At 34.7% G+C, this 58484-nt stretch overlaps 3 protein-coding genes across 7 annotated transcripts in view; 2 read left to right on the top strand and 1 right to left on the bottom strand.

The window, feature by feature from the left end:
• Window positions 1-11701: 11701 nt before the first annotated feature.
• apolpp (retinoid- and fatty-acid binding glycoprotein apolipophorin) lies at window positions 11702-39155 on the top strand. 2 transcript variants are annotated; one of them, XM_018518430.1, is made up of 26 exons: window positions 11702-11858; window positions 19567-19593; window positions 19678-19862; window positions 20487-20669; window positions 20750-25330; window positions 25429-25938; window positions 26255-26441; window positions 26605-26821; window positions 27943-28235; window positions 30529-30723; window positions 30858-31084; window positions 31556-32043; window positions 32240-32426; window positions 32520-32740; window positions 33026-33599; window positions 33741-33988; window positions 34246-34486; window positions 34983-35222; window positions 36023-36162; window positions 36546-36700; window positions 36972-37155; window positions 37351-37489; window positions 37606-37794; window positions 38066-38311; window positions 38463-38666; window positions 38808-39155. In XM_018518430.1, exons 1-26 carry the CDS (start codon window positions 11789-11791, stop codon window positions 38835-38837), a joined length of 10161 nt encoding a protein of 3386 aa, XP_018373932.1. In that variant the 5' UTR covers window positions 11702-11788; the 3' UTR covers window positions 38838-39155. The 2 variants fall into 2 exon arrangements, with proteins under 2 accessions (XP_018373932.1, XP_018373931.1); XM_018518429.1 differs by having other exon boundaries at window positions 31556-32048; window positions 32242-32426.
• A 5514-nt stretch (window positions 39156-44669) lies between these two features.
• LOC108768148 (BTB/POZ domain-containing protein 7) overlaps window positions 44670-58484 on the bottom strand; it is a 19962-nt gene continuing 6147 nt past the window's right edge. For both annotated transcript variants that reach the window (XM_018518468.1, XM_018518469.1), the window contains exons 10-11: window positions 46040-46255; window positions 44670-45345 (exon numbers count right to left, since the gene is read on the bottom strand). In XM_018518468.1, the coding sequence (XP_018373970.1) occupies window positions 45049-45345; window positions 46040-46255 (513 nt within the window). In that variant the 3' untranslated portion in view covers window positions 44670-45048. The remainder of the gene's footprint in view (window positions 45346-46039; window positions 46256-58484) is intronic.
• Window positions 50960-58063, top strand: LOC108768149 (uncharacterized). 3 transcript variants are annotated; one of them, XM_018518470.1, is made up of 3 exons: window positions 50960-51211; window positions 55969-56071; window positions 56534-58063. In XM_018518470.1, coding segments are annotated over exons 2-3 (1230 nt in total). In that variant the 5' UTR covers window positions 50960-51211; window positions 55969-56069; the 3' UTR covers window positions 57762-58063. The 3 variants fall into 3 exon arrangements, with proteins under 3 accessions (XP_018373972.1, XP_018373973.1, XP_018373974.1); XM_018518471.1 differs by lacking the exon at window positions 50960-51211 and adding an exon at window positions 54126-54573; XM_018518472.1 differs by lacking the exon at window positions 50960-51211 and adding an exon at window positions 54785-55034.

Genomic DNA, 58484 nt, shown 5'->3' with positions numbered 1-58484 from the left:
CTCTATTATTTTTCTCTCTATTGATAGATAAAATTTTTAAAAAAAGAGAAAAAAATTGTTTTGGACGTACTGAATTAAAACGAAAAATGTCTTGTTTATCTGATACGATTAATGAAAATAATAGAACTATTTACGTTTAAATAATCGGATATAATAAAATAATATAATACAATATAAAATAATCGGATGCATTTCTCATACATAGAGATAAACATAAGTGCTAAGTAATAACACAGAATAGCTTTTGACAATCGACTCTTCGTCGTAAACAAAGATACTGTTGTAGAAAATGCGGCAAAATATTAAATTTTTCTATTGTTTAATAACATTGTTAAAATTGTTTTTTTATTTTGAACAGTAATAATATATTATTGCTGTTAATATATATTTAAATCAAATGTTTTTCGATCTTTTGTGGAGATGTGGAAGTCTATTCTCGAGCAAATTAAAGGGATTATTAAAGACATGTGAAAATTATTGAATAAAAATAAAGACATACTCGCATTAATATTTAGTTATTAAATAAAATAGTCTTATATTTATAATGATTTTCGACAGTAGTCATGAATACGTCACACTAAAGGAAGAAAATAAAAAGATCCTCCTTTTGGACAAAATATATACAAGACTTGACAAAGTAACAAACAATTGCACAAAATACTAAGATCCTAAATAGAAAAAAGTAATATTCCCAATAAAATTAAATCAATACATAAATAAACCTACAAATCCTCTTTTATTCAGCTATACGAACTACCAAAAATATATAAACTATGTGTGTGTGTGTGTGTGTGTGTGTGTGAACATCCCAATTGTTACCACCATAAATTCCCCAATATATGACTTTTCGTTTTTCTTGCTCAAAATCTACATAACTTGTGATAGGAAAAACCGAATTATATATAAACTCGACGGATTTTATACAGAAAATACAGAAAATTATAAATTACTTTCTGGAGACATGCTAAAGAGCTTTGATGTAGAATCCCTCTTTACATAAGTTCCAATCAAAGACATACTAGATATAATCATATGAAAAATTATCCTCTTAGTTTTTGAAAATTAATCAGCCGAAAGTAATCGCCTTCATCACAGTTTCAGCAACTTTTTCTTCCATCATATTATCTGTCCTCTTTCCTGCCTCCTTTCCCCTTCTCCCTTTATAACATACATAAAGAGAATATTCCAGAGAGGCAGCTCAGTATCAGATTGCTTCTCGCCTTGATGAAGTAAACTGCAGTGTTTACAAAATGTTAGCATTTAACCATGTATCAAGATACGGAAATAACTTGTAAACCGTGCAGCTTTTTTTAAGAAAATATCCGGAAACTTTGAAAGTATAATTAATAATGATCTTTAATACCTCGTAATAATATCCTATATTTATAATTATTCTAACATTTTTTCTCCATTACTAATATACTTTTCTCATCAACAGCATTTAAAAAATAAAATATTAGTCGATATTTAACAGAAAAATATGTGAGAGAAATTTGTATTTTTAACAAATAAATTCTGAATTATATTCAGTAATTTTCTTCGATGTATTTTAACTGATATATTAACTATGTAACATATTTACAATAATTTTAAGGCTTGAACAATCACACGCTAGTAAGTGTATTCAAGGAAATGTATTGCCGACTAAAATCTATGACCGAAATGAAACTGCTGTATCAAAGTTTTACGTAAACTCAGACTTTTCGTTGTTGCTGATTGCGTATTTGTGATGCACTCAAGCATACTCGGGGCATACATGGCTGCACACCAATAGGAGTCGTAAACTTTGCTTGAAAACGATGATAGAAACGTAGATTGTGTGTTCGTTGGCCCGATAGCCTCAGTATTGATATTTTTAAATTCACATAACCAAATGCCCGTATTCTGTCAGAATACGCTTCTCTGATTTTCAATAATACCATGTTATTGTACATTGGTATATCAGTGTTACGTCCAAGCCCTTGGAAATACGTTTAAACGGGAGAGACAAGGATGGAGTTGTAGAGGGTATGGAAGGACGTTTAGACTTTATCTCGCAGGTATACGCGCAGTGGCGAACGTCTGAGAGTTACGCACTTCTTATCGCTCCGGAATATGGGTCAACGTCCTGAAGGGACGCTATAACACCTGTTTCCTTGAGCAGTGTGTACGTCGGTCCAATTTTGAGTCAAAGAAATAAATCTTTATAATTCGGGAGTGGACCAGGTGGGATCCTTGGGAAACGGCGAGAGTACGAGGTCTTTTGAATTTAAAAATTAACTGAAGGAAATCATTTTAAATAGAATTTCATTTTATTACTAAAGTAAATTACAAAAAAAATGTGCTTGTTATTGAGTTTATATAAACCTTTATAATTAAAGTTAAACATAATCATAAATTTTATAATCGAATTAAAGTACACATAATTGTCGAGTTACATAAATTTTATAATTAAACTGAAACATAAGTTTGGAGTTTACATATATTTGTAATTGAATTAAGTTAAAGATTAGGTTTACATAAATTACATAAAAACATAATTGTTGAGTTTACATATATTTCGTAAATTAAGTTAAGAATAACCACTAGATTTATAACCCTATCTTAAGCCTAAGCGTGGGACCATTATCGTTGGGCCCGTACGATATCGGTGTGAGATGGTTAAACATTTACATACATCGAAGAAAAACTTGACAAGTCGACATGGTTAATGGTATATCTGTACAATTATTGATTAATTGTGCGCTATTGAGTTTGATAGTGTTATGTGTGTGTGTTGTCGGAGAGGCAATACATAAGTTAGGTTGTTAATTAATTTCGTTAATTATGATGGAGGAAGGGGGAAGAAGGAATATACACTGCTATGTGTACATCGGGAGGATGTCTGGTTATGGCAGCGGATTTCCTCGAAATCTCACTGCGGATCGATTTTTATTAATTCATGAAATGATGAAGGGGGAAGAAGGAATATACACTGCTATGTGTACATCGGGAGGATGTCCGGTTATGGCAGCGGATTTCCTCGAAATCTCACTGCGGATCGATTTTTATTAATTCACGAAATGGCAAAAGAGAAAAAAAAAGGGGGGAACTTACTGTTATCTGACAGAGCGGTGAGACTGGATAGTTAGCCCTCGATTCGCTGGACCTCTCCAACGGTTGACTTCTGCGCACTGAATCTAATGTTTCAATGCACTGTTTAGTGTTAAAGTGTACGCACTGAGTTGACTGACTATGTAAAAGTGTACGCATTGACTGTGCAATGAGTTTACTGACTTTTCTATCTTTCTGAGTTTCCTGTCTTTCTGACTTGTGTCTCGCGATGTCGCGGTTTATATAGGGATAGTTTAGGGGGAGGTTCCATGGTAGGGTGTGTCTAATTGGGAAATTAGGGAATCAGGTTTGCAGGATTCTGAGGTGATACGGTTTTGGTTCGTCATTGGAAAATTGCCTTTCGGTTAGCTCCGCCTGCTGTGTCATTTTTTTATTCGTTCTTGCGTTGAACGATGGGTAGATATCTCTGGATTAGTTAATCGAGAGTCGCGGTTTGTGTTGTTTTTTCTCAGTGTCGGAAAATGTCATTACTAGATTTATAACCCTATCTTAAGCGTGGGACCATTATCGTTGAGCCCGTGCGATATCGGTGTGAGATGGTTAAACATTTCATCTTCTTTCGAGCGTCGGTCCGCGCTATTGTTCTTATTATCACGGGGATTATTTCGTGGCTTGGCTTAGTCTTGGTACCAACGCTGTTTGATGATTATTTGATGTTATTTATTTCGTGGCTTGGCTTAGCCTTGGTACCAACGCTGTTTGATGATTATTTGATGTTGATTTTTGTTTTCCACGATGCTCGAAAAGAGGTTTGATAGTCAATGCTACGAGAGAGTTTTTATCGCGGATCTTTCGATTTTAGGCAATCATTTCGTGACTTGGCTTAGCGCCTTGGTACCAACGCTATTTGGTGATTATTTGATATTGACTTTCATTTTCTACGATGCTTAAAAGGAAATTTAACGTTTGATTGTCGGTACTACGACAGAGTTTTTATCGCGGATCTCTCGATTCTAGGCAAACAAGATTTTGTGGCTGGAAACTTCTCTCGAATTTGTATTATCAATTGGATTTGTTCATATTTTACTTCGTTGATTGAACGGTCGCGAAACGAAGAAATCGTGGAATCCACCGGACATAACATCAGACAATCTAAAAATAGTTCAGCGTGTTATCAATTATTATCGAATCTTCCTAATTTCTTTTAATAACTTCAGATAGATATAGATATGTTATTTTGACAATATAATACTAGATAATTGTAAAAGGAAAAAAAAGTTAAAATTTTTATTGAGTAAAAGTAGAATTCTAAAAAGGTGTACACTAAAATTTAATTAATTTGACCCAATTTAATAAATCTTGTAAAACTATTACGAGTTGTAGGCGATTATTGATCAGGAGCATTTAGATATTTTAGTTTGCTGTTCCCTCAATTTAGATTAAATGTCAGTTGCGAGAAATTTACGAAAATTATCGTTGTCGATAATTAGATCAATAATATCTCTTTGCGAAAGTGCCATTAATGCATGTATTTATCGATATTTACCGATGCGCTTTTGCATGTAATGTCGACGTAAATAACACATAATAATTTTAGATTGTCGCGTCGATTATAGAATCGACGTGGCAACGCGCGCGGGACATATTTATTTTCAGGGGATGAAACGAATAAAGTTGCAAACAGATTGATACGGTTTAAAAAAAGAATTTCCAATCTACTTCCGACGAAGGAGCAAAAGAGATTCAGAGGTTCTGTAACCCTTTACGAACAGCTCGGCAATCCCACGGCTGTATTAACTCATGATTACTAATCCCGCAATGAATACCTATAATACAGTTAATGTAAATCGATGACATGGATTTTCGCTACTGAATCCGTTGTATTTATTACAATTTATGCAGGGATCTTGACGTCACGAAGGGACCACGTAGCGTAATTCTAAAATACAGAATGTCGAAATAGAAAGACCTGGCAGATTAATGGGACGCGAGAGATTTCGGAATATTCGTGTTGAGGAAACATTTTTCTCATATCGGTAGGTCTGGTATCGGTAGGCCTGGTATACGCTGGCAAATAAAAAGTTGCGAACAAGAAGGAGATATTGCAATTCGTTTATTTAAAATTGCATCGGCGCTAAATCTCTTGCGTCCAATTTCTACCACCTACTCTTTTCTATATCGCGAACTCTCGACGTACGATTTTATATGTCCTCCATCATCGATCCGTCGAAGCACCGGATGCCAATGTTAGTTACAAGTTTGCCGGATAATTTAAGCCCGATAACACGGTGACCGTTGATCCGTTGGAGGAAAAAAGAAACGAACTCTATTTGAGCCGTTGGTTCTTCGTTGTCAACGTATTCGTGCCATCTTTTACAAATATATTCACGTACGCACTGATCAGTGTAATGACGAGCCACTGTTTAATCGTTATTGCTTGAACGACGGAAGCGGATCGATATAGATCGATGGAGATCAGGAGAGTTCACTGTCAGAGATAGCACTTTTTCTTATCTGAATATTCTGGAAAATCGAATGGAAAAAGTCAATAGTTTTGCTGAAATATATATTTTGTTTGCACACTTACACTTTTATCACATTTTTGTCATATTATCAAGTTTTAATCAAAATTTTATACATATTTTTTCATTTAAAAGATATATGTAACTCGTACTGAAATCATCAATCAAGTAGTGAGTACCAGTATTTATTGCAATTGCATTTTCCTTATTTAATAGCAGATATAAATATATTACAACTTATAGGTTACGTAATTGAGTATATAAGTATGTGTTATCGTCTGAATTACGCAAATGACAAATTATAAACTAATTATTTCCATTTGATACTATGTAGGACATACCAAACCATTAAATAGCATTCAAACTATAAATTAGATATAATTAATTTAGTATCGGCTTTCTATTAATAATAATTCAATTAAAGACCCTTATTTGTCGCAAATCTCAATTTGTAATACTGAAACTAAATAACACAATTCCTCTTAACGTAAAAATCTATTAAAATTTATTGAAAGACAAAATCCTGACAAATATTTCAACTTAGGCCGACTTAAGATGTCAGAACTTTCTGAAATTTTTATTTGTTAAAAGTTTTATAGGTAGCTATTGATGCTTTAGCATAGAAACAATTTTCCTTATCTATACGTTGGCACTGAAATGACTTTTAGTTTCATTTAGTTTTAAGTTCATTTCATTTAGCACAAGGTAAAAACTACATACGTCCTAACAAAAATTTAATTTATTAAGTATTATTTACTATGTTTAAGATAAATAAACTATACCAATAAAAACTTTGTAATACTACTAAAAAAAATATTGAAAATTCGAAATACTTATTTTTTTTATTAAAAAAGAATTTTTTGAAACCTTTCCATTTTTACTGTATATTTTCTATAAGGGTGGGACATATAGCTACTCATTGGGAAAAAGGGATGGGATGTACGGCTCATAAATTTACAAATAATGCTTATAAATAAGACGTAAAATTACACAGTAACTTATAGAATGTGTTTACAAAGTTTTATTAAGAAATAAGAATGATAAATGTGCACATGAAGTGATAGATAATAGTTACAATCTTTTACATATATTACAAATGTTATGACATGAGGTCATAACATTTACATATTTCGTGTAATGTATTTATTGCATTTAGTGCATTGAATCGAATCTGCGCTTTGTATGCTTCGGGCATAAATCCTGTTCGCTAAACATGCGCTGTATATACCAAACAGGTGGGATATACGAGATATTAAGCTGAAGAAAAAATATAAGAGCTGAGCACTTGTATTTTGCTGTACTTGACTCTTTATTATTCCTTTACACTTACGTATCATCAAAATCATTAAGCCTTTTGCAATCTTTACAATAATCATTTTATGTGATTATGATATATTGATTACGCTATTAACTACATTGACAGATCGATTCAAATGACAGTAATTTTATTAACATTAATAGTAGAAAACTGAAATCATAACACAACATAACATGAAGGCATATAATAGAATGGTTGCGAGCACATTATCCCCACTCTTTCTATTTTTTCTAACTTCTGCGGTGTAAATCCTCGCACGGCATAAATGTCGGAGTTACTCTATTTTAAACGGACTGTTTAATTAAGTGCTCACGAGTAATCATCTTGCTTTTATTTTCTATTTACCTCTCAATCACTTATTCAATACTCTCTACTTCGTGATAACACAAGTTAGATAATTATTTCTTCTAGAAGCATTTAGATTAAAAATATTCATATGTGAAATTGAAGTAATATTTTGCAATTTAAAATTATATTTTAATTGTTGTGGTATGTGAATTGACTTTTCAAATACCGAATATTATTTTAAATTTTTGTTATTTTCAACTTCTAAGTGTATTAAAATGTATTATTTATTACAAACATGTAATTAAGAAAACAACTAATCTATTTTTGTAACCGAATTGCATAATTGCAAAATAAACAGTGTTCATATTAACGTATACACTTAAATAATAAACTAAATTATTAACTTATTATATTTCTTCATTAAATTGTTTAAACTTTATTGTTTTAGTCAAATTAATGATATATTGAATAGGAATTGTGATGGCCTATAGAAATGATTTTAAAAATAATTCAAACGGATATAATTTGACTTTATTGTATCTAACAATGTACTAGTGTGAACACTCATTGCTTTGTCACAATCCCGATAACTTTGAGCTTGTTTATTTTTCTACTGCCGTTCACGATAATACGATTAAATTATATTACGACCAGAGTTCTTTTCATGAAACAAACGTTTACCTAATTTTTATCTACCCATATAGGAATGTCCCTTATAATTTATGCCCATATAAGAAAATCGTTTTTTAAAGAAATTATAGAATTTCTGCAGGTATTAAATGATATTCGATATTTAATATTTTTAGTCTTGACTGAAATGAGCGACTTACATATATATATCGATCCGCGAAAAGTGTAACGAGTAGATATAATTGCCAGATTTCTCTTGAATATCACAGAATCTTTTTGAATCATCTCGTGGGAAAATCTATAAACGTTCATATGTATGTAAAATTTATTATTCCCTATTCGCGTGTATTTTACGTATCAAATAACTTAACTGATATAAAAGTATTTCGAATAAAAAAGACACGAATGTTAGATTCAGTGATACTGTGTGGAAACTACCGAAAATCATAACTATTTCCACTGTCCGATAAAGTGACAATCTAACAACATATACCAGATAAATATATGTTGCATACATTCGAAATCTGAAAGAGAAATTTACATCGTTTATTAGTACATATTTATATAAACTATGAAAATAATATTCAAATCATGGTTAAAAAAAACTGCTTTTTATTATTTCTTTAGTACGTTTTATCTTGTTTTATTATTTGTATGATATGTAGAGCCGTGTAAGTAAATTTATCGAGGGGGTAACCACTTAATGTAATCGTGGGACAGAATCCTCGAGAAATCATTATAAAATTTATATAAAATCTCTATGTATAATCCGATAATTATATATGCAACCACGAGAAATCATTGTATAATATTAAATAAAATCGTATATTTTACCAAATTACTTCATAGTAGTGAAAAAAATTATTTGTAATCAGATGAAATCATGTAATCTGTGGGACAATATTTCAGCTAGTGATTACCCCCTTGAAATTTATAATGCAAATTTTTTATGTGAAGTAAGAAGAATAAAAAGTAAAAAATAAAAAGAATAATCTTGTATTTTATCGTTCAATAAAAATTTTCGAGTCGTATATCATACGATGGTTAGATATCGTTCTCTTTAAAATTCTAATCTTGAGAGAAAAGTTCTTGCTGTTTGTAACTATAATTACACGTTACTATAATTATGATTATTACTCCCATAATGTGTTAGTAATAATAATTATATGTATAGTTCCAGCAGCAAATATATAGTTGGCACCGAAAATGACTATATATATTTATAATTTATATGGTTTGTCAAAAAATGATTTAAATTATAGTAATTGCAATTATTTTTATGGTAATAATAACTATAATTTGTGTGTGTGTGTGTGTGTGTGTGTCATTTCCGATGGCATGTACATACAATGCATATATATTTGTTGATAGAATTATATATATAATTATTAATACTAACATTATAAAGTAATAACTATAATTAATGTAAAATGTAATTATAGTCATAAATACCAGAAACTTCTTTCAGTGTAATCTAAGTAAGTAGGTCAAAAACATCAATGTATTCTTAGTTATTCGGTACATATGGTTTTAAAAGATTAGTGCAAACTAACAATGATATCAGTACTTGGTATCGTGATTAGTAATAATATGTAAATACATTCTAAGATCATTTGTCACGTGTTTTTATGGAGAGACGCATTGTGTGAAAAACCAGTCAAATTAGCATTATTCACATTTTTTACATTCAAAAAATATTTTTCTCTTAAAAGAAAAAATCAGAAAGATATATAATCAGAAAGAATCTATTAAATATTTTTTGCTCTTTTACAAGAAGACCTTTTAGTTAATTATACTATAATTTATTTAATACAATATCAGAAATCATATTATACGTAAAAAAACTTAAAAAAAGTCATATAATTATATCTAAAAAAGTGGTGATGACCTTTGTACTATATCTCCACAGAAAAGAAAACGTGATCAAAATACGTCTCTTTCAAAACCATTCCACTTTTATCTAAAAACATTTTTTCGTATCATCAAAAGTTGGTAAAATATTCAAAGTTTTCAAGTGAAGTGAATCACCCTGTGTATGTAAAGTAAAGGAAAATGAATGAAAGTTGTTTGATAAAAAAGAAGGAAGTTTTTAAAAAAGAAAAAACTTGAAAGTTAGAAACTAAAATACAGAAATAAAAATATTATAATGTAAAAATATTTTATTTAGATTGGAATTAATTTAATATTGCGAAGAATGTACTAATATTTTAAATAAAAATTTAGAACAACCTGTAAAAGGAATGTGAATATTTTCTCTTCTAGCAAGATAATGTTCTAACATATGAGTAAAAACAACTGATAATTAAATGTTATCAATGTTATAGCTTGAACGGAATAGAAAATCTCGAAAAATAGTAGCACCTAAACAAAGAAATCTCAGTTAGAATAAACGTCATGTGTTACACATATGTGTAACATATGACAAAACGTAAGTTTCCCTATCTTTTAAAAGGACATATGAAACTGTCCTCTTGCCGCGGTTGTTTCGAGTTTTGATTGCTTCCTCAGTTTTTTCATATACTTAAATGGAGTCCAAATATTGTGTGTGTGTGTGTGTGTGTGTATGCGTCATGAATTTTTTTTGTTTAAATTTAATTTTATGTTCAAGAATAATAGAAGAATAAGTAATAGAGAATGGCTCAAAAAATTTCAAATAGAAAAATAATTCAAGAACAGCTACGAGCCAAATAAATAAATTTTAATATAATATAATATTCTTGGTCTTAAATACAACAATAAAAATAAATCAACCTAGAAGACTGTACTTAAAAAAAAAGCGTTGGCTTTTATGCTTTTGTCATGTTTTATCAAAAAAAAAACTTTTTTTTTAAAATATTTTTATATGATATTTACTTAATAAATTCAAGGCTAATAGGAATCTGCGCCATGATTCGCGCGCTGTTAAAGTACTTAACATAAATATTTACGTTAAACAATAAAATTACTCATACATCGTCAAATAATGATAAAACGTTTGTTTCGGCTTACTTCTAGCTTCCTTCAACGTTTATAGATAAAAATTTCTGTGATCGTGATAGTAATACTCGAAACCGTGACGATCCTCCAACTCCCCCCGTCACTGTCGAGCGGAAGATAATGATTACTCATTACATTTTATATTCAACACTATTTCAAAAACAAGTGGTTAACGAAAAACCAATTATTTAGACGAGTAATTCCACAGAAAACATTGAAAAAAGAAAAATATGGTTCACGATTCCGTTCGACAGTGGCATGGGGGAGTTGGCGGATCGTCACGTTTTCGAATATTACGATCACGTTTCCATAGAAAGTTTTTTACAACACTGAAGAAGGCTAGAAGTTAACTGAAACGTACGTTTTATCATTATTTGACGATGTATGTAATTTTATTATTTGACCTAACACTTTTTATATTTCTAAATTATTATATATAATATTTAGCGTATGAATTACAGTGCAGATTCCTATTAGCATTGAATATATTGTATTTATTAATTGTGAATATAAGGAATCTTAATTGTTATTTTATTCTATGTGATATACTGTATTTCTCATATTATTTGATATGTGGTCGCGGAAAGGGGCGGCGACGGGAAATAGACTTGCTAGGTCACAACCTTTCTATGATAAAACGTATCCTTTGGGGGATAACGCTAAATTAAACGGGTGCATCTAGACAATGTCCGTTCTGGTCTAATTTTCCATAGACGCTAGGAAAATTTTGATAAGTTTCTCTCTCTCCGTCAATGCTTGGTGCGGGTAGAGATCTCTTTATCTCTTCTGCGTCGTGGTGGTAATGGTGGACCCTCGGGCCCGGGGAGCGGACATATGTACGAGTGGTCCAACATGCATAGGAAAGATTTATAAGCACGGGTGGGGAGCTGCGAGAGCATAAAAGCACGCACGAAGAAAAGCGCAGACGCTTTTTGTATTCGCCCGTGGCCGCCGATCGTGTCATCGCTGATTGTGCGAGAGTAGTGTTAAAGTAGTTTGCGGTTCTCGGGGAGAGAAAGCCATGGGGCTCGCGAGGGCGGCCGTCTTCGCCGGCTGTCTCCTTCTCTTCCTGGCGGTCGACGCCTTAGGCAGTAAGTAAAGCGGAAAATGCGCCTCGTCGTTCATCCCCTTTCTGCAAAGTACTCCGGTACTTTATGATTTACCCTCTAAAGAGCTGGACAGTCGTTGCTGTCTTCTCTCTCTCTCTCTCTCTCTCTCTCTCACGTTCTTTCTATTCTTCAATGATCACAGAAGCATAAAAGTTATAAGACCGAGGAAGTACCGATTCCTTTTCCTAAATAGAAAACTTTCTTCGGTTGAAAAATGGTAATACGTATTGAGAAAAAGAACCAAGTAAATGTATTGAGGGTAGATCTCGTGTGTAAGGCGATACATAAATATTCTTATAGATTCTACTGAAAAGAATGCACAGTTTTTAGTTTTAACTTCGTAACTTTCATACTTCCATCAATATAAAATAGTTAGGGAAATAGAATAGCTGAACACGTTCACAACGAGAAAAAGAAACTTTGTGCACGCAAATTACAAAGCAATATGTCTATAAGTAATATTCCTTACTTTCCACAGTTTCCAAGAACCGATTATAAATGTAATCATAAGTTAAGATTTAATTTAAATTGTTTATGAATTGAATAAAAGGAATTATCATAATATATAATTAATACGGTATATTTGTACAAGTGCATAATTATTTTAGTGATGAACAGTATATGAGATTTTATTCTCTCGGATTGTTCTTTCGAGCGATTCTATTTTATCATAATAATGCTGATTTACGATATTCTGTATTCACATCAGTATTTTAGTCGTATTGCAGTATAACGTTATGATTAAATTATTGATATTTCTAAGGGCGCTCGTAAAGTTGGCGTCTAGTTGCGCGTTCAACACTCGAATACAAAGATTTAAAGCACGTTCTCCCTTGTGGACCTTTCAAGAAGACCGGATGACTTCGATAAGTCTTAATTTTTCTATCAAATTAAAGATTAATGTGCGAGTGTTGATAGAAAGGGTCAACGCGCCCGGCGCGGTCAGGTTTGAATATCATAAGGTTACTCGCTGTGTCAAGGATAGAGATTATCGTCGCGAATGGATGTCGAAATCCGTGATATTTCTGTGAACTACAGAATTCCAAAAGATTGGTAATTTGTAGACACTTTATCCGCACCATTGTTTCATCAGTAATTAACGCGAAAAAATTCTAGATAACAATGTGCTTCTTTTATACATTCATTTGTTATAATTATGATTAATGAAAATTTATCTTTGACGTAGCCATCGTGGCGTATTTACTTGATATGACATTAGATTCATCTTAATCGCACCCTCGTAATAGCGAGGGAAGAATGTTGGTCTTCTGTGCAAAATTCTGTTTTTTTTATCATCTTCAGCGGCGGTAATTCATTCATTGACATGATTTTATTTGCATTATCGACACATAATTTTTCATTTTCTGCTAAATTACATTTTATTCCAGATTTTAATTAACAATCAAAGTCAACACCTCCGCGCGCGTGTTTCTTTTATATTTGTGAATGAAGTATGGAACTTTTTATCGGCGAACGTGTTTAATGCTTTCTTATTACTGGAAGAAGATTAAAGAAAATTGTTCTTTCGATTACATTAGCGGAATAAAGGAAGAGAATGCTGGAGGCTTCCATTAACAAACAAGAACGTTTTAGATTGAATTATGTTTCAAGCAAAATGTAACGACAGTAAAGTAATTTGCGAAAGATAGTTATAGATATACGGAAAATCAATTCTTTAATTTTCTACAAAATTGCAGCGAATAAGTAACGAATGGTATGAATGAAATACTTTTTAACGAGCGCTCTTTTTTAAATAAACGTAACGAAAGTGCAGGTATTAATTTGCAAATATATTCGTGTATAGAATATGAATAAAAATTAATGTACGATCCACCGGTTAGTTACAGATTATTATTATCCCATCCGGCAGGGAGCTGGCGATAAAATATTGCTTATTCTGTAATAGTCGATTTTATATTTTTACTTTCTCAAACTTCTCGATATGAAAAACTCCCCGTTATACCATTGATAACTTTATCATATCTTTATATTTCTTTCTTTAATTAGTGTTGTTCGAGCTAATCTTGAGTAGTCGCCTGCATTAGTGCATACTAATATACATATATACACTAATATGCTAATATATGTACACTAAACATCCACACGAGATACATAACGATCATTTATGACCTTTCTTTATGAAACCTCTCTCGAATGTGAGACTCTCCAGAAGCTAGGCATTTACTTTCGAACTTATGTTACCGCGTGTTGAATGTAAAATTATAATAAGACTCATAATATACATTTTTTTTAAATTAGTTATAATAAAGAAACGGCTCCAATGACTAAAAATCAAATAATACAATAAGGAGCTACAAGCTAATTACAATTAATATTTATATCAAGAGTCTACATATCTCAGTTTAAATTTACTAACCTTGATAATGATCTTGTGTTAAGTCGAAATGTCTGTTTATAAATTATATTTAATTGTGATTTTTTAATTGCAATTAGCTTCTTATTATATTACTTACGTTTTCTTTTGCTTTTTTTCACACGCAAGTAAATTATTGGTTAAAATAAAGCCTGCGGCACACGATGCTTTTTTTCTGCTAGATTGCTTTCATTAAAATAAATTACATAGAATGCACCACAGAACGCAGAATTTTTAAACATACATCGTGTGCCGCAGGGTAAGTTCGAAATGACAGGGCTCGGTAATCAATATCGCTTACGGCATGAATATACTATCACATTTCTAATGATGGAAGCAATTAACGAAGTTTGCGAAGGAGCGGAACTCGACCGTGATGAACGCGGAATTCTCTTGCACTCTAGAAGTATAAACGAAATAGTGGTTAAAGAGTTCGCGTATGGCGTATCGGTGCTCTCGGAACGAGGTCCGTATCATTGAAACGATTACAGGTCCCCCGTGTTCGACCGGACATTTGGTAAATTGATCTGACGTCCCTACATCCCAGTAAAATAGATCCGATCTGACCGTTGCGACGTAACAAACGTTCTTTCACCGCCGCGCTTTAAAGTACGTAAAGGGAGCATATAAACGATACGGGACATCGCCGGTTCTCTCCGCGACACTCTCATTCCAAGCAAAATGGCATCGAGCGAAATGCGATTGCGATCGTCGCTTTCTGCCGGCGCGATGATACGTTTTTCCAATTGGCTCGGCGCTACGCGGTCGCCGTATTTTTTCCGAAACGCCGGAAAATAGAAACAATGCCGCGAGAACTGGATTTTTTTCATATAAATATATTCCTACAACCGCAACATCTCCCCATTATATCGAGTCACTCAACGGCCATTGAAGGCGCATTAAATTCCGTGATAAATGATTACAATGGCGCGCCTGTATGCGAGAAATGGAAACGCGATTGTCGGGTTAAAAATACGAACAGAGAATGCGGGTTCATCGAGGAGAAGGATCGACGTTTAAACACGCTGTGAAATAATGCAAGAAAGATACAGCGCCCCTGAGTATGAAATATGAAAGTGGATACTCTCTGTCGTTCACCGTGAATTTGCATAATGCATACGTTTAAGTAATATAACGAGAACGGAGCACCTCTAATCATGCAGCGCACATTGGGGAGCAAGCAACGCGAGAAATTATAGTTGCAATTGTTAGATTACGGCAAAATCCCGGCGAGAGTCTCTCTCTAAGCACGCCGGTACGTTTCATGTTGTACCTAATATACATCTGTCGGCGTTTCATTATTCAGACGAAATAACATTTAAAGAGCGTAATTATAAATTGGATTCAGGAATTGTGTTCTGCGTATATTCGTGTATAATTTCGAGATGGCTTTTTCAAACAAAAATTTAAATTATAAAAAAATTTAAATAAATATTATTTCTTTAATTTCCAAAATATTTTTTCGGTCAATAAATCTAAATAAAAATTTTATTAAAATCTATCTAAATATACCGATAAAATAAGTTTATCTATCTATGTATCTACAGAATAATTTACAAAATGTTTAATCGATTCTATCTAAAAATAATCAGCCGTTTCTATAAATATCTTGTTTGTCGCTCGGAAAAACTTGATTTCAAATCAAAGAGTAAATAATATAGAAAAGCGGAAGATAAGAAGCAATGAAGAAAAATAAAAGTGCTAATACAATTTCAAAGGATTTTCTTCGTATCGGATTTCTTGTGGATAAAACGTGAAATTCCAACGATAATAAAGAGGAATTGTATAAAAATTCCTCGAACTTGTAGATTGTCATCAAACACGAAAATCCAACGAACTTGTAGACAGAAAATCCAACGAACTTGTAGATTGTCATCAAACACGGAGAGAATTTTTTCTTAGAATTTACCCTGAAAATATGACAATCGTGGGACAACATTGTATTTCGAGAATTTTAATATAAATCTCTCTCATTCATTAATAAAGCTACAATAAGGTATAAAATAAGTTTGATTAATTTTACTGAAGTGCATAATAAAAATATTTAAAATATTGTGTTGTACCATAACTACCATATTTTTGAGATAAATTTTAAAACAAAATTCTCCCCATGTAGTATTTGTGTTACTTTTTAACATATTCATCTTGTGTTAAATTAACTGTCAAAAATTTGAGTGGACCGTTTGGGATTATTTTACTGAAGTGCATGGTAAAAATCTTTAAAATATTGTATTGTACCACAATCACCATATTTTCAGGGTAAATTTTAAAAGAAAATTCTCTCCGTGAAATAACGACAATTAGCAAAAGGCGATTGTTCACAGCATTATTGTAGAGAAACAATGTGCATCTTCACCGAATAGATTCATTCTTCTTTTAGTCTATTTTCGCGCGCAACTCCTACTTTCCTCCACCACCACCACCTCCTCCTCCTCCTCTTTTCGCACGCGTCGTTCTTTATCCCTTTGTTATATCTTTGTCCCTATTGAAGGAACGCTTCCCCTTTCTCTCTTGTTACACCTCATCTATCTCTTTTTCTCTTCATTTATTCGGTCACTGTTTTATTTTACTATCTCTCTCTCTCTCTCTCTCTATCCTTTTTCTTACGTCATCATCGTCTAAATAAAGTGTAATCTGAATATTCTTATTTATTGTGTCTCTGGTCACATCATTCTTTTAGAAAAAATTAATTAATATATTTTTTCTCATTTATAAAAGAATTATTTTATGCTCTTTCTGCCTTAGCGGCAACAGAAGATTCTTAGTAGAGTTTCTTTATTAGGGTGACCAGATCCAACTTAAGTAAATTAGAGGACACATTCCTTATTAAAAAGTAGGACAAAAAAAGAGGACATTTTAGGTTAAATTGTAATATAAAGTGAGTAGTATATTTGAATTCTCTCAAAAAAATAGAAGAAAAAGAGTACACTTAAAAATCTTAAGAACATAAAAACATGTATTTAGTATCTGTTAGCAAAAAAAACGGCTTTAATGTAATATAATAATCCCTAATAATTTTTAAATTTTTTATCGCAGATATATAATAATAATCTAGTGATTAGCTTACTATGTATTTTATGTGCGATGGACTTAATAATTTCCGGTTCTCTTGCTCTCTCTCAAAATAAGTACCAAAAACAGTACTTCCCAGACATGTTGAAAATCCAGCCGGACGTCCTTGGACGCTTTAAAAAAGAGTACGGAAAAGTGTTCGGGAAAAACTGGACTTCTGGTCCCCTATTCTTTAAATGCAATGATATACGTTTTTAGGCGAATTGTGAAGATTAGATTTAACTGCTTCCGCTGCGAGATACTTTGATTGCTTCAACGGAAACCTCTAATTGTCATATAAGTAAATAAATACAATTACATAACTCGCTTTTTTATTTTCTACTATTTGTTCTGCTATTTTTGTAGAGGTGAACATTTTGATCGAATCACATAAATTAATTTTACTCAACTAGAGTTTTTGTCGAGCAAATAATTATATAACTCAGTATAAAGTGCGCTGAAAACTTTGTATGTACGCATGTTTTTCGCTACGATTAATCTTAATAAGATATTGGGTAATATTTATAGCTGTAATCTGTCTGGCTCGTAATCTATCGTTAATGAAAAATTTATACATATAAACGATCTTATTTCTAATCTTATTATTGAAAAATTTATATTTGTAAGTATATTTTTTTCTTAATTTACATATGTAGCAGTACGTTAGATATACTTCTAAAGAAAATCGAACAACTTCGACTCCGCGTTAATTCTAAGAAAAGTAGAACTCAAGAAAAAAGTAGAACTTTAAAATTTTGAAAATAATTGAAGTAACAAATATGATATAACAAATAAGACGAATAATTGCACAAACATATAGAAATAAATATAAATAAAATAAATTAATGTATTTCCTCTCTCTGCAAAAAGGTTATGTATATAAATAATATTTTTAAATGTTTTTAAATTTTGATATTTATTTATCCATTAAAAACCAAGGTTTTTATTTATTTATGATATAAATTGCGAAATAGATCTATATATATGATACGTCTAGTAAAATTGATATTAATGTTTTCGTGACAGATGCATGTTTGTGAACTTTAAACTTCCGCCATAGTTGCTTAATGATATCCGTTATTTCTTCACACGTTATTTACTCAATAGTTTGATTTTTAACTCGAAAATGTAAGTTGATTTCAACATTATATCAACTGCTAATAAAACGCACCATTTGACTCTTAATGGAATACAATCTACTTAGTCAAATAATACATATTATCAACATTCTGTAAAAAAATAAATTTTTGCGCGTACTTTATTTATATCATGTCTTGTTTGTGCTTCATGCGTAATTTTGTCGTCAATGTTGTTTTTCCGAATGTAAAAACGAGATAAAGTAAAAATTAGAGATAAAGACCAGTATGCAACACTAACAAATATCAATGTTAGTTACTTATTATTTTTCGTAATATCTAATGTAAAATTAATGTGTTTAATTATTATGTTACGTTATAATAAAATAAATGTCATCTAATATTCGAAAATTGTTTCATATTAAATACATACATATTTTTATTTAAAAGTTGAGCATAACATAACGATAAATGTAATAAATGACTCTTTTGTACAATTAAAAATTCGTCCAAATTGAAAAATTCATCGAACTAAAAAGAGCGTAACGTAAATGTCAAATTACTACAGATACTACAATTGATTGATACGTTACCTTTCATAATTCTCGTTTAAAAAGTCACTTCGGTTTGGTTCGAATCAATTTAAATGTTAAAGGGTGAAACTATTGTGGCACTCATTAAATGGACTGCAGGTCCGCGGGCACCGACACTCTCTATCGAACAAAAATGAGAGTTCCATGGTCCAGGGTCAAGAAAGTCACGATTAACAGCACGTTATCAACGTTCGACCCTAGCACCGAGTTCATTCGATACATAAATATATTTTTGTCGACGTAATCTGTACGTCAAGCATAATAGATTGTGGCCCGTCTTTTTTCCGCCTGAGTTCGAATTTCAACAAAAAATTGTTAAAATCCCAAAATTAAAGTAATATTAAGTTAATATTTAAAAAATGTTCTTTTGTTTTTGTATATGATTTTTATAATTCCTTTTGTTATATTTTTCTGCAAACACATTTCTGATTAGTGTAAAAAAAGAAAGAAATAATTAACGTTTTCCATCCCTTCTATCATACAGGTCGTGTTATTTTAAAATAAAATTAATATAAATGATACTTATATTTTTGTTAGATAATCATACTTTTAAAATTATTACTAAAAATTGACACATAATTTTCTTTTTGTTATAGATAAATGTACAGTCGGCTGCCATGGAAGTAAGTATATTATTAAAAGTCATGAAAAAAATCTATCATAATTATTTTAAAAAATCTTATTAAATAAATTTGATTTTTCTTCAGTGCATGGAGGTAAAGGCTATCAAGAAGGACACACATACATATACGATTTGGAAGGAACGTCTGTAACATCGGTCCCCGATGCTCAAGGTGACGCTACCTTGAAATTGAAAGGTACTGTTGAATTGTCAGTGAAACCTGATTGCATTCGACAGATCCGATTGAAGGGCGTACAAATTAATGGAGCCGTAAGTATTTTTTTATTTGCTCCTTACATCACATATTTTTAAAATATCTGTGCTACAGAAATCTAATACTGACCAATTTATTACTAAAAAAGAGTAATTAATTACTTACAGTATTAAAAGCATTGAACAACAAGTTTTTTATACTTAAAATATGTAATTAATTACGGTCTTTCAGTATTAAATTAGCCAGTATTAAGTTTCTTTAAGAATGAACATTAGAAAAAATAAATATACAAAAAAAGAATTACGATAGAAATTAAAATAATGTAGAAATATATGAGACCCGAAGGTGTAATTTCGACTTTTTTTAGAAATATAAAAGAGAACTTTTAATATAATTCCACTTAATAACTTCCCTTAACTAATAATTCCCTTAAAAACTTTTAATTAACTACTCTCAACGAAAATTAGTTTATGATAGTTTATATGATTCGTGTTCAATTATATAAAATTTACTATCATCTATAAATATTGAATTATTATATTCTAGTCTCATGATATAAACTTTCATATTCTTATTTTTTCCATATAAATTATAAGCATAACAGATAAAGTTTGTTTCACATATTGGGAAACGATAAAAGGAGTGTAAGGGTGTAAAAATATATGTATGTTACTTTATAGCCAATATCGCTGCCAGATGTTGAAAAACATGCGCTACAATTCAACTATCATGACGGCCATATCGATACAGAGGTTTGTACTGAAGCCGGTGACTCACAAGCGTCTCTCAACATCAAGAGAGCGGTCACTTCCTTATTCCAATCAGCCATCATACAAGAATCTGGCTCTACAACTCATCATGAGGTATATCTATATCTTGATATTTATTCATGAAACTCTAGTATAAAATTATGCCAATGTAACGCATTGTTTGCTATACTTAGATCGACGTGCTCGGCGGCTGTCCGACTGACTTCTCTTTCCACAAAGACGGCGACTCATTGGTCATCCATAAAGAAAGGGATCTGCTTCGTTGTTCTCATCGTGAGAGTATTAGAACTGGTCCTGTGTCCGCGATCTACGAATCTCAGAAATCTGACACTCAATCGGCTCCGTTGCTGTCATCGCATCAAAAGATTGAGCAACGTTTCAAGCGCGGTATCCTGAACAAAGCGACCTCGGTCGAAACATACAAGTTGAAACCCTGGAGCAACGGAGACATTGGCACTAAGACGATTGTGCAAACCACTCTGACACTTAAAGGTGAGAAGGGCGATAGCCCGAACGCCCCAGTTTCCGAGCCGAAATCCCTGATCTTCGAAGCGCCACATCCTGTCGTCAAATCGTCAGCGGACACCATCGCCGCGGCCTTGAAGGCAACAAGCGCCGAAGAGCACGACAGCGTGAAGCATGATGCGGCGGAAAAGTTTGCACAGTTCGTCAAAGTTCTTCGCCTTAGCAGCAAGAACGATATTTTCGCAATTTATCAGAAAGTGAAAAACGGTAACGGTTTCGACAAGGTCCTGGACAAGAAAATCTTTCTGGATGGTCTCTTTCGCACTGGAAGCGGCGAAGCCGCAGAGGTGGTCGTAGACTTATTAAAGAGTCACGAACTTACTGGCGTCCAAGCGCTCATGTTCTACGCGAGTCTCGCTCTCGTCGATCATGTGAACCTACCGTCAGTAACCGCCGTCACTTCTCTTCTTGATCAGCCAAACTTACCGCGTCTTGGTTATCTTGGAATCGGTCAGGTAATCGGTAGGTACTGCCAGGAGCACAATTGCGAGAACGTAGCTGAAGTTAAACAAGCCGTTCACAAGATTCGTGAGAAAGTTGGCAATGGAAAAGCAAAGACCAGAGAACAGGAAAATCTCATAGTTTCGGCTTTAAAGGCGCTGGGTAATACCCAATATCTCGATGATGCTACTCTACAGAAATTGGCTAGCATTGCTGAAGACAAGAACGTCCGCAATCGAGTCAGAGTTGCCGCGATCGAGAGTTTGCCCACCCGTTGCTCCATGAAGTGGAAAAATATTCTTCTGAAGGTCTTGGCCGATCGTGAGGAGGACAGTGAGATCAGAATCAAATCTTATCTATCTTTGGTCGTCTGCCCCTGCCAGCACGTCGCTAGCGGTCTCAAGGAGACTTTAGATAAGGAAACCGTCAATCAGGTCGGATCGTTCATCCAAAGTCATTTGCGTAATCTACGAGCATCTGCCGATTCGACTAAAGCCGAGGCGAAGAGGCATCTGGGTCAGATCAAACCGCGAACCAAATTCCCAGAGGACTTCCGCAAATTTTCCTTCAACACTGAACTATCATATGATTTAGGTGGTGTTGGATTTGGAGACACCTTGGAAAGCAATGTTATCTACAGCCAGAATAGCTTCGTGCCACGCTCTATCAATCTAAACTTGACCACCGAGATATTCGGAAGACCCTATAACTATTTTGAGCTCAATACGCGTATCGAAAATCTCGACAGATTGATCGAGCATTACTTCGGACCCAAGGGCCGTTTGACGGACAATGAAGTGGACGAATTAGTGGACAAGGGAGTAGACAATGCAGAGAGCATCGCTAAATACATCAAAGAAAAAGTCAACAAATTACGTAGCAAGCGTGAAGTTAAACAAGGAGAACTTGACAAATTCGCAAAGGGTGTGAAATTAAGGAATAACGAAGTAGATCAACAGCTTGACCTCGATCTGTCCGTCAAGCTGTTCGGTGTCGAACTGGCCTATCTAACTTACGACGGTAATCCCGCGCAATTAACGCCGGAACATATCATCGACAAGATATTCGACAACCTTGAGGATGGGATCAACAAGATAAAGAAATTCGATCACAATCTGCAGAGTCACATGCAGTTCTTCGATTTAGAGGTCATTTATCCGACAAATCTAGGTATAGCTCTCTCTCTCGACGTGATCGGTACCAGTGTGGTTCACATAAAAACATACGGTAAGATAGATATTCCGGCTATCGTAAAGAACCCGGATAACGCCGAGGTACACTTTGGCTTAGAGCCCAGTGCTTCCATTCGTGTTTCTGCTAGCATGGTCGTTAAAGGATTCGATGTAGAGTCGGGTATGAAATTCGTCAGTACGTTGCATACTGACACGGCGACCGATTTGACGGTGAAATTATTAAACGGCAAAGGTATCGATATAACGGTTGGCGTACCGAAGAAAAAGGAGGAAATAATTAGTGTTAGTAGCGAGATCCTATTGAGTTCTGGAGATACTTACAAAGCTGCAAAATTCGGCAAGGGTAAATTATATAAAGACTGCTTCGAACAGTTGTCCAATATTGTGGGAATAACGGTTTGCGGCCACGTAGAATTCCCTTACGATGGTATCGAGTCGACGCAAAAAAGAGCACTCTTCCCTCTGAATGGTCCTTCAAAATTCAGCCTTACTAACGAGAACATCGACCTATCCAGTGTTCACCTCAAAATCTATCATGACAAATCACCCAAGTCTAGATCATTTGAAATCCTGCTAGAAACGCCAAACAGTAAAACAAACAGACGCGTGTCTTTAACCGGTGAAGCTGCTCTCGAGCCTAATAAGCACGCTAAACTATCTTTTGATTCTCCCTTCAAGAAAGCCTCCGTTGAAGCAGTAATAAAGGAAGAACCTCAAGAGCGTTCACTCACAATTACCGTGCACAATGATAATCAGGAGTATTACGGCCGCGTCGGTCTCTTAGCCAATGGTGCAAAATACAAGCCCATCTTGGAGTACAAAGTACCAGAGCATATCGAGAGGTTAGCGAATACCAAGACCGGGCTGAAATCATCTCGCGGCGGTCAGCAATACGAGGTGCAAGGTACTGTAGAAGTGGTCGATCAGGACGGCGGTAAAAAATACGTATTCGACAAGGTAGCCCTCGTTGCGGGTGGTCAGAAGTTTGTCGGTCTCGACGGTTACGTTCAATCTGCAGAAAACGCCGCCGGTTTAGACATGAAGGTGAGCTACGGCGAAGAATCCGTCGCTCTCAAGTTGCAAGGGAAGAAAAAAGAAAATCGTTACTATTCGATCAGCGCTTCGGCATTGCCATCAAAAGATCCCAATATCGGATTCAACATCCAGTCCGAACTTGAAAAGGATGCGTACGAGTACAAATACAATCTGATCTTCATTCACGGTCCAGATCAGAACTCCAAGACAAATCGTTTCAGCCTCGAGCATCATGCTATCGCCAAACCAAACAAAGCCGGGCAGAACTTCGTCGTGGGTAGCTCTACTAAGATCTCGTATCCAGCTGCGAAGTTAAAATTGGAGCTCGCAGGCAAGGCCAAACCTAATTCTCTCGAGGGCGAGATCGAAATCGGTTATGAACAATTCAAGTTTGGCTCAAAGCTGTCCGCGGAACAAAATAAAGTCAAAACAGGCGACTACGAGATCGAATTCGAAGGCGAGCTCTTGCAGAACAGTATCAAATTGGAGTCCAAGCGTACGATTGTTGACGCACACAAGAGCAAATATGAGAACAAGCTCGAGCTTATACCGGGAGGTAAATACGAGGCCGATGCACTGGTTACATACAATCACGACAAGAATAACAAAAACTTAAACTTTGAGCTGGACAGCGACCTGAAGCTGGACGACAAAAAAGTTAAAGTTTTTGGCAGTTTGAATGTCGAGCGTCCCAATATCCAGTCGCAAGCGTACGTCACTGTCAGTGACGTCAAGTACGTCGATTTCCTACTGAAGCTGCAGCAGCAAGGCGCAAATCCTCAAGGCAGTTTGACCTTGAACGTGAAGAATTACCTGAACGTCGCGGGACAGATATCGATGCAGAACGGCAAAGGTAATGCGCAGCTCAACATTGATTTGCCAAAGATCAATCGGAAGATCAAGGGAACCGGCGACTTGACGGTGAGCGGCACGCAACACAATGGTGACTTTGAGCTTCTACTCGATGTGGAGAAGGATCCGAAAAAACGTATCAAACTATCCACCGCAAATGACATAAAGAAAAATGGTATAGATACAAAGAACGTAATCGAGATAATGAATCATAAATTTGAACTGAACGGCAAGGGTAAGTTAGATGGCACCATACACGAGGGCGAGCTGACCGTCGGAACGGACGTCACACTACCGGGCGGTCGTTACCTAGTTGCTAATTTCAAACGTACATCTAAGAAGAATGAAAACCAAAAATATACCATACACTTGGATGGTCAGTTAGAAGACCATGAATCTAAAGGCGGAAAATCGCGAAAACTCACGTACATTGATGACATTACTGACTTCGATTGGAAAACGTACACATTCCTAAAGAACATACAATTGAAGGCTGTCGATTTGAATGGCGACAATGGGCAATTAGATTTAGGCCTCAAGAAACTCGTCGATACCGATGGTCACAAGAAAGTCGAGGGGATCAACTTAAGCCTGTCAGGATCGCGTATGTCGCGACCGTTCAATCTGCAATACGAATCTACAGAGGACGATAATGGCAAACTGTCCTACAAAGGGTCTTCTTCCTGTGGCAAAGACTTCAAACTGAAGGTAAGCGCAATAACTTTTTTGATACTTCTCCTGTCATGGATACAGGTGTGGCAAGCGTCTATAAAACTAGGTGTGTAAATTTGCGTTATTGTTCGCAGAGTTCCGGAAACTACATTCCCGGTAATGACGTTGACAAGCCCTGCACGGTCAAAGGTAACGCGGAGTTGATATTGCCGTCGGAAAAATTACGTAACATCAAGCTCGACTATTCGTACGATCTATTGGTCCAACCTGAATCGGCCGGTATCGTTAGTCTGAAAGAATCGACGACGCTCACTTACAATGACGATAAATCTATCAAGCTCGATGGAGCCTTCAAGAGCTCAGGAATCTACGATGACGAACATCCTTATGAGAGCAACTTGGAATTCGATCTGACCATTCTCAAGATACCGCCTATCTCTCTCAAGGATCATTTTAAGTACGAACCCAACGATGACAAGGCAACCATTACCACCAACACAATCGTCAAGTATGACCAGAAGGAGATAACTCTCGCGCTCAACCCCGTCATATACAATCGAGATTTAACGTACATCGATGTAAAGGCCAAGGCCACCACCCCATACGAGAAGCTGCATAGTATCGACCTTGAACTCAAGCACGAGGTACCGTTTTTACAATGCTTTTAATTATTCTTCATATGTAGTAACTTCTTACCTAAGATTTAAACTGAGATTCTTTCCGTCTCACTGATTACAATCCGCTAACTGAATTATGTGCAAATCTCTCGGGATTATTCCGCTCAGATATTGCTCCCCTGTGTTTCTCCACATTGCGTCATTTATAATAGTTTACCGCTGGTAAAGTAAGCAGCGTGGTGTTTAAAGCAAAATAAAATTTACGGCACTCGCCAAGATTGCCGCAGGATGACACTGACTATCTATCACGCGTATCTAATTTTTTTTTTATTTATCTTTGAAGAGAGAAAAGGACGGACAAGTAAGAAAAACTGATGCAGCCTTGACTTTGGACAACACAAAGTACACGCTTAAGAGCGAAATTCAAAGCGGCAACATCTCTCCGATGATACACATAATTGGCACTTGTCCGGCGGGAAAAACAGAATTACTCTCGAAATTCAATAAAATTGGCGAACGTGAATATACAGGTAATTTTCATTGAATTCAAGCAAAACAATATTAAATTATCCGTTTTATACTTTTTCTATTGCAAAATATAATATATTTATTGTTGTATATTTTTATTTAGACAAGTAATATTCGCCTTACATTCTTCTAAATGTTACACGAGCTAAATAAATTTGTTTGCAGGTGAATGGAAGGTCGAGACGCCGAAAGGCTTTGCTGTTGCCGACGCACACGTCAATCTGAATGGCATCGACAATTTCATGATTAACGTTAATTTGGACAGCGACAAGCTCAAGCATCGTAAGATTCACGCCGAAATCGCTAACAAACCTACCGCCAAGACCGGCAGGCGAATAATCATCACCGTCACTAGCGACGGCAAAAACATTGTAACCGGAAGGTACGCTGCATTTCGTTACAGAAACGGCGAAACATGCCGATCAATTCATGCAATAATTCGAAACAATGATTCTACGTCGTATTTTAAAGTTTGTAATGGAATTAATAATAATCTGGATGAGAAAATAATTTATACACGGAAAGAACGATTTTGCTGAAATACCTGAAAAGAATATTGTTGGATCATCAAAATAATTATATAAGAAACTCAGCAATGCTGTAAAGTTTTTATATTCCAGTAATCATCTTGAATGTCCTCTGTAATTATTTTAACGATCCAACAACATTATTTCCAGATTTATATTTTCTTCAAATTTTATAGACGCTTCACAGCAAAATCGTTTTTTCTATTGTACGAGCGCGGGAAGACGAGATTGTATTCGAAACACAGGAAGACTACAATTCGCTTTCTTAACAGTCCTGACTCCTATTTAGCGATCCTGTCGCTTCTGCTAAGGTCGATATTCTTGCAGTAATTTTAAACGATGTTTTCTGACGGCGATATGGACACCTCTTTCACGTATGTAAAGATCGATCGCCTACGTGGTGACAAAACAAAGAATAGAAGATGTCTGCAAGTAATTAACGAAAGGCCGCGAGGTCGTTTTTAAAGGAGATCAGAGATACAACAGAAGTCGTATCTCCGTTCACCCCGCTATGTAATTTCATCGATTCACCGGCTAAAATTAATTCAAGTGGTTTCCGAGAATACATTCCAACTGCCGCAGTCCTTTTTATTCGCGTCCCATCGAAATCACCTCGATCGAATCGTAAAACGTAAAAAGGGGTTAAGCGGTTTAGCCGAAAATGTAGAGTATCGATCGTGTGGCGTTATAAAAAGTATTACAAACATTTATTTTCATCTAGTAAAAATATCTGTATATTATTCGAATAAAAGAATGATAAAAACGGGAATATCAATTTCGACGTCGGATATTTAGTCTTTTGAATATTCAAAAATACCTGCAGCTATTTATTCTATATTCTTTCCTCTAAATACAGTTTTACAAAGAAAGTTGAGGAGAAATTGAAATTTAAAATAAAACAACGTAAAGGGACAATGTAATGCGTGAAAGAGAGGAAAATGAATGTATTTAAAATACGCTTGTGATTTATTCGCAGCACAAACTACAAGAAACGCGACGAGGCCGGTAAAATCACCATCGAAGGAAACGGCAATCTTAAGATAGGCGAGGACACGAAGAGCTCCTCCTTCAAGTATACTCGCCAGCAATTGACTCGCGAGAAGGATGGTGAATCCGGCGTGTTAATCGTCCTGAACGCCAAGTTCGATCCGGTAGCTATCGTGGGCGAGCTGAAGCTCTCGAACAAGGAGGTCCTCGTTTTCAATAGCTACTGCGAGTTGAGCAAGGATTGCGCTCATTTCAAGCTTCAATCGAGCTACGATGCCGACAGTAAGTCACAAATTTCGTGTTAAGCTATTTCCCTTGAAAAGAAGATTGCAATCATCGTAAGAGAGGCAGTTATATATATATATATATATATATATATATATGGTCTCTAAAACGATGTTTATCAAATAAGATTGGATTTAGGTTGTTTGCAATCGAATATTTGAATCTTTATTTTTAAATTTGTTTTCACAGAATCACATTTTGCAATATCCCTCCTTTTTCTCAAGTTTTCTTTTCCGTTATGTATTTTTCGTTAACGGTTTGAAATTGAAAAACAGAAAGCCATTGAAAATTTATAGTCGATGAAATAAAACAACAATGTGTTGCTATTATAATAGTGCTATTATAATAATACTATTACAATAACGTTATTATAAGCGTATGTAATATATTAATAATTTACTATTAGCGTGTGCTCCCGTTTAATCTCGATGAAACGAAAATTACAGCGTGAGAGTTCAACAATATACCGTAATAAAAAAGGCTTTCATAAATAAAGAACGGTAGGTATTTCCACAGGCGCGCTCCTGTGGAAATACGTTACCTCGATGATAGGCTACCTTGCTTTGCGTGTCGGGCCGGCCCTTTATTAAGACATGCTTCGTCGCAACGGGCTTGAATTCGTAAAAATGCAAAAGAGAATACCTACACGGTGACCGTATATGATAATAATAAACCCTCGCGAATCGCACAAAAGATACCGAATTGTATTGTTCCCCCGCGGCGTCTCTCAGGAAATCATCTTTATCAAGGCTCCCATTCGTACATGCAGATCCACCCCCTTCTAAATAATTAGAGAAACCCCCGGTCCGACAGTGGACCATCCACCGACGACGCGTGGAAGCATCTTATCATCCTCGTCATCGTCTGTCGCGTGCATATTTCGCAGGAGTGCGCAACACGTCGCAATCCCTATGTATATACATACGCACGTGCACCCGTATATACGATGGAATTTCGCAGAAGAGGATACATGCTTGTTGTGTATTACTACCTCTTGTTCGCAGGGCCTAGAGCGGATCTCGGTCGATAGGCGTTCTATTCTCGCGTGATCTGCGCCTAATTCGTGCCTCGCCTCAGTTATTAATAGAGCTCTGGAATTGCATCTCTATGCGCGACGACGACGTTGCGGTTGGTGGTGGTGGTAGTGAAGGTGGTGGTGGAGGACGATTGCAAGCGACAGCGACGTGCCGCCGCATTAACTCGAGTGCACAATTCATGCTTTTTTTTTATTTTTCTTTCCTTTCTCTCTTTTTTTTTTCTGTCCCTCTCCCTTCCCCCCTTGATGAGATCGTGTCGCGAAGATCGCGATGCGAGAAGACAGGCGTGACCATTGCGGGTGATGGCGGGTGGTAGCGGAGTTATACACGGAGCGATACATAAGGAAAAAAAAAAGAAGTTGCTCGACGGTGCGGAATGACGTCACGCCGCAAGGGCGTGTGCTCCGCTGACGTACACGCGTCTTAATCCTTTCTAGCACTGCGATGACGTGTAGCGCGATAAAGTTTACTTCGTTTTATTTTTTTTCCCCACCCTTACCCCTCCCTCCCTCGGGATCAATTTGGTGGTTGTGGCCTATCGGGCCCCCCCCCCCTCGAAAGTTTACGGAAATAAAATTTCCGCGATTAACATCGACCGAAGCTACCTGCATGTAAATGGGGCAACATAACGAGTTTCTAATGAGAGATTAATACATTATGATCCTTTTACGATACAGTCCAATTATACTTTATAAAAAATACATGCTCAATGTTTGTTTATAATTTTATCACAATTGTTGCTTTTTATCTCTGATTGTGAAATGTCATGCGTTTACTCACTGGATTCTTCAATTTGTCTAATAATTTTAATTATCCAATCTTATTTGATAATAATTTTATAATTTGATATTTATTAAGAATTCTTATTAGTGTTACATAATTGTTGCAGCTTGATATGCTGTCAAGAAAGTAAAGTCGAAAGTAAAGTTAAAAACAAAGTTGCTGAAATATCACACGTTCAATCACTGGGTTCTTAACTAACTTGTCTAATGGTTTCGATTATTCAATTTTATTTGATAATAATTTTGTAATTTAGTATTTAATAAAAATTCTTATTAGTGTTAATTACAGCTTGGTAAATATAAAAAAAATAAAATTGAAGAAATGGATCAATGTATTTTAAAAGTATTGTACGATAAGAATCATCTCAAAATATATATGAGGGATTATTAAAGATATTCTTATCCATCACCTTTTAGTGTCGACTTTTCGCAGAACAATTCTCATAATTTATATTTTCGTTCGTTTCACAGATAAGAATAATGTAGATCATGAATTAACAGTGGAAGTAGACCTGAAGAAATTCAATGTGCCGGTTGAATTTGGATTAAAGACGAACACCGTAGTTAAAGATTCCAAGCTTGATCACTCTGCCAACTTGTACTTACACTCGTCGAAGGACAACTCCCAGTATTCCTACAAAGTCTACGTTCATCCTAAAGAAAGCGGTAGAAAAACTCTACTTCTCTATTAATAACCTTTATTAATTAATATAATAAATATCGCAATTGCGCGCACGTTTTAGCTTCAAAATTAATCGTTAAGATAAAAATTAAAACTTGCTTGTTATCCTTTTTTACAGCTGTCATTCTGACTTTACCCAGTCGCGAGTTGGCTGTCATTGGCACATTTGACTTGCCGAAGACGAAACAAACCGGAGCATTTAAGGTCGATGTTTCCGTTTACTTGGACAGAAAGAACAAGCCTTCCGACAAAACTGGTCTAACCGCCAACGGCGATATTAATATCGAGAAGAATAGTGGATCTATCAGCGGAGAGGTCAAATTCATATATCCATCTCAGCCAAAGGTACGTCAGCGGATATATTTCCACAAAGAGATTTTTTTAATCTATACATAGAAATTACATTGAATGACGTCCGAGATTTTTAAATCTGTATGTAGAAATTACATTGAATGACATCGATGTTAAACAAAAAATGAACTAAAAAAGCATTTCCAATTTGCTTCCAATTTCTACGCGAATAAGGTCAAAGCTTTCATATAATATAAAACTAGCGAGAGAGAAAGAGAGAGGGAGAGAGAACGCACCTCGGCAAAGCCTTTATTGTCGATTTTCTCGCAATCTAGCGAGAACGTTGAGTTTCATCGAGCCACTTGGTTATAAAAAAGGCAATATAATGCGTTCTCTGTCGATTTATGCCCGATTTATGTTCAGCTTGTTTTTCATTTTATTACGTTCTCATTATTTCGAGCCAATTGCCAGTTAGTTTGATATTTGATTTTTAAATCACTTCGAACGCGTATTTCTCTCAATCAGGATATAGCAGTGAAAGGTAAACTTCATTACGGCGGCGACCATCTGCTAGATGCAAACGTAGATATCGATATCTTCGCCAAGAAAACGCAAAAGATCAACGTGGTGGCGAAATTAAACCGACAGAATCTCGACAAGGGTCACAACATCACCAGCGTAATCGAAGTGAACAGCCGTGGGCAACAACTCAAAGTCGACTTGAAATCACACTTGGCGATCTCGGATTCTCAATTCGGTTTCGGCAGCATGTTATCGTACACAGATGTGCATCAGAAACCGAAGAGCCTGGGTGTTCTGTTCTCTGCGAGTTACAAGGAAGCACATCTACTTGTAACCTCGCCTAATAAGGAACTCCTAAAATTAGACACAAAATTACAATTTAAAAAAAATCTGCAGAAGTTTGACTCGGAAATCGTGATTGTGGGCAATAAACCTATTATAGTTAACTTCGAAGCGCATGATTTCAACAGTTTCACTTATTCGGAATACCAGCAAGGTAAAGTTTATTTTAAATTATGTATTTTATCTTTTTTTTTTTTTAGGAAAGGGGTATTTATATATTTTTTGCTTTAATATAACGTATCATTATATTATATCTAGATATTATATCGCTGTGAAATTGTTACTATATATTTGCTTTTAATCATATAATCATAAATCTATATGAATTGATCTTTCGGTGTTTTCAGATAATCCCAACACGAAACTTATCATCGAAGGACGTGTTGTACTTGGACAACTGGCCGAGATTCATGCTGACGCTTTCAAAGCTGGAGAGAAGAAGAATTTGTTCCATGGTTTGATCCACCTTGATGAAGAAAAGTTCCTGAAACCTGACTTCGGCTACAACAAAGACAATGTTGTCCACGTGCTCGTGAGTACATTTTTGTACAACAATTGTATGCCACATAATGCGATGTGATGGCTGTAGTATCGCTTCACTGATTGTATTAATAATGTAATTTAGGAATATTATCGAAGCCACAGTATCGGGCTATTGAAACAGTTCAAGGATGTCTCCAACGATATAGGCAACGAAGCAGAAAGAGAATTGAAAGATCTCGTGGAACATTTGAAAAAAGCTCAACCAAACTTCAAGTCACTCTCAGATTATTACGAGACTGAATTAAACAAGCTGAAGAACGAAGTCCAAGCTGATCAGACCATCAGAGACATACAGGCTACCTTGTAAGAACTTAATAATCTTTAATAATTATCGTCAATTATATATACTTTATAATCCTTTTCGATTTTACATAATATTCAACATTCATGCAATTTTCTATTTTGTGAAAGACAGTAATAAAACATTTGTAATATTCCTGTATATATAATCACTACACACTTATATTACGATATATATAATAATAATAACACCCATGTATATAAATATATCCTTTTAAGTTGAAATTTAAATCATTCGTAGGTCTCGTTGAATTATCGCGTGTATACTTATCGATCGTATTCTTTCAGCAATAAATACTTCGGAACTATTATCCAGGCCATAGGGGATAGCTTGAAACAAATAACCATACGATTAAACGAACTTGAAAGAGAGTATGCTGAAGTAGTATCCAAACTCGAAGAAGCGTGGAATACAGTTTATCCTCAACTAAAAGAATCTTATAACAAAATAGCTAATGCATACATCAATTTCGTCGATAGCGTCGCCAATGTTTCTATGGCTTATCTCAAGACGTTACTCACCGTGATTAATGAACATCAGAAAGAACTGAAGGAATTAGCAATCGTGGCTTCGGAGATCGCTCAGGATATTGCTAAGATCGTATTTAAGGCTGTCGCTCAAATTAAGAGCGACATCGAGGAATTTATCATCTTGTTGAAGAATCAAATGAAAGCGTTACCAATCTTCGATATCGCAAGAGAGCAATATCAAGATATCTTAAACCTTAAAATTCCGGAAACTGTATTGGCCTCCATCCATGAACTCAGCGAGGTCATAAAGTCCATGCTACCGACCGAGGAACTTCGACAGCTCTTCAGCACTACTTATGAATACATCATGAAGCACGTCAAACACGAGAAAGTAAGTTTCCTTACCCGTCTTACGTCACATTTTGCCATTTCAAGTAGTACCCTTCAAACGATCGGAAGTACCCTTTAAATGGTCCGAAATTACTAAAATAGCAAAGTTCTTGAAATAATAAAATGTAATCGTCTTGCGTAGGTTGATAATTCCAGTGAGATCAAGAAAATCTATAATCATATGCTCGATGCCATTGCATCTCTCGTCAAACTTCTGGAATCCAGCGGTAGCTTAGACAGTCTGATAGATGACTTATTTAATGCTCATCTTCCCGCGGAGTTTGAAATGTTATCGAAATTGCCAATGATCACATCATTCAAAGTGTCTCTCGTCAGTCTGATACGCAATAACGAACTACCATCTCTCATGGATCTCTACTACACCTACAGGTTCGTCTTTTCCACACATGTGTGTACACACACACACACACACACACCACACACACACACACACACATTACTTCTTTTCTAACTTTCTAGTTTCGTTTTATTACGTTTTATACTTTTCTGTAAAAATTTTACTTTTATTAAAATTGAAGATAAATGTTACAGTTTTCGTTACAATAAATGTAATATTAATCAATGTAATCAGTAATAATATTAATTAATGATTATCTAACAATAATCACTTTTTGTACTTTAAACAGGCCAACTCTGCTTTCTGACATCGTGCCTCCCTTCAGCAAAGTCGGCATCGTCACTGATGGAGGACATATCTTCACTTTCGACGGCAATCATCTCAGTATGCCTGGTGATTGCACTTACATCTTGGCCCAGGATATGCAGGACGGCAATTTCTCTATCGTCGCCAATTTTAACAAAGGAAATCTCGTTAGCGTGACCGTAACGGAGCCTAAAGAGAGCATCACGTTGAAGAACAATGGCAACGTAAGTTTATTTCTCTTATCTCTTAACCAATTTCCTATAGCGCTGGTAAGTTAGGTTGGTGTTGTATGTGACATGAATTGAGAACGGGGCAAATAGTTTGGAGAAAAGGAAACGAGAAAGAGAGAAAGGATGTGTGGGAGGGTGAAACCACTAGATCGCTCTCATACAGTATTCCGTGTACGAGTCTTATAATGCAATCCCGTATTGAACTGTAACTTTGTAAGTTTACTAGGGAGCTCCAAACTTTGCTGACAAGTCAAACTCTATTATCCTCGCGTCGCTTCTCTTATAGACGTACTGAGCGAGGAAGGAATAAAAATTGCTGTTGTTCATCTTTCGTCCAAACTCTGTTACTACGAGCGTGAAATCGCACCGACCTCGCGCCCATTTTCCGCAATTTTCTGCTCATTTTTGCGTTTTATTTTTTTTTGTTAAGAAACTCTTTTTTCGATGTTTTCGCGCACACAATTGCATTCGCGCGTTTTTTTTTTTACAGATCCTGGTGAATAACAAACCGGCCGATTTCCCAGCCAGCACGAAGAATCTGCACGCGTTCCTCGTCGTCTCGGCTCCGAACATCAAGTCCGACTACGGTGTGCACGTTCTGTGCAGTCCTAAACACTCTGCAATGCTTTGCATGGTTCACGTGTCCGGCTTTTATCACGGAAAATTACGCGGTCTTCTCGGTGATGGTAACAACGAGCATTACGACGACTATACGTTGCCGTCCGGAAAGGTGAGTGTAGTTTGTTTTATCGTTAAATAAATAGCTCCTCGTGCAGAAATATCAGAGGCAAAAGCTCAGTTATACCGTTGCACAATATTTCTTAAAAGGATTTCGTTAATGAAGATTTCATAAATTATTTTTTAATTATGATAGATTAAAGAAGCGACTTCTTTGCATACAGCAGAATAATATAAGTATAAAAAATATTCTTTCCTTCTTTAATTAATTCTATTATGAGAAAAGTCGGAACTGATAGCTTAAGTACGCTAGAAGCAAAATGAAAAATGTACACACGTTATAAATATTTAATATGATCTGCTTCCTGTTCTCGGAAGCTCGTCTCTCATTTTCTCGGCGTCGCGCTTCTATTCATAAGACCTTGTGGTAATATCGCTAGACTATAAATCATATTCTTTATATACTTTTGCTTTTCTTCCAAAGTTTTCGCTTCGATCAATAGACAAATATCTATGTGATACGGCATAATTCTTTTCCAAAGGGATCACGAATTCCCAAGGAGATCAGCATTCTTTCGTTGCGAGATAGATATCCTAAGTCCGTAATTTGTGTGCGAAACTGGAACAACCAACGTTTCTATATCTGTATTCTTAAGTGAAAAGATAAAGTACGTCATATTTCAGTATGCAAAATTTCATCTGTCTGTAAGAATAAAATTGAATGTTCTACTTTCGAAAGTAAAAATAAATACGACGAGTGTTTTGCAACGAAAGGATCTTACGTCGTAATACGGTAGAGATTTGCAGTGCTTGCAGTGATCTCTAAAAGCGCCCTTCTCGCAATTGAAACAGATTACCGAGAGCGAGACTGAATTTGCTAACGGATACAAACTGAAGCCCGATTGCCCGGCTGTGAACGCGATCGATCACAAGACGAAGCAACGTAATCCAGTCTGTACCGACTACTTCTCCGGCCAGAAGTCTACTTTGAAGTAAGTTTATTCGCCATTTAAAAAAATACGATTAAACCAAATTGTCAGATTACATAGAGAAAATATGATGTCGTAAACTCAGCTGTACGGAATGAAAAGTTCAAATGGGCACTGCTTCAGTTTGCAACTACCCAGTTCTTCAAATATTTGAGATTGAATAAATAACAGTTTATGAAAAGACGATAAGATTAAATGTGTTTATCGCATTAGAAAATAAGACAGTTCTTGAGATATAATCCGTGAAATCTTATCGCGAGAAACTTCCCGTGTATTACATATTTAAGACGATATTCCACGAATACTCGAAACAATATAATTATCATAATCATTTTATCGTTAACTTAGAGGCAATTTGGAAATAATGTTTCTCCGTCATGTTTTAGAAACTGCTTCAACTACGTTAATCCGACTCATTACCGAGACGCTTGTGACGCTGCGGCTAACGGAAATCCGCAAGCTCCTTGCTTGCTCGCCTCCGCTTATTACGCCAATTGTTATTATAAGCGTGTTTCCGGAATAAACATTCCATCCACTTGTAGTAAGTTAAATTGTTGACTTGTACTACTTTACAAAGTACAGAGTATGATGTTAATACAGTATTAATGCAAAGAAAATCAAAATTTCTTGTCGGAAATAAACTTTCTTAAGACGCTCGGGATATAGAAATATTAAACGTTTCTTATATTAGTTACATAAAACGTAGATTTACATAAAACATCTCGTTTTAAGATAAATACAAGATTTGAAAGTCAGACAGAGATATTGATTCTTAGAAGAACAAACATTTAATGTGTATCATAATATTTTAGTAAACTGCAAAGTTGGTGAGAACACAGTTGCCATTGGTGATACATTCAGCGTCAAAACTCCGAAAAATCAAGCTGACATTATCATAGTAATCGAACAAGTTGAGGACAATGAGAAAATTTTTAAAGATCTGATTCCAGCATTGATAACCGATCTAAGAGAGGAACTGAAACAACACGGCATAACGTATGTAAACATTATTCTTATAAAAATATCGAAATATCTTCCACAAATTCCACAGATCAGAAATCAACCGTAAAGATATCTAGAAAACGTTTGAAAGATCAAAATGCGCTTTAGGCTGTATGAATTCATACTGCGACGCAAACGCCATATTGTGATATTTCTTACCTTTCATTCATATTGATTAAATCTCAATAGGGACGTCCACGTTGGTTTAATTGGTTTCGGCGAACACATGAAGTGGCCGCAGCATTACACTTCTAACGGCAATACTAACATTGAAGGTGAAGTGAAGAATATGAAATTCGAGAAACCGGAACCGATTATTACTTTCGAGGTGATTTATAATTTTACAGAATTACATCAAATTATATATAACATAAAGAGATACGAAATTTTTTATCTCGTCGACAGTTTTTTGATATACGATATATAATACTTCAATGTTTACAGGAAGCCAAAAAGGGTAATTACGAGAAGCAGGCGAAATACTTAGAGCAAAGAATAAACTTGGAGTTAGGCGTATTAAAGTTGACTGATGCCTATGAGGAAGCTATTAACTATCCGTTCAGACCTGGCGCAGTAAAGGCCGTCATCGCAGTCTTTGCTACCCCATGTGAAAAGAGTCCGTTGCCATTATCGGTGAGCTTTTATTTTTCGTTATATCACTAATTAAAATCCATATCGAACATATTACAAGCGATATCATTCCATATCTTACAACTGTAACTACAATTTGCAATTTATTTTTTGTAAGTTTTGCGAATTATAATTCCGAACAAAAATGAGAGAAGCTAACTAAAGTTATGCGCTAGAAAGAAAACTAGAAATAATCTCACAGAAAATACTTGCAAGTATATTTTGTTATACACTACTAATAAATAAGAGATTCTAAATGCTTTCAATCTTTCAGTTACAACAATTGAGGCTTATACTCGGACTGAAGGTGTACCGAGATTTGGGACTGGGCTACTATCAAGTGTACTATACCAATGACATCCAGGTATCCGGCAAAGTGCAAAAGAATATTGTTGGTTTCGATAGTGACGGTGTATACGTATTCGCTGACAGTAAGAAGAAGCCATTGAGCGGAAACACCGATCTCAAATCCAACATGGTCCTCTCTTCAGTTGACGTGTGTGCCGACTTTGCTATCGCGGTAAGTATGCAAAGAAAACAAAAAGAATCGACTAAGCGTCTCGAAACAGATAGTTTTGAATTAATAAAGAAATTAATCACTCTAAATACATAAGGAATAATAAATAATGAAAAGAATAATCAGGTTGTTATTACATATAATATTGTTGCAGTCTGGTGGAACGGTATTCAGTTCCAATAACTTTATTGATGCTAAACCGAATCAAAAGAAGCAATTCGCTCAGGTCACCGCTAGAAAGATCGCTGAAGACCTCACGAATGTTGAAATCGAAAAGGATTGCGTGTGCAATCAGTACCACGTATTTGGACGTGCTCACTGTAAGATCGTGGGACGTAAGGAGAAGGAACAACTCGCAGTAAGTGTTCAAACGATAATTGCAGTAATAACCATGAGCTGCAGACGCTATAGCAGTTAATGCCAACATAATATATAATTTTAATCAAGGTAACATCGAGATTAGAAATGATATGATTTATTTTATGTTATTAAATTACAGAGACACACGAAAGGAGGAGTGAAGGGTTGAAGGAGCCACAGTACTACGCATACTATTATTACTAATTAATTTAGATGTAATCTATTTGTTACTTTGTTACAATATCGTAAAAGACCTTTTACTAGAATGATAAGTGATATAATTGCGTCATTCGGTCGGCATCGCCGATCTTTCACAGATCGAAAAGAATGTCGGATGCAAGACTTGAATTGTGCCTCATGACAATTTCCTTCGTTTTCTAGATCTAACATAAACATACAAATTAATGTGAATGCAATAAATTGGTGTACCATTTATCGATGTACAATTAGCGATGTTTTACAGAGAAAAATAAACATTGAACATATCGTTTGTGTGTAATAAAAACTTGTTAGTGCCCTCGTTAGCTCTTTGCATGTTTTACCAATATTTTTATATGTATTCTATTCACATCGAAAAAATAAGCATTGTAATTATTTTATATTTGGCGCGTACAGAATTTCAAGAAAAGCTTTTGACTACTTTGGAGACTTTACATCTTAACATCATTCTGAAGTGATTCCGACATCAAGCGTTAAAAAACTGATTTTAGATAAGATTTCAATTTCGAGATGTACCATTATTGTTCATTGTAATTCAAGCTTTAAAAATTATGTCAATTCTATTTTGTGTCTACAAATTTCTCAAACGCAAAAATTTAACTTCTTACTAAGAAAAAATTCTGGTTGAAAATGTACGAACCAGAAGATTCTGATCATATTAATCAGTACTCTATTTCAACTAGAATTATAATAGATTACCATAAAATTCTGATTCGTCTATTCTCAATTAGAATTCTAATTAATGCAACTCTTTTTCCAGTGCTTTGACATAATTTCAAATGTTTTCAATTTTCTGAAACTTACAAAAATATTGTATATTAGAAAAATAAGAATCTGTATGCAATAATTCGTAATAATTCCATCTTCCTTCATTTAAAATTGTAACGATGATAATATTGGCAATTATAAATTATATTTTATACAGTTTATATATAACTTTTATAACACAGATTATTTCTGATATCTTGAATTAAAGATGAATGACCCACATATTTGGAGGGAAAGAACCGAGTTAATGTTTTACTAAAAAAAAAAGTCAAATCGTCACGTAAAATTAAATATATTTCATATCTGACAAACCTGAATGCTTAAGCAGATCCTAATGATACTTAAACGCAATTTAATTACGTGAGAGAAAAAAGTACGTTGTTAAACTGTAATTATCAGAGCTATAATATATTATACATATATTTTTTATTAGAGCTAAATATAGTGTTCCACAATTTGTGACTTTGATAGATTCTCAGATCAATCTAGAAGTGATTTTTATTCGAAATATCAGAAGTTACCATTTATTACGATTTTCGAATTTTTAACGTTACATAGTTACATGTTTCGCATAAATAAATTTTGAAATAAAAACGTGACAACAGCAAATTAAAATAATTTTTTTAATTAACTAATAAGTAAATATAAATGAATATATTGTGCACCAGTTCATAAAAAAAAAGATGTTTCTCTAATGCACACTTAAAAACGTGTTCTCAAATGCACATTCAAAAATAAATTGAAATAGAAAAATGTTTTAAACATTTCTTTTCCTCATTTTTGCAAATTTCGATTATTTTTGTAAAGATAAAGATTATTTTACACATTATTAAAATATTTTACATAAATTTATGCATGTAAATTGATATCAATAGTACTTCGGAAAATTGTGTTTTAAAAAATTAATTTATTATACGCGTTGCGCTAATGCAGCATATATGCAACTTTTTCTATCCGCAAGATAACACTTTCCTGCTTTTCTATTTTTTCAAGATATCCAAAAATGTCATGGTCAAATCTCAAACATTTATCTCTTCGAGTTCAACATTCTTTGAGATTTCCCATATTCTTTACGAAAAGCGGAATAAAATACTTTCTTCATAATAAGCGGATATGTGATTTTCCCAAACCACGTCAACAAAGTGATATAACAAAAGGTCTTTTTAAAGGGGATCTCCCGATTAAATTATTTCAATAAAAATGCTCTTTAATCATTGACCTTTAACCTTTTGGAATTTATGAAGATAATGATAGAAAATATATCGAGAAGTATATCGATGTTTTTGAAAGACTTAAATGATTATAAAGTACATTAAGATCCATTTCCACCAGTGCAGATTAACTTTAATCTCGGTTCAACTTACTCTTTGTCTTTTTCTAGTTCTAAAGATTAGAAAAAGACGAAGAGTAAGTTAAACCGAGATTAAAGTTAATCTATATTGGTGGAAATAGGCATAAATATTATAAACTTTGTCTAAAATATATATATATATACACACAGTGTATATTATATATATATGTATATATATATATACACACATATATATCATAACTTCAACGATCTGTTCGAAAGACAGGCTTCGTTAGCTTCAAAGAGTTTCAATCTTTAAACGCGCGAGAAAATATTTGTAAAGAAATACGTGTTTGTTATTGTCAACTATATGCTCTATATGCTTTAAAACCAATCAAAATCGAAACGGAATATTTTCTTAAAAAAGCAAACATTTTATCTGTTTGCAAAGTTTGCAAACAATTCCTTCATCAATCATTCATAACTTGAAAACCATTGGTTCTCGATATTTTCACCAAGGAAGAAGTCAACTTCGAATCATTCGAAAACCTATCGTTAAAGTTAAACTCGCAAATTAAAGAACACGTAACTTCCCGTAAGTGGATGCAATCACGCGAAGCCTAAATCAAGCTAGACTTAAACATCCGTAACGAACGTTGTTAATAATTTCGAGGAAGTTAATGCAACTTATATAACAAGCTGCAATATCGGTTTTACTCGGAAGGGATAATATTATTTCACTTTATAATATTCATCACGGAGAATATATTTTAAGAAAATTTAAATTGAACGTAAAAAGATTAGAATCTTCTCCTGTTTATTTTCCAGCTGCTTATTATTCACAGTAAATTTGTTCGCTTATATTAAACACTGGATTTACGTGATAAGTTCCTCGCGACGAGTTATTTTTGCGCAACAGTGAAAATACGGGGCGACAAGAATTTTCACTTGAACGACACAAGTCATTGTCGACTTTACATGCTGAATTATGCGATGCAGCCCGTCGATCTGTTATATGCGCGTAAGCGCGGCATGACGTCAAGAGCGAATACGGTGAGGCTGGATTTTGCTGGGCGGTATTCCTCGCTGTGCTCCGAGTATGTACAACGCTTTTACATAAATTCGGTATGAGTAATGGCACGGGAAAGTTCTGACGTTCCCTAAGCATCCGTTCTGATGTATTTTGCGGTCCTCGGGTATTATTTTGCTAAAAACAGTGCGCCTGTTTATGTAACGCGTTTATTATGTGGTGTTGTAAAAACACGAGGTGGACGCGGGGATAAATCTCGTGATTTCGCCGACGATTACTTATGATGGATACTTACATAAACTTCCCCTCCCCCGATCATGAATTGCACTAGGAACGGAGAAATAACAGCGAGTCCTCTCTCTTTCCATTTTGAAATATTTATTAAACTTTATTTTTAAATATATCTTAGCGAGCCATCTATCGTGTGAGTCATAAAAAAGATAAACTGTCCGAAAATTTTATTTTGCAGCAAACATAATTAACACTTCAGCTTACAAAAATCAACAATTTCACTTTGGAAGAAATGAAGGGAATCGTGAATATCTGAATGGAAGAACCTAAAATATCGCTTTTCTTTCTTCCCTTTTTTGCGACGCACGAACTATATGAATGTCAAAATACTACTCTCGCGATATACCTCAGTCTATACAGTATTAATCTATCTACGTGATAACTATTCTTTTATTCTGGTCTTAAAAGTTGGTCTAGTTGCTTTATTTAAATTATAACTTCGTCAATCGATCGTGGATTCACGAATTGTTGTTCACTCTTGATATTATCTGACACTGTCGTGGATTCACGATCTAACATCGTTTCAAATACAGATTCAATTAATTTTACGATTCGCGAGATAGTAAACGCGAGTGATACGCTTTACAAAGCAGACGACCGGTATTTATAGCTTATTTGAATCGCGTACAGTTAACGTTATTTTACATAATCATATATCCTTCTAAGTCCAGATCTGCAAAGTGAAATTCTGAGCTACAATGACTGAACTCAATAACCTTTCTCGAATAATATCACAATTTATGCCAGCGGTGATAACAACGCCGAATTTCATTTTCTAGGACGAAATGTATCGTATTCTTCTAAGAAAATATAACGAAACGTATATAATACAATCGATAAAATTAATTGAACAATTAATTTATGGTTTGAATACATACGCAGGAAATAATAATTTCGAATACTTAACGTAAGGACGGTAAAGGAATTCTTGAATATACGGACCCCTATAATTGAGTATCTTAATACATAATTACATCCCATGTCGACACCGAAGAGCCATATTAAATAAGGAATAATTACTATCTGACGATATTAATCTGTACGCTTAAAGTGATTAATTCCCGCCTGATCGTTGTTGCTTCAACGAAAGTGAAAGTGACAAGTTTTCCACCGTTTACTACTTATATTACACGGAAGTATTGAAATAAAGTCTGACATTTTATGACTTTTGCGGAACGAAATACGCACGGTAACCCAGAAACAAACTTCATTGCAAATTCATCATTGACCAGACCGATGTGATCGATCGTATTTCTAAAGAAGAGTTAGTGACAATTTAATTAGATGTCATTCTCAATTATTATTATTTCAGTACTTTATCTTCCTAACTCGTAAGTTTCTGATTCTCGTAGATTCTGATAAATTGAATTTTCCTTGAGATTACGCAAGAAATAAAATTTCATTATATTTGCATGTCCTCTTAAACTCAGTTTGCCAAGAACTTTCATACAGTTTTAACTCGAAAATAATATTTCGAAATTAAAACGCCGTTTCTTTCACAACTTTGAATGACTATCGAAAGATGATACGCGACTTCTGGGTCACCCTGTATATAGTACGTACCCTGTTTGTGGATATATTACGAAGCCGCGGCGGAGCAAGGCCGGCGGAAGCGTACATTTAAATTCATGGAAAACTTTTTCTTAGAAAATTCTCATGCACCCGGGCACTTAGCGATAATTAATTAACCCATTAAATATCGTAAACGTCACGCACGCTTTTTACGACCCGAGGCGCCCCGGACGTCATCTCTAAGCGCGCGATATATGTTTTATCGATTGGATTTCTCTTGTGTACTTACAGCCTTACTATAGCCCGTCATACATCGAAACTGCCCTAGAAGAGAGAAAAAATTAAAAAGTTTAACATGGCAAAATGTCATCAAGCGCTTCGCAGCTCCGCTCGCGTGAGTAACCGCCGCCGCCGCCGCCGCCACCGCTACGCTTTCTCTACGAGAAGAAACAAATGTACGAGGAATACGCGGCACTTTCACTTTCCGGTAATTATTATTATGTGAAGTATAAGGATGGTAATGTGACAAGGCGCGATTTATTCAATATCCCGTACATTGTTCCTCTTTCGTTTCTTTCCCGAAGACTTTCTTGCTAACACACAGTCTTGACACTTCAGAGCCGGAACCGCGAACACACATTATGTTCCCCAAGTACACACACATACGCGCACACATACACATAAGTACACCCACATGCACATATCACGATTACATTTTTATATGTATAAATCACAATCGCAATTTCTTCTCATACACGATTGCACTTAATCATTACATTTATATATTTATATTTTTATTTTTATTTATATATATATATATATATTTATATATATAGATTATACGGTGTGAAATCTCCGTATACTCCGTACACATTCGCATTATACTCGATAAGCAAGGTTTTTTCCTTTTTGTGTGTACACAGGGTATAACTTCCAGATCCGGAAAAATTACAGATACTCTTAAATCAAGTACTTTCTATCCTTTTTTTTAAGCTTGCTTTAAATAAAAATGTACATATAATTACCCTTGTAATAAATTTGTACCCGCAATAACAAGGTTTGATCGATACATGCTACGATAGAGAGAAAGAGAGAGATAGAGGAGGTTGGCTATGTAATAATAAAGGGGAAAACGGGAGAGACAGACAGAGAGAGAGAGAGAGAGAGAGAGAGAGAGAGAGAGAGAGAAATAGAGAGAGGAAGGAATATAAAGGAGGATCATCAGTAGTTGCCATGTTGTCCGCTCCATCCACATATCATAGATAAATTTCAAATAAACCTCGGTAAGGCAGTGCCAGCACGATGATACACGTAAGGTGGGGGCGGTGGGCCGGAGAAGTGTCTTTGATGCTGATGAGGAAGCGACGACCGGTGAGCAGCCGGCTCAATGGTTCCGCCGCCCGACGGGGAAACGTGCGGTAAGAGGTGCGACGCCCCGTCACCGAGATCCAATTCCAGTTCCTGCTCCTCAATTAAATGCAGAGCGCCGAAGGAGGCCGTCGCCATCGCTACGTCCGGCATCACGCCCGACAGTTGGCCGTCGCTACAGGAATTGCTCTCTTGCTGCTGCAAAACAAACCGGAGGCGTACTGTTTGCGTAATCCTCGTTTCTCGAGGAAGCGACTAATCGAGCGAGATACCGCGAGTAGCGATATGATTACGAGGTAAAAAAAAAAAAAAGAGAAAACGACAAAGACTCGCGCTGCTGCACAGATGGAGGGAAACGGTTCCGTAACCACAGTTTGAGACTCGCCCGCGCGGCTGTAACGAGAGAACGGATTGTACAAGACCGACCCTGTAATTTGCCATTTCCCAATTAGATTCGTTATCTCGTCTCGCGGTACCGAGCGGGATCGAGAGGATCTACAATAGAACCTTGATTATCCGACCTAATGAAGACAGGCCCTAAACATTGAATAATCGAGAAAAATCCGATAATAGAGATTACATTTTATTCTACAAAAAAATTTATTTTATGTACAAGTTATTTTATTTATATCTTCGGGCTGTACCTTCAGACTAGTTTAGACACTCGGCTCTCTGTTCTTTATCAAATAAGACGTAACAATTTTTTTGGTGCACCAGGTATGCATCGAAGAAATGGATTGTCTGAGAACGCTCGATAATAAAATCGAATAATATGAAGAGTTAATTAATTCGGGCTGCAATTAAAAATATCTGGGCCTGAATACGTGAGATTTAGAGTCACCCGCGGAGTAATACGAATACGGCAATAACGTAATAGCGTGCCGTCCCTTACCTCGGCAAGAAGTCTGCAGCTCTCTCCCTCGGTCACTATAGCTGGAAGTTCGTGTCTATGTGCGTAAGACGAAGTCGGCCGAGGAAATGTCATGTTCCTCCCGTAACACACCGGGGCGGTAGTTCTCACACGAATACCCATGCCCGGCGAGTCAATGTCCTCTATATCTGTCATCCTCTGCTCGTTTTGCTCTTTCATACTGTAAGACGCTGTGTTCTGAAATCGATACGCCGGCAATTTATCGCGCGCTGTCCGCTAGATGAAAGATGCATTAAAAGCTCGGAATAATACAGAAAGGGAAAGACCCCGCGATTAGGCGGGGGGAGGGGGAGGGGTGAGGAGGGGGTTGACGGCGGTTTGTGGAACGTCGACAGTATCGCGCCGGGGGATATTAATCGGAGCTTCGTCGACGAGGGGATCGGATAGTGTCCGAGGCTGGGATGGCGTGAATAGATAACGGTATAAATTAGCGAGAATTAAAGTTTTCCGATTGTGAGAATTAAAGTTGGATTTTATTTCTACGAAATTTGTTTCGTGGAACCTTCACCTTTCCACCACCGGTTTTGCAAACCGAAGGCAAAAGAATGGAGGATTTTACAAAACGAATTCGTAGAAATGAACCTTCGCTCGCGTCCTCCGGGCCGAGAGGGTGAGGGCTTTTCCCCACCTATCTACCGAAATAGAACGTGAGCCGTGACCTAATTGACGTGTGCCGCACGCGTTGCCTAGGAAGACATTAATGCAACGAACAGGGAATGACGCCTTGCATACGTTATGCGGTTGTCGTAAATTAGCGAGCGGCGACGACACGCGCGATTATTTCACGAGCGGCGACTCGCACCTGTTCTCAGATGCCGGTCTTCCCATTAGGCCTTTTCTTCCCACACACCTGAGCGAACACGACTCGCGAAATTATACGTCTGTAAATCTCATCCGAGAAACGACAAAGCATTCTTTCCGCGCAATTACATGTCATTTTTGTTTTTTTTCCTTTTTCCTCTCCGCGTTTCTTTTGCGTTTTCGTCCATATGACACGTTACTCGGATTATACTTCTCTGATACGAAAGATATTACGTCACTCCTAGAACACTTCTCTAATCTGAAAGGTATTAAACTATTACGTCGTGTCGCATGAATCAAAATAGCGAGCGATGATACCATCGAGCTGTAATGTTAAACAAGGGAACCTCTGAGCACTTCCGCGACATTATCTACTAGGATAATATTTACGTATTGAAAAACGGTCTTACCGTAAGATATTGAACTATGTACGTTAAACAAAGCTCGTAAATAACAACAGATACGCTATTGACATGAAATTTGACGACTGCGTTGTGTTCCAATTAAAAGCAATTAACTTTGAAAACTTGAAAGAATTAAACGTAACTGTTGCATATTAATAACGCAATGCATAAAACCATTCTTCGAAGAACTATTCTAATATTCCAGTGAGAAAAAATTTTTAATATGTAACGATGTGTTATTTTTTTGCACTTCGATCGGAACATTGATAAAATATTTTATAGTTTCAAATGAAAATATTTTATATTTTCTCTGCGAGAAGAACGAGTTTAACGATGAATATTAATTCTAAGATTACAAAGACGTAAGCGAAGCTAACTATCGAACTCGGTAAACGATTCATTCAGTAAAATCTGTAATAAGTTTCCAGAATCAATTTTACATATCTGAGTCATTTCACAAAAACAATAAACAACTCAATTGAAGCAAATAGCAGGATAATGCTTTTTAATCTCACGTCAGCAATATACGATATTGATTCAAGTGATCACCAAAGTTCTCCTGGTACATCATATTGTTTTGAAATGTTAGAAATGTTATGTCATCATGACGATAATACATTGTACTGACAAAGACGTATGTATTAACATGCATAATTTTAAACGGTATATAACATTTCACATTCGCGTAACGTGTAAAAAGAGCCTCCGTACGCTACCTGCATTACGAAACACGTTCAATAATTTGTTTGACATTCACCACAGAAACAGACAGCGGTCGCAAATTAAATTCTGTTCCTCTTCACGCGCGCATGTTAAATTCTAAATTACATATATTGAATTATAAAATTTTAAATATACTAAATTCTACTTATCGTGTTGTTATTTATTTACCTCTATGCAAATTTATACTTTAGAGGTCATTGCCTGAACAAACGTAATCGTTCCCATAGTTTTTGAGTGCTAAATACGATGTTATTTACCAATCGCTTTATCACGTCGCAATTTTGACAAACAGGCACAAAAACCGATTTTAACGTTGTAACACCGGCACCAATTTTTTTTTTTTAATTTCGTTAATATCACGCGAAAATATAAACTTTCTGCTTTAAAATACATTTTGTTTCGTTTCGATATAACTTTTCGTTTTCGAGATATAACACATTGAAAATAGTCATATTGTAGTGTCAACTTCATATTGCTTTTTGATTTACTGTTAGTATGATCCGATTATATGAGCACAGTATTATGTAATCACAAAAACATTTACTTTCCATATATACAGTGCTCGCAAAAAGTTCAGGGCCAGCAGAATATCTCGGAAAGAGTACATTTTTGGAGAAAATGTTTTAGACAAAAATTGTAGGGTTTAAAAAGATCTATTTAATGGCATCGCCAATGTCAGATCAAGGTCGCCAATTTTTTCATTGATTTTTTAAAATCACCCTATATAATAACATTTTTTAGGCTTTTCGGATATTATCTTCAAAGATATCAGAAGGTTTGTGGGTTATCGCCGTGTTCTTTTCCATTACTAATGTTAACGTTTCGTGAACCTTGCTTTTTGAGTTACAATGTTTGAAAGTTATAGTATTGCCATTTTCGTTTTTACGTAAAAATGAATTTTCAGTGCTAAAATGAAAATAAGAGAAACATCAATGACTTTGATCTTAACAAATCTCCAATGATTTTGATCTTAACAAATGTTATTCAGGACATTCTGAATAATATTCAAGAGGTTTTAGTTGTCGGTCGGACACCTTGGGTAATACTAACAATGGCGGTACAGTAACTTTCAAGCATTATATAACTCGAAAAGTACTTAATAAAAATGAACTTTATTGTAACATTTTGAAAAAGCTTTTGACTTCGGCTATTAGATTCTGGAATAAAAAATCGGGTGTCCAATTTAAAAATCAATGTGGCTTTGATCTGACATTGGCGACGTCACTCAAGGTCAAACTGATGAGATCATTAAATAGATATTTTTAAACCCAATTTTTGTCTAAAACATTTTTATCAAAAATGCATACTTTCCGAGATATTCAATCGGCCCGGAATTTTTGACGGGCACTATATATAAATATGCAGTGTTAAAATGGAATAAAAAGATTTTTCCATGTATATTGCATGGGAGGAACCATTTTCAAATTACTATATTTTGAAAAATTATAGCGAAACAAATTAAAATACACTTTAAAGTCAAAAATTGATTTTTTGCATGGCATTAATAAAATTTAGAAAAAAATTTGCTGTCGGTGTTACAACATAAAAATCCTCAAAATTATTTTTTCCTCCTCTTTAATGTCATTTTTTTCAAAATTGTAACGTGAGAGCTAAATTAAAGAATGAATTTATTTGTATTCATGCAGGCAAAAAACAAGTAAAATTGTTAAATAAAATATTTTATCGCAGACTAGTGTTATTACAACGAGCAAAAAGCAACGAGTAAAACAACTTCTATGTTTTAAGATAGATTAGATCGATTAGATTTAACAATATGATGTAACTTTCATTGTTTGGAGATAAATGGATATAATTTCGAATACTCAGACTTGTAATTCGCGTTTGTTGATTCGCCTTGATTATTTTACCATAACACCGAAGCCGCAGTGATGCAACATGTCGCACGTATTTGATAATACATTTCTGCATTTATTCATGCATAATACTGTACCAGCTACGTTATAGAGATTGCATGCGTTTCATCCGATTGATAGTAGTCGCAAGTGTCGTTTCATGATTCATCCGCTTGTCACCCCAGTGCGACACCACGTATATATCTATTACTGTACAAACCGCATTTAAACCGGGACATAAAGATAAATTATTTTTTGTGAACAGTCTCTCTTCAGGATATCACCGTACATATCGTTTGTGTAGTCAATAAAAACTCAGAGAGGAAAGCAGCGACATTTTACTGAATTAAAATGTGACATATTTGTAATACATATCTCGCTGAAAAAAAATTCTGCTAATTAAAAATTACATACTGGATAAAGATTATGTTTGCATTGTTATTGTAGTAAACTATATCACGAAAGCATGTCGGCGTAACATTTTACGAATAGAAAAATTAAACAATATGAGTAAATAAAAAATATTAAAATTAAACATACTGCAGTATATTTGTTCTCTGTATTTACGTTTTTATATCTGTATACGCGTATCGACTTGCACGTCGTCTCATCGTTCGAGAGCAGTACTACTCGTGGTTTTTGCTAATTTGTCCGATATCGAAAGTCAGTACACCGCTGACGTTCCCGTTGCGTAAATATGAACAATACAGCAACATAAATATAAATCGAATATTTCGAAATTATACAAATATAAGAAGACTGATCCTTTATACTGAAAAAAAATTTCACAACATAAATTCATATTAATGATAATTATTTTTGTAGATCGAGTATTGTAAATATAAAATAGGCATATCGTTCATTGAAAAATCTCAATGTCGCAACTGTTCGAAAAGATTCGTAGTTTCGCGAAGAGAGGAAGGATATCTCTCGAGGACTCGTTTGCATCTCATTGCATTGAGACAAAATGCGCATCATTTCACATCTCATATCATCTTAGAGCGTTAATTCTACCACATCTCTATTGCGCGGACGTCTAATTCGACGTTGCGTTAGAAGACGTAGATAATACGAACACTAGTGCAGAAAAAGGGGGAGAATAAGAGGCAAAGTCAAACAGCGACGAGAGTCTACTCGCAACGTTAGTCGCGTGAATTGCGTTGTGTCCAAATGCCGTGCTAAACCTACGCGCGCGGTGCATAAGACTTTGCAAAAAAAAAAAAAAAGAGAGAGTTTAACGTTGTTTAAGCGCTTTCAATTACGCACGTGTTACCATTCCATCTACGTCACGCCAATGACATCGCATTCTTGATAAATGTGTCCCGCTCGCGTATCGCATTATCAGTGTTAAGGTAATTGACGTAACTCATTAATAGTAACGTATGTAAAATATAACCGATAGATCGAACACAAGTGATGATTACATAATAAAACTTTTTTTCTACGTCTATTCCAATAAGACTTTAAGTAAATGCACAATTGACCCGTAAGCTTTTATGCTCATCCTAGAAGCATCGAATTTACATTCTTAGATATTTTGTTATTTTTAACCTCCATATGTGCCAAAACGTGAATCAGTTCATTTCTGGAGTTAGTTTCAAAGTAAACGTCCATATTAACGTATGCACTCAATAAATAATAAAATATAATACATTTGAGTTAAATTTAACACGTTTTCTTGAGTTAAATTATTTAACTTCATTGTTCTAATTAAATTAATGATATATTGAGTATAGAAGCAGTAACTTATAGAAATGATTTAAAACAACTTAAATTGGGTATAATTTGATATTATGAATTTAACAGTACAAGGCAAATATGGATTATAATTGTCGTATTAATACGTCAAAGACTCTTATGCCCATTTCCACCAATATAGATTAACTTTAATCTCGGTTCAACTTACTCTTCGTCTTTTTCTAATCTTTAGAACTAAAAAAAGACAAAGAGTAAGTTGAACCGAGATTAAAGATGATCTGCGTTGGTGGAAACGGACCTTAGTCATTCTGATTGAACGTGAGAGAATCTTGGCGCGTGTTTTTCAGCAATTTTATGACGACAAGATTTAAACACGTACACTCAGAGTAAACGCTAGTGTCTAAAACGACAGTTACATGCAACAGACAAAAATTTCAGTATTTCTCTTATTTACTTTGTTTGAATAATATAAATTTATGTTATTTTACCTGAAAGTTTTTATCTTTACTTTACCTCGTTAACACAAGGCCAAAATGATATCAAAGTTGATATGTGACACGATATTGATATCGTACAGGCTCGAAAATCAAGGACTACGTTCGAATGATAAGAATGGACAAACGACTACGTGTATATGAATAGTGAATGAAGATGTGATTTTAATATAAAACACGTTTCTCAAACCTTGTCTACGAACATGCCTGGCATGCTTAAAAATTAATCATTAATTCTGATCATAATTGCGCTGCTTTGGTAGCTTTTAAGCAAAAAATATCATGACAAACTTCCCGTTTTGGATTCATTGTTTTGCACGACGAGCTCTTACATTGAACACAAGAAATATCTTCTGTCTTGAGGAGAGACTTAATGTTGATTAAATATTCTGAGTACTGTACATAAACGATTTAATATGCATTACATATAGCCGCGTAGGAGTTCCTAATAAGTCACTTAATAGCTCGAAATTCTTAAAACTATTGTGGACTCAAGTTGATATATTAATTCTTCCCGTGAAATTACAATGTCAAGCTTTACGAAGAAAATCAACATATCGTTGACGGTATCAATGACACTGAACGTACTTCCGAGTTTTCAGCTTATTAAACTGCGCTGGTACGTAGCTGCTGAGCTCGTGCCTGGCATACACGTCCTTCTTGCGATTTAAATTAATTCGCGACACTTGCTTATTGTTATGGCCACGATTGTGTCATCTCAATCTCGTATCATTTATGCACGTATAATAGTGATGCAACGATCAAGTCGGTTAGTAACAGAAGGGTAAGTGATAGTGGATCTGAAGCATAGTTCAACCTATTATATTAATAGTCTTCAAGGAAATCGTTTATTATTTGAAAAATAAATTAAATTGCTTCCAGTTATACCTGGAAAATATATAGATAGGCATTAGATTTATATTTAGAAGTTGAGAGTAATATTTGGAGACAATATCATATTATTCTATCACGCTGTTCTATCATTCTGCTTTATTAAAATTATTTTAGAAATTTTATTTTGAGCTACTTGAGTTATAAAGATATTTCGCACTAAAAGTTGAAACAATGTCGAAGGAAATGTCGTGTGCAGCGAAATTTTCGCTACGAACTTTGAATTAGTCGAAGAAGTCGAAGATGGAAGATAGCGTGAGAAATCTGAAGCAACCCGCGTACGTAAAGTTAAATAACATTATGCATTCAAGAGCAAACGTTCGTCAATGGAGCTTTCGTGGGATGAGAACCTAGAATGAGAAGATAATCTAACAACATAACAGCTTCCGCATTAAGGATGCATTTACATGTGCGTGGAAACGTGATCAAGTCTAATAGCTAGAAATAATCATCGCGAACACGATTAAGTGATTGTTGACCGATTATGACATAATAATACATAGAAAAAAGAATATCCTCAAGTTTTCCCCATTTTTTTATTCGTCTCATTCAATTCGTAGGTTGCGATTGCCTTCCAGTAACTTATTTTTAAATCGATCTATTTAAAAAAAGAATTTTTATCTATATCGTCTATAATAATTTTTCTATAATACGAATTCTCAATTTATTGTTTGCTTTGATACGAATAATAAAACGAAGAAAAGCATTCCACTGACGTGGCGATTTTCTGAACATACATTGAATTGATAGATCTTCGCAAATATAGGAATATAGGTCATGGATATCCCGAGTGATCTTTGACGCTCAAATTTTCAATATTATAGATACTTTCAACATTGATCAGATATCAATATATTCTGCAAGAGATATAAAATAAAAAGCTGAGTAATGCTTCTGATATGAATAATACGTATAATAAGGACGGCAATACATATTGAGCACGTTTACTTTTATTAATTATTCTTTTTTTTTCTCCTAATATTTTTACGTATATATAATATATAGATAAATACATATATTGCAATACTTTAGGAAAAAGTTTAGAATAAAAAAATATAATATTATAACATTTTTTATATTGAACAAATATATACAATTGAGATAAATAGAAATCTTTATTCGTAACAAAATTTACGAAAATTAATTTGTGCTATTACCAGAAATAAAACGTCACGTAATGTTGGCTCATGTTCGTAACAGTGCAGTCACGAAGTCGAACAATTATACAGGGCACCGAGTTAATTGAATGTCTCAATACGACATGAGCCATAAAAGTCGTAGATGACCATTGTCTTTTGACGTTCACGGTAAACAGTATGAAACAAAACGTAAAAGCCAAGCGTTATCTACGCGATAAATAGCGCGAACCATAAGCGAATTGCAGTGGTATGAGCTGGCAGCGTGACATTAACAAAGTTGCAATTGCTATTTCTAAAAAAGTTTATGCACTTTAGGGATAATTTAATCACAAACGAACTCGCTGACATCATTTCTGCAACATTTATCTTAACACTCAAAGTTTCTTGTGTCACGAGTGCACTATAAATAGGTTGTATACTCTTCGGCCACGATAGTCGATTGATCTAGCCAGAAAGGCTCAACTGAGTTTCTGTCGATTCACTTGCATCCATGTAAGTGCAAAATAACGACGTTCGCGTCCCGCTTTCTGGGCTCACACTGATTGTACATTGACCGCCACGTCATTTATTCGTAACAGAAATCAAACTGTTATGATTAGAATTTTCCCTGATGCTATCATATTTCGAAATGCATTTTATACGTTACGAATGAGATAAGGAAAACGATTAGTTTATTTAACACGAATTGAATTTGCATGAACGAATCATAGTCAGCGAGGAGCCTACCAACAAGTTATCTCCTTACAATGATATAAAGTAGTGACGCTTCACAACATAATGACAGTTAATGCTAGAACATACACGCGAATGAACGTTGGGAAGTTATAAATACATATACGTCAAAGATAGCAAAGTCAAGAAGTAACAATAAAGTGATCCTTTTCTAAACGAGATTAGTGTTACGAAGATATCTACGCGTGCACAATAACATTTCTAGAGAGCTTTACAAAACTGTAAGTAAATTATACCATTATTTTAGAGGATCAATAGAGAAAATTTGGAAAAATATATTAAAAAATCTTATCAAATATACATTTAAAAAACCTATAATTGTTTTAAGGATGTTCGATTTTTCAATTTGTAAAAAAAAATTAATAATTTTCCACAGAATCACGTTTCTCGACAAATTACAGATATTAATTACAAATATTACAGATATTTATTTAAAAAATTTGTTTTTCAATAAATTGTTTTTTCAATAAATCTGCGATTTTCTTATTAAAAATGAGAAGTCATGTAAAAAAAGAGAAAGTTATATAAAATATCGGACATAAAACTTGGAAAGAAAATTTATTTATGATCGTTATTAAATTACGATCGAAATCAAATTTGATACATTGAGAATTTCTTTTGATACAAGTCCACAGCACAACATCGAAATCGGATTGGAACAGCTATTGTATTACTTCAGTTTACATTTTGAATAAATTGAAATAATATGTTATCCATAATAATCCATAATCCAAAACACGTGCCCCTTTCCCAAAATTATCTAGTAACTGTTGATGTGCTGTGGAAATATCAGTTCTACAATTAACGAGAGATAATAATTCTATATATACTTGCGATAGACTAAATTTAATTACGCCTATTAAACTATTAAATAAAACGATTAAATATCTAAATCCAATTTCTCCGGATACATATTAATATCTTTTTTTTTATCTATAAATTCTATCAATCGTGAAATTTGTAGCTATAATTTACTTACATTTTGTACCTTTTTATTACATAAAAACATTTAATTAAATCCAAGTAGTGTATAATTAAAGAGTATTAAGGATTAAAAAATTTTAATGGAAAAACTCAAAGTTTACTGAAATAAATAATATGTGTTTTATATCTTAATTATTTCTAGTTTTAGTTTAAAAGAAATTTATTTTACAGAGCCTCGAGATACATGATATTGGTGACTAAACAACATCCAATCTACATAAAAGAAGACTTAACCTCAGTTTCCAAGAAATTCCACGTAGCAAATACATACGATGTATGTTAACTGATTTAATCTCAAATGTAATCGAAAGCTTGTGTTGCACATTATTCGACAGCTCACCTTTAATCACTCAATTTCAATTTTATTGCTTGGCTCACGAATTAAGTATTTTATCAGATACTAAGACATTTGAAGATTTTATTCTTGGATACACTTTACGGACTATATAACTTTATCAATTTAAATCTGATGCTTTATTTTATCAGTTTATTTGTCAGCTATAAGATACTGATACAAAATTAGAGTCAAACCATCTACTTTATCGTAATAAATAATTTTACACACGCATATCTTATCGGCTTATATCAGCTTGATTTTTACATTTGCATGATTTAATTATTTTAATTTTATAATAATTTCATTTAATACATATAATTATAATCACACAGTATATAGCTAAAAGTTTTTTTTCCTCTGAAATAATAACTCTCTTTAATATAAAATCTTTTCTGTTAGGAAAATGCTCGATATGCTCCCTGTTAAAAATATAGACACGTTATTAATGCAAACGTATGGCCCCGATTTTCGAATACACGATGTGGAATGGAAACATTTAACAGATCCGGGAGAAAACTTTGGTAGTATAATACTGGCTGTCAATATCAACGCCGAGCACAATAATAAGAAGAGAACTCTAAACGTTGTTGTCAAACTACCACCAAGGTCGGCGTATTTGCTAGAGTTGTTTGACAGCCCGTTAACATTCAAGAAGGAACTGAAATTTTATAGCATGGTAGCACCAGAATTTTTAAAGTTGCAAAATGAAAACGGAATCCCTCGGGAATCTCTAAGCGTCATCGTGCCGCAATTTTTAGGCGGTAGATTAGGTTTACGAGATCCGCAGTGTTTCGATGAACAGGCCGCTATCGTTTTAGAAAATCTAAAGAGTTACAATTATATAACGCAAGACCGAATTGTAGGTCTAGACAAAGTGCACATGGACTTTGCGATCAACCATTTAGCCAAGCTACACGCCATAGCAATCGGCCTGAAGCTCAAGAAACCCGAATTCTTCAAAAAAACGGTTCTATCTTGTCTGGAGTTCAACTTACAAGAAGCCACAAAAAAAGCGACGGTAGATATGATACAGAAGGCGCATAACGATTATAAAAATATGGAAGAAGCGGAAGCTTATCTGGATAGAATCGAGAAAACAATTGAATATGAATTTACACAAGATGTAACGCCAGAAGAACCGTGGGCGACATTAGTGCATAATGATTTTTGGGTAAATAACATGATGTTCAAATACGATGAGTCAGATAAGCCGATCAATATGAAAATTGTGGACTTCCAATTGACAGTCTACGATTACGGTGTAAACGATCTCATATTTTTCCTCATATCAAGTTCCCAGAAGGACGTGCTCGACAATCATCTTGACGATATGATTGATTTTTATTACGACTCTTTTATCGAGAGTTTAAAATCGCTAAATGTAGACACAAACGCTTTTCCCAAGAGCCAATTTATGGAGCAATTGAATCAATGTGCACCCCTCAAATTTAACCAGTGTATCATGATGGTGCAAGTAATACAAGCAGCGCGTGGCTCCGTTTCACAAACGGCGGCCGAAGATGCAGACGAATGCGTTTTTGCAGGTGGGATCGATGACGATAATTATAAACAAAAAATGTTGCACGTCTTATATACGTTCGATCGAAAGGGATGGCTTGTAAAATGATTAGACGTAAACTTCTATCTATATATATTATGTATAGTAAATTAATCCTTTAGAAAAAATCTTCCTATTTCTTGATATAAAAATAATTTCTATATAGTAAGATGAACAATCGTCCAAAATTAGGTGGCACAATCCCAAAATTTAATTCTTCGTCTCACTTTATAACGTGTCCCAAATTTTGTCCTAAATTAAGAACATGATTATGAATTGTCTTTCTTCGAAAATAATAAGTAAAAATAATAAGTGTGTGTGAAACATAATTTTCAACTATACGTAAAGAATTTTATGATTTTTATTTAAAAACCCAGATATTATGCATAAAATTCAGCAGAAAAAACAATTTTTAAAAATCTCGTAATTTAATTAATTTTTGTTGTGATCTTATGTGACGTTATACAGTGTTATTAGTTATTTACAAATATAATAATATAATATTGTTCATGTGTTTTATTAGTAATTATTAAAAGTGTTCATTAAAATTTACGACAATTAATATTAAATCTTTTTAAGGAGGTTGTAAGGCAAATGCAATATGTTAAGAACTACTTGAAAAAATTACAGACTATTCTAAATTTCATTTAATAATAACACAAAAAAAAAAGAAACAATTGACCATCTGGATCAAAAGTTATTTAAATAAGTAGTAATATTTTTTAAATTTGTACTCTAATATAAATATATGAAAATGTGTTATAAAATAATGATAAAAATCTCAATTTTTTT

Source organism: Trachymyrmex cornetzi, unplaced genomic scaffold, assembly GCF_001594075.2.
Source record: "Trachymyrmex cornetzi isolate Tcor2-1 unplaced genomic scaffold, Tcor1.1 scaffold75, whole genome shotgun sequence".
Classification (NCBI taxonomy): Eukaryota; Metazoa; Arthropoda; class Insecta; order Hymenoptera; family Formicidae; genus Trachymyrmex; species Trachymyrmex cornetzi.
Note: the sequence above shows the minus strand (reverse complement) of the source record. Positions and strands in the feature narration are given on the sequence as shown.

Bases quoted from the DNA above. Each gene is read 5' to 3' on its own strand.
- apolpp (XM_018518429.1), top strand. From the start codon at position 11,789: ATGGGGCTCGCGAGGGCGGCCGTCTTCGCCGGCTGTCTCCTTCTCTTC. The intron at 11,859-19,566 runs GTAAGTAAAGCG...TTTTTGTTATAG, and splicing joins GGCGGTCGACGCCTTAGGCA to ATAAATGTACAGTCGGCTGC. The intron at 33,600-33,740 runs GTAAGTTTCCTT...CGTCTTGCGTAG, and splicing joins AGCACGTCAAACACGAGAAA to GTTGATAATTCCAGTGAGAT.